Source organism: Mustelus asterias, chromosome 3 (assembly GCF_964213995.1).
Source record: "Mustelus asterias chromosome 3, sMusAst1.hap1.1, whole genome shotgun sequence".
Lineage (NCBI taxonomy): Eukaryota > Metazoa > Chordata > Chondrichthyes > Carcharhiniformes > Triakidae > Mustelus > Mustelus asterias.
This window is the reverse complement of record NC_135803.1, coordinates 22,288,167-22,360,255: the sequence shown is the minus strand read 5'-3', so window position 1 is coordinate 22,360,255 and position 72,089 is coordinate 22,288,167. Positions and strand designations below refer to the sequence as shown.

The 72,089-nt window shown below is 43.1% G+C and overlaps 1 protein-coding gene across 2 annotated transcripts; it reads right to left on the bottom strand.

Annotated features, from left to right (window-relative positions):
* Positions 1-14,349: 14,349 nt before the first annotated feature.
* Positions 14,350-61,159, bottom strand: zbtb38 (zinc finger and BTB domain containing 38). Of its 2 annotated transcripts, none has more exons than XM_078201919.1 (2): positions 61,103-61,159; positions 14,350-19,568 (listed from the first exon to the last, which is right to left on the bottom strand). In XM_078201919.1, the coding sequence occupies exon 2, from the start codon at positions 19,566-19,568 to the stop codon at positions 15,405-15,407; it is 4,164 nt and encodes a 1,387-aa protein (XP_078058045.1). In that variant the 5' UTR covers positions 61,103-61,159; the 3' UTR covers positions 14,350-15,404. The 2 variants fall into 2 exon arrangements, with proteins under 2 accessions (XP_078058045.1, XP_078058046.1); XM_078201920.1 differs by lacking the exon at positions 61,103-61,159 and adding an exon at positions 24,364-24,456.
* Positions 61,160-72,089: the final 10,930 nt, after the last annotated feature.

Genomic DNA, 72,089 nt, shown 5'->3' with positions numbered 1-72,089 from the left:
AGCTGTGGGAGATTGCAGAGATAGGGTGGAAACCAGGCCATGAAGGGATTTGAAAACAAGGATGAGAATTTTAAAATTGAGGAGTTAACTGGGAGCCAGTGTAAGTCAGCAGGCAAAGGGGTGATAGGGAATTGATGCGCGTTATCATACACGAGGCTTGATGCTCAGGAAATAAAGGCTTTTATTTGCTGTAACGAAGCAGCGAGCAATTATATACACGATCCCAGACTGAGGGGTCCCAGCCAGAGCAGGGACCTTTATACCTCTCCCAGGAGGCGGAGCCCGACTGGGATGTACCACAACACTACAAAACAAAGGTGTAACAACCCCACCCTAACCCCAACAGCAACAAGTAGCACAACCCATCCCTAACCCAACAGCAACATATGTACATACTTGTAGTACTGGCCAGACCCTGGCTCAGTACTATCCAGTGGGAACCAACGATGGTTCACCACAGGAATCACATTTGATGTGAGTTAAGACTTGGGTAGCAGAGTTGTGCGTGATCTCAAGTTTACAGAAGGTAGAATATTGGAGGATTAGCAAAAGGGTTATGTACACACTATCTCACTATTCATTACAAATACTGAATTGTGATGTTTTTAAAAAGAGGTTTCCTGTCAAATGAGACTCTTCGGGCATGATTTTCCCAGCTATTTTGTAATGGCATAATCAGCCTTGCGCCGGACAACAGCACGAGGCTGATTATCATATTGAAATCGATATTTGAATGTCATTAACAAGCCCAGGGCCGGGGGGCGGGGGGGGGGGGGTGATCGGGGCTGGTCCTGGGGTGGGGGGCAATCAGGGTTGGCCATGTTGGGGGGGTGGGTCGGGGCTGGCGATCGAGCAGGGTGTCTCCCATTTTCCTACCTGTTGGGCACTTAGATTTTTTGGGGGGAAATTGCTCCCATAATGTTTCTTGACAGGATTCAACTGTGTCTTACACAGCATAGAACGTGTTACCAACTTATGGTGCTAGGTTTCCACTGCTCACAGGCCTTGCTTAACAAAATGTGCAACATATTTTTCATGCAATTTATTGCATGCAACAATTTCGAGCCTTGCCAAAGGACATATCAAAGATGTATCCCTGGTGAACAGGAATTATTACAGAAAAAAATGAAATGCTGCCATCCAGGTCCAGAAAAGTTTGTGTGAAGGCTATTGGTGTACTTTAAAGTGATCAGCTCACTTTAACAGCAAAAATAAAAGAATGAAAAGGTTGCCTTACAGTGAGTTACTTAACCAATTTATGGAGCATTATTAGATAGTTCATAAGTTCATGAGATTTCGGAGCAGAATTAGGCCATTCAGCCCATCGAGTCCGTTCCACCATTTGATCATGGCTGATATGCTCCTCATCCTAATTTTCCTGCCTTCTCCCCATAACCCTTCAACCCATTACCAATTAAACATCTGTCTAACTCCTCCTTAAATTTACTTGCTGTCCCAGCATCCACCACACTTTTGGGGTAGTGAATTCCACAGATTCACAACCCTTTGGGAGAAGCAGTTTCTCCTCAAATCTGTTTTAAATTTGCTACCCCTTTATCCTAAGACTATGACCTCTGATAGGTGTTGCTTGCTTACAGTCCAGGATGGAAGAAAAGGAAAGACGCACTACACAGAGATGCATTGGTTTGCAATACATAGTATTCCTACCCCTTTACTCCAGTCGTACAACAACTAACATTAACTTTAGCTCTAACTATGAACAATAATTATTTTACCAAGTCTCATGAAATACCAAAGATGTGCAGGTTAGGTTAATTCCCATGCTAAATTGCCCCTTAGTGTCAGGGGGATTAGCAGCGTAAATACATGGGGCTACGGGAATAGGACCTGGTTGGGATTGTGGTCGATGCAGGCTTGATGGGCCAAATGACCTCCTTCTGCACTGTAGGCATTCTTTGATGTACAGTTTGATACATATACAATCAGTACGAGAGTCTTTTAGGTGGGTATCAGTTCCGCTTAGGCAGAATCTGTCATTCAGGAGTCTTAGCTTTCATATTCTCGGTGGACTGTTCACCACTTGGCTCAGGCACATCATCTGATATAGTTGGTTCTTCTTCAGCTTCTACAGGTGCTGTTGGTTCAGCTGGTGTAGAATCTGAACTGAACTCAACTCAATCGTGGTCATTGGTTCATGCATTTCCAAACCTTGAGTATCAGATGTTGGCTTTTCAGATACCGACTATGCAAATTCTCTTTTTGAAGTGAACATTTGATCCATGTGTCTCCTCCAAACTCTCTCTTCATTGGTTTGCAGCATATAGGAAATAGTCTTCATTTTTGTGAGTATTCAGATAGGTACCCATTTCTCACTTGAAGAGTAGTTTCTCGCTAAAACTCTTTTTCCTTGATCAAAACTTCTTGGTTTGACGTCTGTCCACAGGTCTTGGCACATCTAAAATTGGCGCAGTCATTCATTTTTCTTAGGTTCCTTGTGGAGTCCATCTTTATCAATTACATGGCCTAGATAGCTCATCAGTGACCTGAAAAATTTGCATTTTTCTTTCTTCATACCAAGATTGTGTTTCTCTAGACGTTCCAGTGTTTCTCCTAAGTTCTGTATATGTTCCTGTTCATCTTTGCCTGTGAACAGCCCTTTGTGAGTAACAATCATTAGCAATGATTGCAACTTAGTTGCCACCTTCATTTGGGGGTAGGCTTCAGACAGGTTTTCTTACTAAACTATTGACCCTCAGACAGTCCAGCCATTTTTGAAAAATATTTTTTATAAATTTTATCATTGATTAATTTTTAAAGTTCCATTTCAACTTTTAGTTTGGTAGTGCAAGGCACAGTTCTTGCCTTTAAGAATTTAGGGGTGCTTTCAGGTTTTATCTTGGGTCATTTCTCGACTGTGGTAATTTCCCCTAAAATATTTTCAAATACCTTCCTGTATTTTTCTAAGGGTTACTGTAACGTGTTCTTTCCATCAACTAATTGGTTAATTGCTTGCCAATAGTTTGATTTTGTCGAACCATGCTCTTCCAAATAATGCAGGAAAATTTCCTTTCGTTACATGTAATGGCAACTTTTCAAATTGACCGTTTGTTTCCACTTGCACCGTGATGAAACTCTTCACAAGAACCACCTCTTCCGTACAAGCTCTCCGGTTGTATGAGACGGTTTTAATGGTACATTCTTGAGGTTTTGTTGATATAAATTGACAAAAGGTAAGAGGTACAGTGGCTTTTGTTTCTACTTTCATTTTAATTTCAGTTCCATTCAGTTTCGGATAGACCCTAAATCTCTGTGTATCACCTTGCATCAATAGTACACCATATTTTAGTTCTTCGATTTCCATTGACATTGTGTCTTCCTGGGAATCTTCATTGTCTTTGGTCATTCTGTAGACCTTTTGTGTAGATTTGGGTGCTTTCTTGCATTTACTCTTCTTCAAAGTTTGAGGATTCTGTCTGGTCCAGCACGTCTTGGTTATATGACCTTTCTTGCCGTAATTACAACATTTGTTTTCTTGACACCCACAGTCCTGTTGAGAATGCTCCACTGGGCACACCTATGGCATGCTTGCGTGTTGAAAGATTTTATTTTCTTAATGTTCATCTTGGATATTTTGGCACCAGTTCTGATTTGGGAAGCTTCTTTAGTAGCCAATTCCATGGACACTGTGATCTCAATAATATGTTTTAGTGTTTTGCAATCATCTTTAAGTTGGAGTCACAAACAAGTGTGTCTCGTTGATTGTCTTCCAGTGTCGAACCAAACTCACAACTCTTTGCTAGCTTTGGTAATATGGCTACAAATTGTGGAATATTTTCATCCTCTTCTTGGCTTTGTCAATGAAATCTGATTCTTTCTGCTATGATTAAAGTTGTGGGTGAGAAGTGTTCTTCAAGGGTCTTAGTCAATTCCTTGTGAGTTTTTGTACTGGGTTTGGCAGGATGGACAATACTTTGTAAAAGAGTGAAGTTTTTCCATCCTATTACACTGAGGAAAATTGCTGCTTTAATCTGGTAACTGTTTAATCTGATAACTGTTTAATCTGGTGACTATTTGGCAGGTCAGGTGCCTTTGGATAGTTTTATTTTCTCACAGGAGAAACTTACATTTTGGCGGAAGCTGTTTGGACTACAGGCTGAAAGCAGCATTCTTGCCTCGCTCCCTAGTATTGGAAATTCAGGTCTCAGTGGCTAGTTAGTTAGAAGCTACAGGCAAGTATTGTCTCTGTCTCTTGAAGTATGCTGAAAATTCCAGGGGAGGAAAGCCTCAGTGTTTCAATTCCATATCGAATCATAGAATTATAGAATCCCTACAGTGCAGAAGAAGGCCATTCAGCCCATCGAGTCTGCATTGACAACAATTCCACCTAAGCCCTATTCCCATAACCCCACATATCCACCTTGCCAGACCTCCTGACACTAAGGGGCAATTTAGCATGGCCAATCTACCTAACCTGCACATCTTTGGGTTGTGGGAGGAAACCAGAGCACCTGGAGGAAACCCACGCAGACACGGGGAGAACTGCAAACTCCACACAGACAGTGGCCCAAGGCCGGAATTGAACTCGGGTCCCTGGCGCTGTGAGGCAGCCGTGGTAACCATTGTGCCGATCAAGGACGAAGGACTAATTCGCAGCAGGTGTTGCAAAGCTACAAGATCCAGCATCATGTGAGCGTACTTGCTTTCTGTGCTAAGCCTAGAACATGGTGTATGTTTGTAGGGGTGTTTGGTTTGGAATAGTATATTTAACTGTTAAAGTTGGTACTATAATCATGGATTTTTTTGTAATTGGTAAAGTTATTGCTTATTTTTCATATTATAGTTCAACTGTATTCTTAAATAAACTTTGTTTGATAAAAGCTTCCTAGTGGGTCACTTGAATCGTATCTGGAGTGGAACATTGTATGCTCACCAAATTCAAAGTGTGATACTTATGTGCACCCATTGCTGGGCAGAGTGAGCTGGTAAGATTGCGCCATAGCTGAGAATCTTAGATGGACTGTAGCTTCAAGAATTATTTTGCAAGCACCAAACTATTTTAAAACCAGGAGATTTTAGCCTTAATTCTGCTGAATCTTGGTTACTATTGGATTACTTGTTTCCCTTTTTGAGCAGTTGCTTCTCCAAATGCAGATTTCTCTCAACGAGTCCGAGAACCTGACACTGCAGCCCGCCACATGTGAAGGTGCGCATCTGGAATTTACCAAGCTTCGATTGGTAAATTAGTTTTTACAAGGTCCGCTCTCTTATTTTCCTACTTTGCTCATTTTCTAGAAGATTCTGAACTCACCGATTGTGTTAATTGATGAGTATTGCCGTCGACGTGCAGGCTGAAATTTTTTTTCCCCCCCCGCCTCCAATTCTCCGAGTTTTTCCGAGGCTGCGGTGGAGTAAAAAAAAATCAGGGAACAGTCCGGAATGCTTTTTATCAATTTTAAAATTAATCTACACCCTGAGCAAAGGCTAACAACCCAGGCGGGAATCCTGGGTTTCACGCCGGTGGGATTTTCCCATCCTGCTGCAGTTAACAGAGATTTGGCTGCCTGCCAAATTCTCCAAACCCGCTGCAGCGGGAGCGTGGCATGAATGACAGGTAAGGTCACACCCCCATTTCCAATAGCCAGATTTACCACACTTCAATCGGTGGTGGACTGGTCTCCTCAAAATCGATCCTTGCCTCGAGGTCCAAGTTTGAATTGGTTCTTCTGACTATTTTTACTGGAAAACCATCTTCGTCGCCAATTTTGTCTTTTCCTGTTGTATATTAATATGATCAGCTCACTTTAACAGCAAAGATAAAAGAATTAAAAGGTTGCCACACAGTGGGTTACCTAACCAGTTAGTGGAGCTGATTTAGATTAGCTTTATTAGATAGGTATTGCTTGCTTACAGTCCAGGATAAAACATAGAAACTAGAAGCAGGAGTAGGCCATTCGGCCCTTTGAGCCTGCTATGCCATTCATTTTGATCATGGCTGTTCATCAAATTCAATATCCTGATCCCCCCCCCTTCCCCCCATATCTCTTGATCCCTTTAGCCCCTTTGTCCTCAACTACTTTCTGTGGTAGTGAATTCCACACATTCACCATCCTCTTGGTGAAGAAATTTCTCCTCACCTCAGTTCCAAAAGGTTCCCCCCTTATCCTCAAACGATGACTCCTAGTTCTGGACTCCCCAGCATTGGGAATATTCTTTCTGAATCTATCCTGTCTAACCCTATTAGAATTTTATAAGTTTCTATGAGATCCCCTCTCACTCTTCTAAACTCCAGTGAAAATAATCCCAACTGACTTAATCTCTCCTTGTATGACAAACCTGCCATCCCAGGAATCAGCCTGGTAAACCTAGGCTGTGCTCCCTCAATAGCAAGGACATCCTTCCTCTGATGAGAACATCAAAACTGCACACACTACTCTACATTATGAAAGAGAGGGAAAATCTCCCAAGAGATTACGTCATCACGTAATCATGTGACACACTACACAGAGATGCATTGGTTTACAATACATAACAGCTATAATGCAGGATATTAATCAGAAGTTGGCTGAGATTCTCCCCCAAAAAAACTAAGTGCCCAATGAGCAGGAAAATGGGAGAATCTCCCGGCCGTTTTTTGGGCGTACTTACCTGAATGAACCTCCAACTCTTTGTGCATCACAGAGTGACTCAGGGGGAAATCACGCTGGAAAGTGGGAGGCAGGGACTAATCCCGCTCGAGAGGCTGGCATCAGTGCGCTGCGCGGGCCATTGCACATATGCTGATCTGTCAGTGGGGAGATTGGCACATGCGCACTGGCCTCCTGATTGCTGGCCTTCCAATGTTTTCCCAGGCCCCATTCTCCCACCGCCCAGACCCCCCACCCCATGGCCAGCTCCGACCCCACCCCGATGGCCAACCCTAACCCCCCCTCCCCCCCCACCAACGGCCAGTCCTAACCCCCCCCCCCCCCGTTGGCCAGCCCCGAAACTCCCCATGGCCAACCCCGACCACCCCCCCCCCCCACAATGGCCAGCCCCAATGCCTCCTCACTCCCTCCACCACCAATCCAATTGCAGAATTACAGTGGATTCCACCCCACCACCAATCACCTACCCCCGTAGGCCCCATCCCCAGTATGCCTTGCCTCTCTGGCCCTGCCCCTTTGGCACTGCTCTGTGCCTGGTGGGCAGTCCCAAACCCCTTCTTCAGGTGAAATCAGGTCCAGGGGCTTGGGGCTCCGAAAGCTTGTGTGGCTTTTGCTACCAAATAAACCTGTTGGACTTTAACCTGGTGTTGTTAAACTTCTTACTGTGTTTACCCCAGTCCAACGCCGGCATCTCCACATCCTGGTGGGCAGTGTCAGGATACCCCTGGGGGAGGGGGGCCTCAGTGGCTTCTCGCTCCACCAGTGGGGTGAGGATGCCTGTTCCCCGTTAGTGGGGAACAATTTTTACTCCTGCTGGTGGGAACCTCTCCTGGAGTTGGAGGGGAGATGCTAGCGGGTCTGGAGAATACCGTCCCGGACCCGCTAATCATATGGAAATTGCTATTTCTATATGGTAATCAGCACCGCACCGATTTCTGGCATGGAGCTGATTACGCTGAAGAAAAGGGCCTTGGAAAGTCACAGTCAGCCAGCCAGACACCGGTCATTTCCCACTAAAAGTCCCTCGCTGATGTTTCCCAGCCCACTGCGTTCCTCGAGCAGCACAGCCAGCTGGGAGAATCCTGGATGTTGTTTTGTTCAAGTCAGGGAATGTGGGTGGGGAAATGTAGCATGTTCATTATAGAATCCCTACAGTGCAGAAGGAGGCCGTTTGGCCCATTGAGCCTCCAGCGACAACAATCCCACCCAGGCCCTATCCCCGTATTTACCCTGTTAATCGCCCTGACACTAAGGGACAATTTAGCATGGCCAATCCACCTAACCTGCACATCTTTGAACTATCTATTGTTACGTTAACAAACGTCGTACTAATTGAACCAAGTGAATCTGATCATATCTACTATTTTTTATGTTCACTTGCTCTGATTCATATCATTCCTTATCTCACTGAGTGTTTTGTCAGTTTGTCTCAGAGATTGAAACAACTATGCAAACACGGATATCAAGTTCAGAGCATGAAGCGATGCTATTGTTACAACTCTCTGTTATGCCAGCATTCAAATAATGTATTGTACAGGCAGTTCTAAACATAAGGCATTCAGACTATTTACAGTGACAAGCAGCACTGTATTCACAAGGCTAGTTCAGGCAAGAACCTGAACTTATAACAGGGGCTAGTCAATTAATCAAAATTCTGTCATTTGTTCCAGGTTAATTTGCACATTTCTCTACAAGTGTTGCCATTTACTCTCCATCTGAGTAAGGTGATCCTACATAGCATCGTGCATTTATTCTTGCTGCCTGCATTGTGTTGTGCATACCTGCAGATCAGAGCGTACCTTAGTAATTGCTTTGTTTCCTACGTTTTTCAGTTTCCACAATTCCTTTGGGAACCCGCATCAACTACGGGCCCTGATTGCTGGTATGGAATCGTTTATTACCTACAGTATCTTGCAGCTGGTAGCTGTGGTATTAGAGTGTTCAGGACTGAAAGAGTTGGATTGTGGGATGAGGGAACAGTACCGCTCACATGATGATGCCTGAGAGTCACACGACCAGGAGTCAAGGAGGGAAAGGTTCATGGCTTAGACGGAGTGATAGCTAGTCTTGTCTATCTGTAAATAGTTATATTCATCCAATGAACATTTATTGTTCAGACATATCCATGACGAGGATTTTACGGCCCCTCCCAGCCAGTGGGATAGAATGCTCCCACTGAAGTAAACAGCAATTTAAATGTCCCACTACGTCCTCCAGTGGGAGACACACGCTGGCTGGGCCTTGAAATCCTGACCAAATCTCTGCAACTATTCCTTAGCCTGTCAAAACCAACATAACATGGCAGCAACAGGGAAGGCCTCCAAAATTCAACTTTAAAAACATCTTTGTTCTATTTTGCAAGTCTAACCTGAAAAAGCAGCAAAACTGAAGACTTCTGTAAGACGGTGAAAAATCTCCAAAGGAGCACTGCAGAAGACATGGAGGCTGAAAGGCAGAGAAGAAATCAACTGCTCTGCTTACTAAGGGCTATGATGTGGAGATGCTGGCATTGGACTGGGGTAGGCACAGTAAGAAGTCTCACAACGCCAGGTTAAAGTCCAACAGGTTTATTTGGTAGCACAAGCTTGAGTACTCACCTGAAGAAGGAGCAACACTCCGAAAGCTTGTGCTACCTGGTGTTGTGTGACTTCTTACTGTACTAAAGGCTACACCATAAGACCATAAGACAAGGAGCAGAATTAGACCATCGAGACTGCTCCACCATTCAATCATGCCTGATATTTTTCTCATCCCCATTCTCCTACTTTTTCCCCATAACCCCGATCCCCTTATTAATCAAGAACCTATTTATCTCTGTCTTAAAGACACCTGGACTCCACAGCTTTTTCCGCCAAAGAGTTCCACAGATTCATCACTCTCTGGCTGAAGAAATTCCTCCTCATCTCTGTTTTAAAGGATCCTTCCTTTAGCCTGAGATTGTGCCCTCTGGTTCTAGTTTTTCCTACTAGTGGAAACGTCCTCTCCACATCCACTCTATCCAGGCCTCGCAGTATCCTGTAAGTTTCAATAAAATCCCCCCTCATCCTTCTAAACTCCAACGAGTACAGACCCAGAGTCCTCAACTGTTCCTCATATGACAAGCTCTTCATTCCAGGGATCATTCTTGTGAACCACCTCTGGACCTTTTCCCAAGGCCAGCACGTCCTTCCTTAGATATGGGGCCCAAAACTGCTCACAATCGCACGTGGAGTTGTGAGAAAAATCCCAATCCAGCAGGAGGGTCAAAGAACCTGGCGACAATCGAGGAAAGATGAGCAAACTCTGAAAAAGGCTAAAAAACTTCAATGTTTATGGCGCAGTAAACATTGCGCCTTAAACATTGGTATCCTGGGGAGAAATTCAATTTGAGTGAGTGCGAATCAATACACCCTGTAGCCAGGTCCAAGGTTGGCGCCATTACACCTGGCGACCGTGTGGCAACAATTGAAAAGTGAACAGGCCATAATAACTTTGTTCAGTGATTGATTGGAAATACTGTTAAATTTAAGAATGACTACCGAAAAGGGGCCAGCAATCTCAGTGGCTATCAGAGAAAAAGCCTGATCAGTGCGGAACACTCCACAACTGCAACAGAAGTTAAAAAATTTCAGGTGAGTTTCCCAAGAGTTTAAAACAACAATGGATTCTAAATTCACCTTATCAGACTGATTTGGCTGGAAGGATCAGATCAGACACAGAATTAGGCACTATGGAGAAAGAAACTTTTAAGATTCAGAATTGCATCAGATTGAACAATAAGTCAGAAGCTATCTATTGTTGCACTGTATTGGAGCAATTGCTGATGATGTGATAACAAGACAAGACATTAATGAAGCATTAGAGAAATTCAAAATGGTCTTAAAAACTTCTGATAATTATTTTAACCTATGGACTAACAAGATATTAGAAAGAGCCAAGTTTATCAAGAGGGTCCAGAAACCTGGTGAACTCATTGATACCTTTATCAATAACTGGTATTGACTGGCTGAATGTTGAGAATATGGTGATCTTAATTCGGAGTTGATACAAACCTGCATCATCATGGTAACTGATGACACCCCTTCTGACCTACTGCAATCCAAAGAAAACTTAACTTTGGAGAAGGCGATAGTTAGTAAGACAGTCAGAGGTCTATCAGCAAAATAGAGTTGTACCAAGAGGGAAGGACAAACCATAGTTCCAACAACCCATAATGAAGTTCCAGCATATTCAACAAAGGAATGTCAAAGGCACTCTGGTGTAAAAAAAGACTTTGTGGAACAAAAGCTCAAGATGCCAGGAAACCAGACCAGTGCTGTGGCACCAAAACGCCTGAATGGCATTAGCAGCATCCTGCAAATACTGTAGAATGCTTTCATTGTAAAGGGTTGGGGCACTTTGGAAAGACCACAAGAGTATCTTCACTCATAAAGCCATCAAAGGAATAAAACAGTCTCATCGAAAAGAGGAACAACAAGAGGCTCAAGAGTTGGTGCAGGAGGGAGGGTTTTAGATTTCAGGATCACTGGGACCATTTCTGGGGAAGGTGGGACATGTATAAACAGGACGGTCTGCACCTGAACCACATCGGGGCCAACATCCAAAGCACGTAAGAGTGAGTTCAGCTATGTTGAGTGTCAAGAGAGTAAGGCAAAGCTGGATGGTCTTTACTTTAATGCTAGACTTGTAATAGGCAAGACTGAGTTAAGGTGGATTGACACATGGACATCACAGAAACATAGTCGAGGGAAGGGCAGGACTAGCAACTCAACATTTTGGGATATAGGATCTTTAGGCGAGACAGAGGAGGGGGTAAAACGGGAGGTGGTGTAGCACTATTTAGTAAGGAGTCAGTTACTGCAAGAAGAAGAGATGATTGGAAGGGTCTTCAAACAAGACTTGGTGGATAGAACTTACGAATATAAAGCCACATTACCTGGAGTGTATTATAGGCTCCCAAAGAGTCAGCAAGAAATAGAGGAGCAGATATGTAGACAGTTCACTGAGGTGTGCAAGAATAATAATCAGGTAATTATACTAGCGGATTTCAACTTCCCCAACATAAATTGGGATAGTCACAGTATAAAGGGTTTAGAGGGATGGATTTCTTGAAATGTATTTAGGGGAGTTTTTTTATATCAATATGTATAAGTCCCAACAAGGGATGGCACAGTGCTGGATCTGGTTCTGGGGAACAGGGCTGGACAAATGTTCAATGTGGCTGTGGGGGAGCATTTTAGCAATAGCGACCACAACACGATGCAGTTCAAGTTTGTTATGGACAAAGAGAAAGTTGGCCTGCAAAAGATGGCTTTGGATTGGGGAAAGGCAGATTTTATTAAAATAAGGCAGGATCTGGCGAAAACTTACTGGGAACAGCTCCCTGCGAGAAAGTCTAGTGGAGCAGTGGGGGGCATTCAAAAAAGAACTGTGGAGAGTCCGGGTCCAACATATCCCCTATAAGGGGAAATATAAGAGCAATAAGTTTAGGGAACCCTGAATGCCTAGGACAATTCAGGACCGGATAAGGAAGAAGAGAAAGGCTTCCGGCTCGTCCAAAGGGAGCAATTAGATTCAGAAAGAACATTCCCAATGTTGGGGGAGTCCAGAACTAGGGGTCATAGTTTGAGGATAAGGGGTAAACCTTTTCAAACTGTGAGGAGCAATTTCTTCACCCACAGGGTGGTGAATGTGCAGCATTCACAACCACAGAAAGTAGTTGAGGCCAAAACTGATTTCAAGAAGAAATTAGATATAGCTCTAAAGGGATCAAAGTGGTGGGGGACATCAGGATATTGAATTTGATGATCAGCCATGATCAAAATGAATGGCAGAGCAGGTTCGAAGGGCCAAATGGCCTATTCCTGCTTCTCGTTTCTATGTTAATCAATTGCAGCACGAGAGGAATATAGCAATTAGAAGAGCTAAAAGGGGGCATGAGAACAAGATTACAGAGAATCCTAAGATATTTTATAAACACATTAAGGGGAAGAGGTTAACCAGGGAAAGAGTAGGGGCCATTAAGAGACCAAGGGGGCAATGTGTGTGAAGCTGCAGGGCATTGGAAGGGTGTTAAATGAATCCATCTCCTCAGTCTTCGCTCAAGAAAAGGAGAACATGGGTACAGGATTCAAGAAAAGGGACTGTGAGGAACTGACAGTTTGACAGAGGAGGTATTGGAGGTTTTGACAGGCTTAAAAGTGGACAAATCCCCAGGCCCAGATGATTTGCATCCCAGGTTGCTGTGGGGGCAGGGGGCGAGGTGGGAATTTTCAGGGGCTCTGACACAAATTTGTAGTTCCTCACCGGTCACAGGGAAATGCCAGGGAACTGGAGAGTGGCTAATGTGGTTCCACTTTTCAAGAAGGACAATAGAGATGAACCAGGAAATTAGAAATCAGTGAGTCTTCTATCAGTGGTAGGGAAACTATTAGAGAAAATTCTAAGGGAGAGAATATGTTGCTATTTATATGGTTGATTAATATAGTTACTTGGTTGCATTTTAAAATGAAAACAATGATCAAAACTAAGTAAATGTTGCATTTATTACAAAACTCACAACTGAAGATTGTAGTAATTTTAGAATGCTGTAAAGGTAGAATTTTACTTTTGAGATTAAACCATGTGACATGTTACAAATGACTAACTTGCATTACGACATATGTTTCAGTGCAAAGTTAAATTGCAGCCCACTTTTTAAAATGCTTTAAATTGAACAAAGTAACAGCCAAGTAAGCATTTGGTATAAGCATTTGCTAAATGAGTTCTGTTTTGAGCCCCCATAAAATTTAATGATTGATATGATGAGGGTAAATTTAGTAAATTACTTTTCATTGATGTGTATATAAGTCCTGAAAAACTAAAGATGCAGAATGAATCTTTATCTCAATCTCTGTAACTTTCAATAACTATGTCCCTCCAATTCTGGTCTCTTTTGCAACCATAACCTCCTTTGTCCCACCATTGGTTGCCATGCCTTAGGTTGCCAAGGCCTTCAAACTCTGAAAATCCCAATCCTCCCTTTTGAAACAGGTTTTTGGTCATCTGTCTGAATGTGTCCCTTTTTTGGCTCAGGTGTTGATTTTCTGGTTATGCTCTTGTGAAGCACGGTGGCACAGTGGTTAGCACTGCTGCATCAGAGCGCCAGGGATCCACGTTCGATTCCTGGCTTGGGTCACTGTCTGTGTGGAGTCTGCACATTCTCCCAGCGTCTGTGTGGGTTTCCTCCGGGTGCTCCGGTTTCCTCCCACAGTCTGAGAGATGTACTGGTTAGCTGGCATTGGCCATGCTAAATTCTCCCTCAGTGCACCTCAACAGGCGCCAGAGTTTGGTGACTAGGGGATTTTCACAGTAACTTCATTGCAGCGTTAATGTATGTCTACTTGTGACACTAATAAATAAACTGAAATAATTAAAGGCAGCTGTACAAGTGCAAACTGCTGCTGAAAAGAAAAAGATACATTTAAAAAAATGGATAGAACAGAAATATTTCCAACATAAATTACACACTCTTCTACCTTGAATAGAAATGCTGGAAGATTATCAAAATAATTCAAGCACATCAATATTAAAAAGAATTAGATTGTGTAGGAACAGCTGTCATGAAAATTGAGACATCGCTACATGTCACAAAGATTTATCTGCTGCCACTACAGCTCATCTAGATAGTGCAATGTATTGAAGATAAAGCAGGTTACGGAAAATGAATCAGAATGTCACGCATTTTTCAACAAAGCAAAACTAAAAATATATATTGTTTAATTTGCTTTATTACATCAAATTAATTCCATCATCAATGTCATCTACATTAACACAAAAAGTACCTTTGCCCTTCCACACCACCCTCCCCCCAAAAAAAGTAACTCTTAGTTTGACAAATTGCTTTACACTTTGTTACATGGAACATTAATCCAACAACAGTCACAAGTTTATAGGATGGAATTTCAAGTTATTGCCAATATGTACATCAGGAAAACTCCTTAAATGTTTCATACACACTTTCTGGGCAAAAAACCCCCCAAAACTAAAGCATGTTATACTCTGGCAAGAGCAAACTGACAGAACAGTTTTTCTTTACTCAAATGATCAAGATGCCATTAAGTGCCACTTTGAAGGAGAGAAAAAAAAGTGGTTTAACTAAACTGGTTCTTAAAAAGAACAAATTTTTGACAGGCCTTTACTTGTGGGCACAGTGTACATCATGTATCTACATTTGTATCTTACTGTAATGAAAGGGACAGATATATATACACACATAAATATACATATATGTATCTGTACACATACAAGACTGCTACGAGTCATCATTTTCTTTGCAATACAGTCCGGTATTTTAGAAGTCAGAAATCTTGGACAGTTGTTGCTTTACATTAAAACTATTTGCTCTTTGTTCATTTGAAAATAAGTTTAATTTGGTTTCCAAATTTGCTTAAACTAATACTGCATGAACTTGCTTCTCTGCATTGGAAACTTGCATAAATTGCAATAATAAAGAAATTAGTTGCCTGCATTCTTTTGTTTGAAAATAACCATGTTTAAAGCAAGGGACTAAATTTTAGGAACTATCTGGGAGATTAGCACTTTAGGAGAAAATGTGATATCTATTTCCTTCCAGAAAAAAAAACTAGAAAACAATGGAACTTGTCTTCTTTCCCAGTCTCCCTTGAGAATTTGACCTTTAATACCTTAGTCATCACTTGCTGCACATTTAAAAAATAAAACAAAATAATGTGCTTTTAATTAAAACATTTTGGATTTCAAGTAACATCACACTCCATTCTGTAGCGCAAGAAATGACTAACTCCTCAGGATTGAACCTCTTCACATTGCTTTGTAGACCATTCCTTCCCCTTGATAAATCATTTTAGAAGAATGTTGATAGAAAGCAAGTGTGCCATCATCTCTGTTGTTATTCTCACACTGATAAGAAACATTTGTGCAAAGAGGCAGATTAATGTCTAGGTTTTGCTGGTGAACCTGCCAAATGTTCTCACTATTCTGTGGTAGTGTTCTCTGAAAAAGATCTGGACCTATATTTTGAGCACTTGACCATGGGGACTTCGCACTCCGAGTCTTCTGTAATACGGTTGGCAAATCAGGTTGACTGCAATCAGGACTGAACTCTGTGTCGAGTGTACAATGAATCTGTTCAATGTTACCTGAAGTAATTGACAATTTCGGTTTGTACTCTGCCTCTGCTCCATTGTTGAGCTTGGATTCTGTTACAGTTGAGCAAATCATCACATTTGTATGGAGATCACTTTGGTAGTTCAACAATCCTTCTGCATCCTCACAAACAGAAAGCTTTAAGTGTTTTCTTTGGTGCATTCCAAGTGCAGCTGCTGTTTTGCATACCTTAGAACACTGAGAACAAGCGTGTTCCTTTCCTTCCTGCAGAGCCCGCTTTCTTTCCAAGTGTCTCTGCTCATGGTTCTTCTTAGTCGTCAAGTAGAGGAAACGCTGAGGGCAGAAGTGACAGCGGTACCGCTTCTCCCCAGTGTGGATCCTTTCATGCTTTTTGAGGGTCTCGCTCAAAGTGAAGGCCTTGTTGCAGTGGAGGCATACAAACTCTTTAACACCCAAATGAATGCGTTCATGCTTGTGGAGGTTTCCTTGGACTGAAAACCGTCGCCCGCAGGTTTTGCAGGAGAAAGGTTGCTCACCAGTGTGACATCTTACGTGCATCTTCAAGGTAGAAGAGTTTGGAAATAATTTTGTGCAGATGGTACATGAATAAGGAGGTTTCGTAGAGGAGTGGCATTTTAGTTGTCCTTCCATCTCCTCTTCAGGATATTCTGTTTTATCACCAAGTGCACAGCTAAACTCTGGAGGTACATCATTAATCTCTTTACTTATAACAATTCCTTCTGGGGAGTCAAAATCCTGTCCTTCTCTGGTCCCAGAAATTGAATCCGTGTGGTTAACGATCTTGCGTCCACCTTTTTTCTTCCATCTCGATTTCCTCAATTTATGAAAAGCTTTGGCTCTCTTTTTTGGTTTATATGTATAGTAAGGCCGCCAAAGTTTGTCATTTGAATCATGATCACTCATTTCATCACACGTTTCAATGCCTCCAGCAGGATCTGCAATACTGCCAGTAGGATCTGTGTGACTAGGTGACTTGGTAATTTGTTCATTTTCTTCCACCTTAGAATCCTGGACCATCTTTTCTTCATTTAGAATCATCCATTTAGGCTTTCTACCTTTTTTACGTACCTGTTTGGATCCAGTCACCTGTCTTTGCACAACCGCTTTATCCCCAATCTTCACTGTGATTTGGCAAAGAGGAGCTATCTGACTGTCGGTGGAGCTTCCAGGGAAGGCAGGCTTTGCGATGTAGGTTTCTGTGCGGCTGCCTTCAGAAAAGGTACTTGAACGATTCTTTTGTGTAGTCCCCTGTCCCGTGACTTGTCCACTTCCCTTTGTCGTTTCTGCTGACTTCTTATGGGCACCTTTGCCCAACTTCGCACAATCTTTAGAAATACTTTTCCTTGGATTTGTGTCTGAAGAATCTTTGCTCTGATGGGTCTGTGGAAGTGGCTGAGAAGCATCAGTACTAGACGGTATGCCAGTGCTGTAAGTGATAACAGAAGAAAATGCGTTCCCATGCTTTATGACAGATGAAACCCTATTGCTGTGCATTATAACAGAGGGAACAGAGTGCCCATAATTAATAACAGAAAGACCTGTATTTTGCACATTAGTGGCCAAGCCTTGTTGCCCATTATCAGCATCACTTTTATCATCATTATAGGTTTCATTTTTTGTTGAAGTGCAAGAAAGCAAGGGATCGTTAGGACGACAGGATGTGTTGTCTTCACATTCAGCTGAGAGGCATGTTTCTCTTGCATCTCCTTCAGCCAATCCATCCTGAGCTGTGATGAAGGACACTGATGCACAATGGGAAGACTGCTCTGAAGGAATAGTTTCTGAAGAAAACAACTTGTCCTGCAAACACTCTGAAGTGGATGATGGGTTACTGTTGGAAAAGTTGATATCAAGAGAACTGACATTTTCATCAGCTGAAGAAACTCCAACGACTTGATTATTGTTGTGATTGTCTGGACAAGATCGAGTGTAGGTTTTATAAGGTCTTTTTTGTTGCTTCATAGGTAGAAGCCTATAGAGTTTAAATGGATACATCTTGGCCCTGTATCCTCCACTTGCTGCTTTCTTGTTTGTGGGAAGACCTGGGTCAATGCCATGAAAAGATTTCTGATGGGTTTTCAAAGTATAGTAGGTCATGAAGGTCTCTAAACAGAAGATGCACTGATATCGTCTCTCTCCGGTGTGCCATATCTCATGTTTAGTGCGATATTCGGCTAATGCAAATACCTTATTGCAGTAATGGCAGGGATAAGTTCTCCGCCAAGAATGAACATTGGCATGTCTCTTTAAACTGGACAAAGTTACATAGGAACGTTTGCAAACACTGCAAAAATACAAAATGTGTCCCTCAACAACTTTTACAAAGTGTTCTGGTTCTGGTGAGCTGCTGCCTCTCCTGGATCGCACCAAATTCACTGAGCGCTTGGTGGAATTTTCTAGACCCAAAGCATGGGAAATTGAATTTGGATCTTCCTCACTGCTGGCAACTTCATTGTCACTGGAAAAATTCTCCACTTGCTCATCAGTTGATTCACGATCAGACAAAGCTGTTCCTGGTCCTCTGCAAATATGCTCATGAGTCTGCAGCCTCTTCAGGTGAACAAATGGTTTGCCGCAATGCCTACAAGATAGGGGTTTTTCCAAAAGCGTAGTGTGGATCTGGGAATGAACATTCAATGATACTCGAGTGCTAAAGGACCGTGGGCAATATTTACAGGTGTACGGGGTTTGGCGTGACACCACTGGCACAGTTTCAGACCAAACAGATATTGGTTTGCTCACAGGAGGAGAACCTTTCTCTGCATCAACACCTTCACTTATAGTTTCCTCAGTATTCACATTCGGCCCATTTAATGGGCTAGTAACTGGCACAAAATTTACTGGGCTATTATCATTTGCAGTTTGTAGTGCATTCAAGTTAAATCGTAGAACGTTAAAGCCAGTTGAGCTGGCAATATTCAGTGGTTGGGGGGCTTTGGAGATTTGGTCTTTTAACTGCATCTCCTGTGTAGGTCCAGAATTAGAAGTATTGCTATTAAGGTTACATAAAGGCTTTTCATTTTCTTCTATAGGTTCCTGTACTTGAATATTATAAGAAGGATCAATGTTTTCCTGATCTTTTCTATTAGAAGATACAGCATAGGAATGTTCAGCAAAAGTATGAGCAGGTGTCTGCTGTACGCCATTTGCATCCTGGGCAACACATACCATGGACAGTTTATCAGCTTCTATTGCTTTTCTGTTGACATTAGTTGTTAAGTCAACTGGAAAATACATGTCAGTGCCAGCCTGCATGTCAAAAATCGAAAATGCGTTTGTGATTCGGGGTCCATTTACAAAATGGAAATCTTCACTGCCTTTGTCACTGACAGAATTGCAGACCTCTGCTTTGAGATTCTGAAGACTTGTTGGCAAGGAGAGGGAGGAAACAGGAGAAACTGACTGAGAAGAATTAGGTGAACAGCTGTACAGAGCATCTAAAGGTCCAACATGTTGCTGAGGGATGGGCATCAGATTTTCCAAAAATGATATCCCTAATCTTTTTCCAGCATCAACAAGTTCGTTAACTCTCTCGGACCCTTTGACAACCACCTTGGCACTGTAGATGAAATGCAGTATTTCTGCAAACACGTCTGCCTTGAAGTCAGGCAGTTCCAGGATATGGCCGACCAACCACAACTCCTGGCTCGAAAAGAGGTTCTTAAAGTAAACACTGGATGCTGCCAAGACATTTTTGTGGGCTTTAAATTTGGCGTCTTCGACAACAATGGTAACGTCACAGAAAACACCTTTGGTGCGCTGTTCGTTTAAGCAACAAAGGACAGTCTGGCTGTGGGAATTGTCCATCATATCTGTACTTGAAGGCATGACAATCATCTGGAAAGAAAATAAATGAATTTAAGTCAGCGCTAGAAATTGAATCAGTTCTGACTAAACATACAAGGATCTTATATCTCTATTACTATACATTAAAAATGTGTAAACACACCGAAGCTTATTCTAAATTGTGATATTGATGCTTAGAAGCTGCTGTTGTTACAAGGAACAAAACGTTCTGCGAAAAAAACTTTAGTAAACTCTTAGTAGACTCCTAAACATTGTCCAGAAATGTCTAAAAAAACTTTGACATGGAGATGCCAGCATTGGACTGGGGTGGGCACAGTAAGAAGTCTCACAACACCAGGTTAAAGTCCAACAGGTTTATTTGGAATCATGAGCTTTCGGAGCGCTGCTTCTTTATCAGGTGAGGATGAAGGAGCACCTGATGAAGGAGCAGCGCTCCAAAAGCTCATGATTTCAAATAAACCTGTTGGACTTTAACCTGGTGTTGTGAGACTTCTTACTGTAAAAAAAAATTAAAGTTGACTCTTGAACATTGTCCAGAGTGTCTAAAAGGTCACATCCAGAGGCCCCTGGCCAAAGAAAGAACTCTGCTAACATTTCAGCTGGGATCTTCCTGCCCCTTGGAAGGGAGCGTCACCAAAAAGCCCAAGGGGATGTTTTTGGCGGCACTGTCGCTGCTCGCCCCGGGGGTTCAGTGACCACAGGCGCCAGTGGATTGGGGGGGGTGGGGTGCGGTGTGGGGACTATCCCGGTGGAGCGGGAGCCGGGGGGGACTCTCTCAGCGTCGGGCCGAGCCGGGGGGTGGTCTATGCCGCTTCACCGCTTGCGGCCTTGCCGAGCGCCTCTGTCTGAAGGACCGGGTCCGGCCGGGCCTCCCCTCGGCTGCTGCTCTGTGCTCACCTCCCTCAGCAGCAGCACGACTCGGGCCAGGCTGCTGGGCGGCACCCAGGCCGCGGGCTGACTCTCTCGGTGGACCTCCCCCACCCAGGACACGCGACAGGGCCAGAAGATTGGACATGCTGCAAGGCGGCCCCTGCATCTATTATCTACCATGTCAGTAAGTGACTCCACCCTTTGTCCCCCTCTGTTACATTCCTAAACATTTTCTTAATTTCTAAATATTTTCTTTAAACAATGTTTTGAGGTAAACCTGGGCATGGCAGCGCTGCAATGTTTTCATTGGGTGAGATGTGCTTCTGGCAAGGCTGGCATTGGTTGCCCATGCCTGAAGGGGAGCTATCCTTGGTGTCCAGGCCAATATCTGTCCATCAACCAACATTACAAAATAATCTGGACTTTATCACATTGTTAACCACCAGTGTTGGTGGATTATGGTGATGCCAGCATAGCCAAAGCAGAAGGTGGCAGTGAATTGGCCTTTGCCACCCCATTGACCTCTTTTACAGTTTTAAAGTTTATTAGTGTCAGAAGTAGGCTTACTTTAACACTGCAATGAAGTTACTGTGAAATCTCCTATTCGCCACACTCTGGCGCCTGCTCGGGTACACGGAGGGAAAATTTAGCATGGCCAATGCATCTAACCAGCACATCTTTCAGACTGTGGGAGGAAACCGGAGGAAATCCACGCAGACACAGGGAGAACATGCAAACTCCGCACAGACCCGAGGCTGGAATTGAACCAGGGTCCCCGACACTGAGGCAGCAGTGCGACCCACTCTGCCATCCCAATCAATAGAACTGAATACAGTACAAGGCATTTAACAAATGGTCAATGTGATAAAGCCTACTTTGTATCATCACCCATTCAATTTCACCCCAAGAGCTGTTAATATAAATACTTTGAGGGTCCAGTTTAAACATGGTTTTTCGTTAATATTTGGTTCAATATAAGTGTTGCCGAGAATAAGTGGTGAAGCAAAGTCTTCACCGGTAGTGGGAGAGAATTGGAAGCCATTATGTGAACCACAGGAATAGTTTTAAAAATCGACTGAGTTACGATCCCCTGGAGACTGATAACTTTTTAAAAAAGGAAGTTCAAACATTCAGCTGATAGCTGAAAGGATAATATGACAAGATTTCATACTCTAAGACAGTCTGTTACAGTACATTAGCACCTTTAACTGAACACTTTGTAGACAAATTATACTTCAAACTACAGAAGTTTCCACTTTTACTTTCAACACAACCAAAAAAAATCAATTTCACAGGTATACTTTACACTATCAGATTTTCCCAAAATCAGTCCAAAGTGATTCTTAGCTCGAGGTTTTGTTATGAACCACGCTGATGTTATCTGCAAGGGCATCTCAACGGGAGACATTGGTTCGTGCTGGTGTATATATTATTATTTTTTGAAATGGTGTGAGGAGTCTCATGAAACCACCCATGAGAATAAGCGTCCCAGCCGTAGTGTACCAATTACTAAATGTTATTTATTAAATGAAAGAAAAGACAAATACACACAACAGGACTATAATTCTATAAGAGACATAAACACAGTAGTAATGCACAGTTTTATCTAGAAATTACCCCTTGTTCCAAACCATATCCCCAATACCTGCTTCCCCATTCCCCAAACCACATCCACCTTAAAACAAATCTATAAATTAAGTCCAGCTTATAGTTAGCTCACAATACCAGGAGGATGATCCAGTCTGGGAAGCATCTTTGCCCTGTTCAGAAACGATAGGAAAACTGTCCTTTACAAAGGTTCCTGGATTAACTTAGCTATAAGACTTTAAAAAGTACCTCTGCTGTTGGCAAGCTTGTTGTTAGATGTTACCCTGGCCTATCTGCTTCTACAGGCATTTACAATTATACCCATGGCTCTTTCTGCTCACCATATATTGGGCTGTCTGTCTCTTCTGCATTCCTGACTCTCAGAATTTAGCATTTGTATGCCTCTCCTGATGTGTGTGTCAGGGATATCTTAAAAACATCTTCTTTCTCAAAGGAGAGAAAAGAGCTGACGTTTCAAGTCCAGATGACCCTTGTTAAAGCTAAAATGCATTGAAAGTGGGAGATATATGCAGGGTGAGGGAATGAAAGATGAGTCATAACCACAAAAACAAGGGGAATGGCTGCTAATGGCAGTCCATCGAGAGAATAAAGGCGTGAATGGCCAAAGGGCAGAGAAGCTGAAATCAGAGGGTAAGCTGTGACAGATGAAGATGTGGGGGGAGGGGGGAAATGGGTGGGAGAGAGATAAAATGGAGAAAAGGGAGGGGGAGGGAGGAAAGGGGGGGATAAAACAGGTGCTGAGCACCTTCAGTCTGTGCGTAATCAGGACCCTGACCTTCTGGTTGCTTGCCATTTTAACACACGATCCTGCTCCCATGCCCACATATCTGTTCTTGGCTTGCTGCAAAGTCAGTAAGAAGTCTCACAACACCAGGTTAAAGTCCAACAGATTTATTTGGTTATTTAGCTTTAAGCTAGTGGCTTTTGCTACCAAATAAACCTGTTGGACTTTAACCTGGTGGTGTGAGACTTCTTACTGTGTTTACCCCAGTTCCAGTGAAGCACAAAACAAACAGCATCTCATCTTCTGGCTCGGCACATGACCGCCTTCCCGTCTCAACATCAAATTCTATAAGTTCAGATGATTAGCTCTACCTCACTTCAACCCCTTTGTTTTCATTTCATTTATTTTTTATCTGTTCTCTGCCTTTTATTTCTTTATCGTCTTTATGTTTCTTCCTCCCCCACTCTTTCACCCTGTTTTATCCCCCCTTTCCTTACCTTTTCTCCATTTTATCTCTCTCCCACCCATTCCCCCCTCCCCCCACATCAACTGTCACAGTTTACCCTCTGATTTCAGCTTCTCTCTGCCCTTTGGCTATTCACACCTTTATTCTCTCGCTGGACTGCCATTTGCAGCCATTCCCCTGGTTTTTGTGGCTATGACTCATCTTTCACTCCCTTACCCTGCATATATCTCCCACTTTCCATGCATTTTAGCTTTAACAAGGGTCATCTGGACTCGAAACGTCAGCTCTTTTCTCGCCTTACAGATGCTGCCAGACCTGCTGAGATTTTCCAGCATTTTCTCTTTTGATTTCCTTTCTCAAAGCCCATCTCCATGGCAGTGTGAATCACAGATCTTGTTTCAAGGTAGAAATGCTGACTAGCTATCCTTGAGACCACAACTCTCTTATTTAGGCAGTTAGTGGATAGTTTAAAAGCACAACTGTTTACAACCTAACATTCTGAACACCTTCCTGCAGAGACCAGAGACGAGCAGTCTAACCACTGTCGAATCAATGGCAGCAGCACCTCGTGTTCAAGTGTGAATACCTTGCACCTTCTCTCCAGCCAAATAATCTGGGCTTTCCTTTAGTTAACAACCACGTAACCCAGGCCTGTTGTCAATGTTATCCGACTGGAATATTTAAACCTTCTTCCCCAGATATTTTCGCCTTGTGTGACTAATAAAACACAGTAAGAGTTTTAACAAAACCAGGTTAAAGTCCAACAGGTTTATTTGGTAGCAAATGGAGTGGATATCTGCAGGAGGCAGATATCCACTCCATCTGACGAAGGAGCAGCGCTCCGAAAGCTAATGGCATTTGCTACCAAATAAACCTGTTGGACTTTAACCTGGTGTTGTTAAAACTCTTACTGTGTTTACCCCAGTCCAACGCCGGCATCTCCATGACTAATAAAAGACAGAGTTGACTCAGATTTCATGTTAGCAAAACTCCCTCTTTATTTAATGTTACAGGTACCAATACTTAACATAAATAGACATTAGATGTAACACTTACTTTAACTCAATTCAGTTAAAGTTAAATGAGTTAGCGTTGAAGTTAAATGGCTTCAAGTTAAGGTTGAAGTTAAGTTTTGACTGAAAGCAAATACTACCCACTTGAGTGAACTGGCTAAGTCCGCACTTGAGAATGGATCTGATGTTTCATTGTTCTTCTCTGAAGCTGATTTTCAGGCACACATTGCGAATGTGATTCTGGAGTTTCTGCTGAGTAAAAGACTCAAGTAAAAAAACCTCTTTTTACCTCAAGCTTTGAACATCTTTCCACAGAGTTCTCTGGCATTCAACCAACGATACCACCGGAAACTGATCACAATGTTCGATTATAACCAATAGATTTACTTGTAAACAATTCCCAAATGTTTACACCAAGTTGCATGCAAGTGACATTAGGCAGTAATCAGTGGCTCCAGTCTGTCTGGCACTCATCCAAATGACCATCGTTATTTCATCAACACAGGAGGTGTCAGGTCAGGACTCAGGATAGGTCATGCATGACTTGCTTCAGCTTTCTCTGACCTGTATCACTGTTTAACTCGACCAAAATTCCCAGCATGTTTGATTGTAGCTCTTAACCATTGTTGTTGTTGCTGTTGACATTGGCCACTCAGCCAGGTCAGATAGACTTTGGTCACACGACCACCTTCATTTATACCAAGTTAAATAAATAATCCCAAAACATAAACTCATTTGTAAAACTGGCAATGCAGTGGTGCGAATTCAACACTTTTTAAAAAGTCATGTATTATGTACCATTAGAAATATGCTTGCTCACATAGACAAAAAGGATAAATGAGAGAAATGTATACGCAAACCCAGAAAAAAAAAACTAGGTCATTTATCAAATAAAGAAAATGGATTTATTTTACCTCCCATCAAGGATCTGGTGAATTGTCATTTTGCTGTTCAAAGTTTACTCAGGATGCTCAGTCACTTCCGACAGCTCAGGCCATTAGGAGATTGAACATAAATCGCCAGAATGTTCCGGCCGTTCATGCTGGCAGGATCTTTCAGTCCTGCCGACGGTGCAATGGGAAACCTCATTGACAACGGCGGGACCAGAAGATCCTGTCAACAGCCAATGGCAGGCCACCTCTGCCACCATGAAACAGGCAGCGGGGTGCATGGAAAATCCCGCCCAAAGTATGAATATCCCAACACGTCTCCAAAGAAGAGGCAGCATGTTCAGCTTGAACAAGGCAACAAGGAGCTCAAAAAAAAAGGAAATATAGAAAGCTTTACAATATAAACTTGGTGCACATTTTTGGGAGTGCTGTCCCTTCTGGAAATGCCTCACTTTCGGAACAATGTTGAGGTCAGGTTCTCGGGATGCATGCCAAGCATTATCATTTTGAATGCCAATTGCTTGACTTAATTTGAAAGCCCAGATTAACATCAGCCTTAAAAATAAATATTTCTCAAAGTTTCCAACAATCATAAGTGTCACTCCCAACATTTTACTGATGATGGCAGTACTGAGCCAAATGCTGCTCCAACCTTACAGTATAATATCACAAGAATTAGGAGGAGTTTGGCCCATTCAATAAGATCATGGCTGATCTGATTGTGGCTTTAACTCCACTTCTATGCCTGCCCCCAATAACCCTCTACTCCCTTGTAGGTCAAAAACCTATCCAATTTAAGCTTGAATATATTCAATGACCCAGTCTATGAACATGCATACTCGGAGGAGTAGGCCATTTGGCTCCTTGAACTTTCTCTGCCATTCAATAGCATCATGGTTGAAATCAGCTTTCACTATTCTCAGTGGAAAAGAAGAAATTCTACCTTAAATTGAACTTCCTATTCTTGCATTTACTGACAAAGGGGAAACATCATCTCAGCATCCACTTTATCAAGACCTCTCGGAATCTTAAGATAACCTCTCATTCTTCAGAACTCCAATGAGCCTAGGCCCAAACATTCCTCGCAAGATAAACTCTTCACCCCAGGAAGCAGCTTAGTGAACCTTCTCTGAATGGCTTCCAATGCACGATATCCCTTTTGCCCACTCAACCCACCTATATCCGTTTGCAAACACTTTGTATCCTCCTCACAGCTTGCTTTTCTACCTATTTTTGTACATTCAGCAAATTTGGCAACAATACAATATCAATTATGTGATTTCACGCAACCTTCTAAAAGTAGCCTTGGTGCAGCAGCCAAAATCTCATTTTCTACATTGGCATTGGAGTGTTTTATTCTTTCATAGGATGTGGATGTTACTGGCTAGGCCAGCATTTGTTCTCCTTCTTGAATTGCCTTCGAAAAGATAATGTTGAGTCACCTATTGACCCATTGCAGTTCAACTGGTGCCAGTACATCCACAGTGATGTTAGGAAGTGGGTTCCAGGATCTTGACACTGCAAAAGTTAAGGAACGGTGATATATTTCCAAGTCAGGATGGCGAGTGGCTTGGAGGGGAACACCCAGCTGGTGCTGTTCCCTTGCATCTGCTGCCCTTGTGTTTCTAGGTGGGAGAGATTGCAGGTTTGGAAGGTGCTCTCAAAAAGGAGCCTTGGTGAGTTGCTGCAGAGCATCCTGCAGATAGTATACACTGCTGTTACTATGAGTCGATGGTGCAGGCAGTGGTGCGCCAATCAAGCGGTTGCTTTATTCTGGATGATGTCGGGCTTAGAATGTTGTTGGAGCTGCACTCATCCAGGCAAGTGGAGTATTCCATCACACTCTTGACACATGCCTTGTAGATGGTGCAAAGGTTGTGGGAAGTCAGGAGGTAAGTTACTCTGCTCGGGATACAAAGTCTCCGAGCTGCTTTTACAACCACAGTAACAGGTCCATTTCTATTTCTGGTCACTGGTAATTCCCAGGATGTTGATAGTAGAGGAATTTAGTGATGGTAATGCTATTGAATGTCAATGGGAGATGGTTAGATCCTCTCTTATTGAGGAGGTCATTGCCTGGCATGAATATTACTTGCCACTTATCAGCCCAAGCCTGAATATTGTCCAGATCTTGCTGCATATGGAGACAGGTTGCTTCAGTATCTGGGGAGGTGCGAACAGTACCAAATATTGTGCAATCATCAACAAACATCTCCACTTCTGTCCTTCGGATGGAGGAAAGTCTTTGATGAAGCAGCTGAAGATGATTGGGCTGAGAATGGTGACCCGAGTAACTCATGCAGTGATATTCTGGGATTGAGATAATTGACCTCCAATAACTACAACTATCTTCCTTTGTGTAGGTATGACTCCAACCAGCCGATTCCCAATGACTTCAGTTTTGCTCGGGCTCCTTGATGTCAGCCTCGGTCAAATGCAGCCTTGATGTCAAGGGCAGTCACTCTCACCTCAGCTCTTTTGTCCATGTTTATTGCTTGACAGCACTGTTGATGACACCTTCCATCACTTTGCGGATGATCGAGAATAGACTGGTGGGGCCAGGTTGAATTTGTCCTGCTTTTTGTGGACAGGATATACATGGGCGTTTTCCACATTGTTGGGGAGATGCCAGTGTTGTAGCTGTACTGGAATAGCTTGTCTTGGGACGCGGGCAAGTTCTGGAGCACACATCTTCAGTAGTAATGCCAGAATGTTGTCAGGGCCCATAGGCTTTGCAGTGTCCAGTGCCTTCAGCTGTTTCTTGATATCACGTGAAGTGAATCAAATTGGCGGAGACTAGCATCTGTGATGCTAGGGACCTCAGGAGGAGATGGATTATCCAGTCGGCATTCTGGCTTAAAATTGTTGCAAATGTTTCAGTCTTGTCTTTAACACTGGTGTGTGGGCTCCCCTGTCTTTGAGGATGGGGATATTTGCGGAGCCTCCTTCTCCAGTAAGCTGTTTAATTGTCCATTACCATTCAAGACTGGATGTGGCAGGACTGCAGAGCTCAGATCTGAAGCGTTGGCTGTGGGATCATTTAGCTCTGCCTATCACATGCTGCTTCCACTGTTTGGCATGCCAGTAGCCCCGTGTTGTAGCTTCATTAGGTCGACACACCTCATGTGTGCCCGGTACTGTTCTTGGAGTGTGACTGCATTAATACTGAATTTGTTGAGCTGTTGCAAAACACAAATGGAGACGGACTTGCATTAGAGAAGGTGACTTCTCCCTGGCAAGATGTTGCTTGCTAGAACAGAAGGGAAAATGGTGGACAACAGAAAAGAAAAATATTTCATAGAATCATAGAAACCCTACAGTGCAGAAGGAGGCCATTCAGCCCATCAAGTCTGCACCAACTACAATCCCACCCAGGCCCTATCCGTACAGTCCCACATATATACCCCGCTAATCCCTCTAACCTACACATCCCAGGGGCAATTGAGCATGGCTAATGCACCTAACCCGCACATCTTTTCGGACTGTAGGAGGAAAGCCAAGCAGACACAGGGAGAATGTGCAAACTCCACACAGACAGTGACCCAAGCCGGGATTTGAGAGACAACTGTTGTTAATTTTTCTTGCATATTTGAATTTCAAATCAAATCCTGTCTCATTCATTTCTCTGATGCAACTATCAGCTTCTTTTTTGAAAAAGGCACTGTGCAATCTGTTTTCCCGATGCCTCATCACTATGAATGAGGGTATGATTAAGGGTTTAGATAATAGTGACAAGGATGTGTCAAGCTATTTGTCTGATATTTTAAAAATATGAATAGACATTCCAGTCACTGTCTGAATAGCTCACCGCTTACACAATGGAGTCCTGTTCTTTTTCCAAAATCTCTTGTATTGATGGCCATACATGTTCTATCTAGTTAAGCTCAATTTCAATTCACCCAATAGCATAAGTCTCTTGTTTCCCAACTTCCTGATCCAGTCAGAGTTACGACCAGAGCCACTGCTCCATTGTGATGAATAATTCAATATCGGCTTTCATTAGACATTTCCAGCATTTTGTGGATCGCATTCTATGTTTCCTTCATTCTTTTCTTCTATAAAAATCACAACTTAGCAGCCTTGGATAAAGCACGCTGTAGGATTTTGGGCAAATACGCCCCCGTTCGAATTGTTCTGATTCAAATCTGCTTTACACATCCGTTCCTAAAACAAATGTGCTTCCAAGCTAAGTTGCTCTTTTTTCAATTACATGAAATGAATTGGCTAGAAAGTGTCCAACATAAATAGAAAATGTTATACAACTAGACACTGTATAACTACCTCATTAAAGCTGCTTCCGACTAATGAGAGATGAACAGCTCCCTCACACACACTGACCTTTATTTCACCTTCACTTTGATGGCCTCAGAATCCAATTTTTTTTCGCCATCCCAATCCTCGCATCAGCATCATCCAGGGATGTCACAACGTATGCAGCTGAATATATTTCAGCCTTCCCCTCAGTGTGTTTGTTTTTGAATCAGGCATTTCCTACTCCCAAGTCCCACAACAGTATCTCCATCTGCTGCCAGGTACACAGACTGTTCATAAAGCCCTCTGCCAATACTGTTCAATATCTGGTTTCCAGAAAGTAAGTTGATTTAGGATGAACTCTTTCCTAAGCTGTGTGCATGCAGAAATCTGGAAATTACCGCGCAAGCCACTCGCAAATCATTCCATCCAAGATATCAAATGTGCACTGCCACAAAAAATATACCACGCGTTGTAATATTTAGACCATGCACAGAAAAGGAAATTTGGAGGGAATATCGCTGGCCAGCATTTAAATTTTCCACCCATTAATGGATGGTACCATCCATCCACATCAAATGCAGACCCACGGGGTGCATCAGTTTGTAAAACCCAACTACATTTTGTCACAATAATTCCAAATTCCACTGTTCAGATACAAAACAGAAGCTCATGTTCAAGCATTAAGTGGTCTTACCAGAAATAGCTCTGCCTGGTTTCCAGAAAAAAATACTTCCATCAGAGATTCTCAACCTGAATAATTCTTTAAACTGGCTTCAAGTCAAACAATGGGCCGCGACTTTCTGGCTGCATTGCGCCCAGCACAGAACGTGTTAGAGTGGAGTGGGACCAGAAAACCGCGGGTGTGGTTTAGCACATTCCGTGCTGGCGCCAAACCTCGCCACTATCTCCCCACCCAGCACGCCAGTACCTACTGGGCAGGAACAAGATCAGCATATTTGAAATGAGCATTTAAATATGCAGAGTCCGTTCGAGGCCAGATCTTCCCCGCTCTCATGATTTTCCAATCCTTGGGCGTTGCGAGATCCCAGGCAGAATCACTATTGGTCTTCATAAATGGAGACCAGGCTTGATGGCCGCATTGACGGGGGGGGGGGGGGGGGTCTTGCAGGCCATTGAAGCCCAGTGGTTGGGGACCTGGCTTGGCATTGCCAATCTGGCAGTGCCTGCATTGTCATGCCAGCTACACCCTGGCAGTACCAGGTGGGCACTGCCAGGTTGCTAGGGGCAGTGTCAAGGGGGCAGGGCTTGAGGGGACCTGACGGGGCTCATGAAGGGGGGCAGTCATGAAGGGAAGCCATGAAAGGGATCATGAAGGGGTGGAGGGGTGTCATGAAGAGGGTCATGAAGGGGGACCCAATGCCCTGATGCCAGCGGCCTTTGTTGGGAAGAGGGGATGGCTAAACATCCCTTCAAAGAGTACAGGGTGGGGCGTGTTCCCTGATGTCCATGGGGGGAGGAGCGGGGTCCTTCATTTCAACTGGAGATCAGCGGATCTCTGAAGCCGGGCTTACCGGCTTGCTCAAGCCGTGCCCCCCTCAGAACTGGTGCAAAACTCACCACTCTCCCACAACATGACTAAGTGTGAGAAAACTTAAATCACAATGGTTTTCTCGCCCGAAAATGACACTTGGTAATTTTTTGGGAAAATTCTGCCCGTGACATAATTCTAGCATCAGGGAAAACTAATTGAAGCAAATTCACATGATGACTAATTTATTTGACAGACCTTGACATCAGTTTTCTTGAAGAAAGCTCAAAGCTAATCTGAATTTTTGTAAATCAGCAGCATATGCACACACACGTATTAAAATATTTTTGTTTGGCAGCAAACAATATTACACCATCGAACATTTTTTCCCCACAAGGTGGTGCTAGGACAATGCATCATCAGAGTTACTGCAGTTGTATTTTCCACACAAGTAAAGAAAATGAATAAACGGACAGTGCTGTCCTTGAAGATTTGAGCAACAACTTATTTCATAGAAAGAAATCATAGAAACCCTACAGTGCAGAAACAGGCCATTCGGCCCATCAAGTCTGCACCGACCACAATCCCACCCAGGCCCTACTCCCATATCCCTACATATATTACCCACTAATCCCTCTAACCTACGCACACTAAGGGGCAATTTTAGCATGGCCAATCAACCTAACCCGCACATCTTTGGACTGTGGGAGGAAACCGGAGCACCCGGAGGAAACCCACGCAGACACGAGGAGAATGTGCAAACTCCACACAGACAGTGACCCAGCCGGGAATCGAACCCAGGACCCTGGAGCTGTGAAGCAGCAGTGCTAACCACTGTGCTACCGTGCCGCCCTGTAAATTTGTAAACCTGATGCATTTAGGAGTCCTTAAAATCGCCTCTCCCCACCTCACCTGAAGGCAAGGTGAATTTATTTTCTCTCAAGACCTTTGGGAGAATCTGTTGCAATGAACGAGGGGTTGTATTTTCCATTTGAGACTAAGTGCGTTAGCGTGTGACTCTGGTGGTGCTTTCCCACCTGGCCAGAATGGCGGGACCCTGCGCCAGATTCTGCGCTTGGAGCCTCATTAATTATGCAGCAGAGGTCAGTTCCCCTCCGAATCTCCTGGCTGAAGAGCAGCTGATCAGTCCACCCGCCATCAGCCGGCAGGTTTGGAGATCCCGGCGCTATATTGAAACACCTGCCCAGCACACTCATTTCACTCTTTCCTGCCCATGCGTCTTTACCAGATCATGCAGCGAGTCAGCAACCCAGAGGGAAAAGGCTACTAGCCTCAAGAAGAAGTCTGTTCCTCAATTTGACCACCCCTCCCCGAGCCCATCACCAGTGAGGAGCTCAAGCCCCATTTGGACAGCTACCCACTGCGTCTGGAGTCTTTGTGCATTCCCATCCTGTAAACAATATGCTATCCCTTTGACTCCCTTGTTTGTGAAGTTTTCATGAAGGTTTGTCAGACTCCAGTTTCCCTCCCCTCAGTCTTCATCCACCTCCTTGCCCCTTTTCTTGCCATTATGAGCCCTCGCACCACTTTGCACAGCCCTCCTTCCACATTGCCTCCCTTATCTTTGTCAAGCCACCCCTGACCCATCCCTCACCTTGCATTCCACAACCAGTCGAACTTTGAACCTTTGCTGTGGTGGCTGCCTGAGTCCCGCAGCACAGTGCTGTCGAGTTAGACACTGCTGTGTCGTACCAGGGGGGAGGAAACCCCTGTACTCCCCAATCCCAGGTGTTGTACTGATCCAACTCAGTGACACAGGTGAGTCCATGGGTCCAGCAGCACGGTGCTGCCCATGAAGGCCAGCTTGGCATGGAGATGAAGGGCAAGAGCTGATCTACCATGGCAGAATGGTGAACAGTGCATCAAGAGCAGCTCGGCACTCTGGCAGAAAGGTTTTTTTTGAATTCACCTTGAAATCTCTTGCAAACTGAGCACTGCCTTGCATATGCTCCACTCTTTAGCAATCGGCTTTTAGACTGAGGTAATTTCACATTGACGTGATGCAAGATTGAAAGGCATGATGGGATGCCAGTGTGGCCACGAGGAGCTGTTTTAATGAGCATTCATGAGATACAAATAAATGCAAATGGTGTTATCATAGAATCCCTCAATGTAGAAGGAGGTCATTCGGCCCATCGAGTCTGCACCTACCACAATCCCACCCAGGCCCCATCTCCAATACCCCATGCGTTTACCCTATTAGTCCCCCTGACATTAAGGGGCAATTTAACATGGCCAGTCCACTTAACCCGCACATCTTTGGATTGTGGGAGGAAACCGGAGCACCCGGAGGAAACCTATGCAGACACAGGGAGAATATGCAAACTCCACATAGACAGTCACCCAAGCTGGGAATCAAAGCCGGGTCCCTGGCGCTGTGGGGCAGCACTGCTACCCAAACTAGCGGGTTCATGCCACTAGTTGGTGGGAAGAGTGACTCATTATTAACCCACCATTGAGAGAATTGCAGTTTGATTCTCCGCCAGCTAGTTTTCCAATTTTTGGCTTCCGTCAGATTCTCCGTTCCCGCCCGCTGCCAAACCTACAACAAATGGGATGGGAGAATTCCACCCAACATCTTTTGTACAAAATACTTGGTCCCTGTCAGCAACACAGCAAGGGCTCCAGTCCGGGCAGTTCCAACCACAGTTCAAACCTACAAATTCCTCAATTACAACACAATCCTTAAATGTAACAGGTTTTGTTTTAGTCAGAAGTTAAAGTTTATTTATTAGTCACAAGTAGGCTTACATTAACACTGCAATGAAGTTACTGTGAAAAACCCCAAAGCCGCCACACTCCGGCACCTGTTTGGGTACACTGAGGGAGAATTTAACATGGCCAATGCACCTAACACATCTTTGGACTGTGGGAGGAAACCCGGAGCAAACCCACAGAGACACGGAGAATGTGCAAACTCCAGACATACAGTGACCCAAGCCAGAAATCAAACCCAGGTCCCTGACGCTGTGAGGTAGCAGTGCAAAACACTTAAGATCACTTACATTGACTACTCATATTAGAATAAAATGGGAACGTCTAGTTTAAAGAAACATATGAAATCTGTGGTGGAAAAGTCCACACTTTCATTTAATCTTTTTTGCCCTAACATTTTGTAATCAATTTTTGTTTTCGGTTTTTCTTAAGGATACTTCGAAGCAATTCAAACAACTTATCTCCACAATGTCCCTTGCTGAACTATTTTAAAAAACTAACCAACCCTTCAGTGAACTCATGCTTTATTGCACCTTCCTGAAATCCATTCATCTTAAATATGGTCTCTTTTCCGATCATCCCAAATCAAATGGGATGGCTCCAATTGATCCTCTGCTGCTCACCCTTAATTTGCAAACCATGATCATATCAACCTGTTTCGTTGGATAGAAATTCTGAGTGTCTTTGGGCAGGATTTTGAGACGGCCTGCGGGAATCCCATGCCTCGCAGAATGGAGCGTCAGTCAAAAATCAGGATTCCTTAATAGCATCAAGGCAATCGAGATTCGCCCAACCTGCCCTACCGGCTCAGATTGGGTTCCTGCCCAAGGCAGGAATGAAGTTATCCTGGCTACCATTTGGCAGGGCCGCTGCCTGATGACTTCTGTTCATCCACTGCCATCCATTCCAATGTTTTTTCATTTCCATTCTGCAGAAATAAGATTTCAGCACTTTTTTCTCTAAGTTATACTTTCAAGAGACTATGTAGCTTTGACTATGCAGCTTTTTCCAACCATAACAATTTAAATTTGTATCAGTAAAAATGTATAATGTTTTCAACGTTTCAGTATACTGATGAAAGGGTAATCTGTGGAAATAGAACCCGAGTTATGTCCAATATATTCTGCTTTTATTTCAGATTAATATTGGTGCTTAGACAACCAGTGTTGTCAGCTGTCCTACGATTCAAGGGTGACAGGTACTCAGGGTCTGCCATAAGTCTTCAGGTAACTGAACAGAATGATCCTTGACCTGCAGATCTTTGGGCCCATGGGCATGGCATCTCGTGAGGTAGTGGGATCTGGAGTTCAGGATGTGCTTCCATATCTTTCTTTCTCTGCTGCTGCCTTGGCTCAAGGCTTTTGAACTTGCAGCCTGATGAAGCTTGATGGACATGTTGTCGCCATTTAGAAAGATTGATGGCAAGCTCCCTCCAGTCATTAACGCCAATGCTGCCACACTTCAAGGAGAGCTTCAGACTTCCTTAGAAGCATTTTTCTTGTACTCCTCTGGAACATTGGTCATTTGATAGTTGAGAAAGCAGGATCTGGCACAAGAGACATTTTTCAGCCATCTGGACATGTCCAGTCCATTATTGTTGATTTGGCAGTAGTTTTGCCTGAATACTTGGCTTCAAGGAGAACACAGACATTTGTTTCTCCCATTGAATCCAAAGGATGCGGCAGAGGCATTGATGGGATTTCTCTGGTGCTCCAATGCGTCGCAGATACACACAGTCCAGATTCACTGCAGTACAGGAGTGTGGTGATAGTAACAGCTCCATACACAAGGACTTTTGAACAAACTCTCGCTGCTGTAGAAGGCTGAGCTGGCACACATGATCTGGTATTGGATCTTCTTATCAATGGTGACCTTGTGAGAGAGGCACTTGCCAAGGAATGGGAAGTGCCGCACATATTCTAGAGTCTACCAACCCGCTATGTAATCTGAGTGAAGGAATTATACTTCTCATTAAAGAGGAAATCAAACTATGGATTAAGGACTAACACTTCTTTTACTACTGTGGTGATATAAACAGGGCCTAATTTTAAGGCTGATAAAATTGGATATCCTAAATTAAAGAATTGGGCATATTAAAATCAAACACAGTCAAACCTCAGGCAGGCCAATTGTACAAATACACAAATGTGTCTGGGCCTGACCCATCAAAGGTCATTGCACTCTATTGATACTTAGCAGGAGATCATTGCACCTCATTGAAATGCACCGGCCTATTGTTAGAAGCCCAGATTGGGCCAGACTTTGTCACCGAAAGTTCCTGCAGTTACATGTAAGCAACAGCATGGAGATGGGACACCTGGGGGCGGACCCTGGGGTCCTGTCAGGCAGACATCAAGAAACCCACTGGGTATTGGAACCCCCTCCTGGGACCTCATTGGCTGGAAGCCAGAGAAGTTTCTGGAAAGGCAAGCAGGCAGGGGGATAAAGGAACATGTTTTCAGACAGATCAGCAGTGATGACTCGACGAGGGCCTTGACCATTCGGAAGACTGACCAGAGAAGGAAGGAAGGAAGAAGCTGCCATCGAGACTCACCTTCGTGACGACGGACCAGAGGGACTCAGAGAATCGAGCCTGCAGTTTAACCAAACCATCTTGCGGGTAGCATACTTGAATCTGGGGTATCCTCTTGTTTTATGTGGGTAATTTAAGGGTTAATAGTGTTGTTATTAATAAACTTGTTGAACCTTAACTTGTGTTTGTCCTTTGTCCATCTTGCAAATAAGGGCACCGGGGTAAAACCTTGGAGTGAGTAAACTGGTCGAAAGTATCTGAGAATTAACAGGTACAACACTACCACCTGTATGATAATATGATTGGAACCATTTATTTGTTAAATCCTCAAGTTCACAACTATTTAGATGTATATTGTTAACTGGTAGATAGAGATACAAAAGGCAGTTCAAATATAATACAGGAATCAGACATTGGCTGGGCTTTACTTACGACACATTTAATACAACAAGCTCAATGTCCAAAACTGAAGTAAAATTATCATAATTAGTTTATTGATAATTTTTATATACAGGCAGTCCTCGAACATATGACAAGTCAAAAAGTCGTAAGCCGGAACCGATTTTCCCACCAGAACAATGTTATAAATGGCAGATTGGTTCCTGAGTGGGTGGCACAGTGGTTAGCACTGCTGCTTTGCAACTCCAGGGACCTGGGTTCAATTCCAGCCTTGGGTCACTGTCTGTGCGGAGCTTGCACGTTCTCCCCGTGTCTCCATGGGTTTCCTCCGGGTGCTCTGGTTTCCGCCCACAATCCGAAAGACATGGTTGGGTGGATGAGCCTTGCTAAGTTCTCCCTCAGTGTACCCAAACAGACACCGGAATGTGATGACTAGGGGAATTTCACAGTAACTTCATTACAGTGTTAATGTAAGCCTATTTGTGACACTAATAAATAAGCTTAGAACTGAACCAAGGCCCAATACCAAAATGCTGCATTACTTTTTTATAATTGAGCACGTAATTCTGGGATTACGTGCTCAATTATAAAAAAAAGTAACGTAGCAATAAATTATTATAAAACAGAGAAAAAGTTTGCAAACAAAGATTCACCAAGTAAAAATGCATCGGAAAAGCAACTGAGCGTCTTGAGTCAAGGAGATGGGCAGTTCAGAACATTGATGTACACTTCTGAATGTTTGAACTCAAAACCGACATTATAAGTTAGAAATGGTGTCAATTTATAAATATTGTAAGTGTAACTCAAAAGTCATAAAGTTGAGGACTGCCTGTAGTTGCAAGATAACAGCTGTAGATAGAAAGTCTCTTTGGTACATTAATCTTCTAATTAGTTCAGCTTATAGTGGAAGTGTTAAGAAATCTCATCTTTCTGAGTCAGCAGAGTCGAAAGGATTGCCTCACCTTCTCCGGATGCAAGCTTCCTGGGAAGTCAGATGTAGTATCTATTCCTCTTTGAATCATCTGTTTCCTGGGTAGATCCACCTTTCGTGTCAGTATATATATTTGGAGTAATGCTAGTTCAAATCTCATTTCCCTTTTTCTCAGGGAAACATTCATTTGTCCAAGTGACATACTGAAAATATCTGCATGTCTCCTCGTTTGTGTCGTTCCTCAATTTCTGTAATATTTCTTTCTTTTAATACCTTCTATGCATCCATCCTTGGGCGTTTTGGCTAACCTTTTCAATGGATATTTGCTCTGCCCGCACTTTACCCACTTTTGTGTCAAAGACACCGTACCTTTGATCTCAAATAGCTTTCAATTTAATCTTTAACCAACCCGGCTGACATGTCCTGCAAGAATTCACTCAAGTTATCAATTGTTTTTGTAATCTTCATGCCCAGTGAAGAACCTTAAATTCAGAAACCCGCACGTTAAGTCACAAGTCCACTTCCTTAACTGCTGTCTTCAGTAATGAACCGAACAACTCCAGATAAAGCGATGGCTGTTTGTTTTTTCACAAAAAGATTCCCAGCTTGCTATTTTGGTTATGACCTTGGCAACTTGGCTGGGACTTGCTTCTTCCATGCTCATCTGCTTGTGATCTTTCACCTATTAAAAATGTGAACGTGTAAAAGTCACGAGCCTTCACATCTACTAATATTGTGAAAAATTCCTCATTTCATACAGACATCCATGATTGTACCATTAACTGGTTTTGTTTATCCAGAGAATCTGATTCCTAAAACACAATTTTGATGACACGTTTAAGGCAGCTTGTTTGGGTGTTTCCCCATCAGTTATAAAAATAACTTGGCAGTTATCAAACAGTGACTGAAATTACTCAATGTTCTGTTGATTCAGCGAAGTCGGAGGATAAAACCCTTGTTCTGAAACCAAGGCAGTTTACTTTTTAAAAATTGAGAAACCAAGATGCACGGACCACCAAGTGTTGAGAATTGCAATGGGAAAAGGCAGTCCGTCAGTGAGTGGTGATTAAGTCAGTATTAAGAGGCTGAAAGTGGAAGCAGGAAAGACTAAAAGGACTCAGAGGTTTCCTGCCAAAGAATGAGGTAGATTGATGTGACATGTTAAGAACCCCAATGATGTTACCTGCCAGAGTGTCTCAAAGCCCCGAAGGATAACTTGAAACACTGGCTCTCAATGATGTATATTTGTTTGGAATAATGTGAGGAACAATGCAAAAAAGCAAGGAACCAGTCCAGTCATGGTATGGCACTGTTTAAGTAGTATTAAAGTGGAAAAACATATGACAAGAAAGACTAATGTACACCATGACACAAGTATATTAATAACTAAACAGACTGCTTTATCTGAAATTACCTCGTTCCCAAAATATACCCACGTTCCCTGAACTCGCTGAGATACGCTTTTCCCAAATAACATCCAATTTCGTAACACTATAAATCCGGCTACTCGTTACCACACAATACAGCTTAGATGACCAAGTCTTGGAAAATGTCTTTTCCTGGTTCAGCAAAGGCATAAAACTGTGGGCGCGATGTTACCAGCCGTTCATGCCACGCTCCTGCTGCAGCGAGGTTGGAGAATTTGGCAGCCAGCCAAATCTCCGTTCACTGCAGCGGGATGGGAAAATCTCACCAGTGTGAACAGTGGTAAGATTCAGGCCTGTGTCTTTTGGAGGAGAGTATCTGCAATCTCACGTGGCTCTAAATGCCACATGTGGCCACCATAGCTCTGATCATAAATGAGATTGGCCTCTCTGAAGATTAGATGGAGATGGACTGGCTGACAGTTGGATGGAAAACTAGCCTGCATCCCCAATGAGGGTTCCAATCGTTATACTGTTCAGTCTCTTTGATATTCCACCCTGTGGATTCAACTGTCTACATCTTTCAAATTCCTTGCCTTTTAGAAGTTGTTAGTATAGCAATTTTTGTAAACTGTTTTTCTGAAATGGCAACTTGCACCTCAATTTCTCTTGACGAACAGTTCCCAACCTTTTCCTTTAAGCAGACCATAGATAGTCATCAAAAGCTTTGGCGGACCACAATGTATGCAAGATGTTTTAAACATTTAAAAAAAAACATAGCTTATGACTGATCGGACTCAAACTTTTATATCAATAGATATTAAAATAGTTTATGATGCACACCCGCAGATACATTGTGGATTATATTACACAAGGATGTTTGTGAAACAACTTGCATTGCGAATAATGTAACATTAATTTTGACACATAGGCAGTGTACTTAATTATATATATTTTTCCATGGGCCACCTGCAGTGTCCACAGACCACAGGTTGGGAATCACTGCTTTAGACACCTGCTAATCTTGTTACTGGGAAAATCACATCTCATTCCTCTAGACACCTGCTGATCTTGTTATTTTGTTATTCACCTCAAGTTAAAATGTTAACCTCAGTAACTTCCCAAATTCCGAACACATTTGTGAAAAGTAATGGGGAATAATACTGCCAGCTCTGAACTAGCTGGTCTGCTCTCAAGCACACACGATTAAATCTTGTACAAAGCTCCTTCAATTTAATTTTGAACACTGGTAAAGAGCCAACTGTCATATATTAATAACAAACATTAGAAACTGGGCACACAATCACCTGGTGTATTTAAAAAGAGCATTGCACAGAGTTGTTATATTGCAGTTGGTCTGAAGCCCAGGTAGTGAGAGACTATGACCCTCAAGACCTCCAAACCTGCTCCTTGACCTGGTGCTCGTGAGACTTCCCAGAATTTGAAATACAACCAGACCAACAAATCTGCTTCCAATTAATAATAGTACATTAACAAACTGGTAAAAGATTGCAGGTTCATCATCATCAAAAGATATGTAAAAGTAGCATTCCATATCATTTATGATCTCCCCAAACCTCTCCATCTCTCCTTGTTTCTTCTTTATGAATTCTTTATAAGGGATGGGCAATAAATGCTGGCCAACCAGCGACGCCCATGTCCCACAGATGAATAAAAAAACTATTTAAAGGATTTTTTTGGTGAAGCTTTTATTCTCCTCTCACTATCATGAAAATCGGTTAAATCAATAGGGATTTTGCCAGGACATTCTCTTCACTTAACTATCCTTCTGTCAGTTTAACTGTTATAACAAATTTTGGGAGAAGTTAACAATTGAATCCTTTTACATAGAAACATAGAAACTCTATAGTGCAGAGCGTGGTAACTTTTAAAAAGAAATTCCAATTTTTAGTTAATAGCTGAAAGAAGTCAGGTGACTATTTCATGTTTTAAAACTTTTACTGTAACAAATTACTAAATACTTAACTATTAACTATACATTTTCTTTTTGCAGGCAACTTCCACTTTAGTGAAAATGACCTCCCCTTTCATATTTATCACCCATCACACTCTTTGTGGAACTATAGTCTTCTTAGTCTGTAGTTGTTTCCAGCTTCCAATGGGTCTCCGTATCCCCACTTCACCGATAACTTGGAATGCCATCTTCGAGTGCTTTCTTCAGTTTTCAGAGCTTCTTAAATGAACCACCAGCAATAAAACCTGCCCTAATGACTCTCCTTCTGGCCGTGCCAGGGATGAATCTCCTGGATTCCTTAGATGGGCTGCGGGATGCATCTCTTTGACTGGAAATCATCTTCCTCTTGTAAACTAGGTAGCTCACACGCCGAAATGGCCTCTTTCTCTTTGACCATTCAGAACCTCTTTTGTCCATCTGTGATACTCATCGATTTGTAGAGAAGCCTGTAACCTGAACTCAAAAACATCTTCCTCTGCCCTCTTCCCCATGGCGACGTGAAATAAATTAACTTTGCATCCAGGTAGAAATGCCAATTAGCTAACATGGATTCCAACTCCCTTTCATTTCAGAAGAAAATGGACAGTTTACAGCACAACTGTTTGCAACCTGATACTAACATCATCTTTCTGGGACTTTGAGACTCATGGTCTATTCATTGTAAACTCAGACTGCTACCATTGTCTCAGCGTTAATACCTTGCATCTTCTTCTCAGTAAAACAATCTAAGCCTTCCTTTGATCTCTAACAATCAAACCACCCACACTTACTGTCAAACAGATTGCAGGACAAGTCACAAACTCATTTCATTCACACTAGACTTAAAGCCCCAGTCACAAAATATAATCATCTCATAAACCCCACAATTGTAACAGGGATGCAGATTGGATTGTAATTAGTGTCTTCCCCACAGTTTCTAATGAAACTGTATTGTTGTTATTTGCTTCATTATTGTATAGACATTACAGCACAGGAAATCTTAAAAAGCAGGCTCCTTAGATTTAAATAAATACCTTGTGATGCTGCACAGTATTGAATAGTTAATTTAACTTCTAAAAAAAAAGCTTCAAAGTTTGCTTTTTAACTGAAGGCATCAGATGAACTTGGCAAGCTCTAGGCGTCACAACAGAAGCATTAGCACCTTACAAACAAAATAGCACCTTACGGGTTTTCACAGTGAAACAAAAGCATTGTCACATTGATTGTCAAAAGTGCTCAAGCCCCAAGCTCCTGAGAGAAAAAACACAAAGAGTGTTGAAATGGTTATTAGGCAATTCTCCCACCTAAACAAAAATGCTTTGGCAATGTGCTCAATATATTGATTTAAATGAGGCACTACAGCATTGAAATGAAGAAATTCAAACTTCTGCAATTCATTCAGATGTACTATTCATCTCTTAGGGACAGCTGTCTTTGGGAAAGATAGAAAAGGCATTTGTGTGTGAAGATTTTATTCTTCTTTCAGTTATTCATGAAAGTAGGCTTGAATGCAACTCCTTTGACTTGTCAATTTTTGTCTGATAATGCAGCTCTGGATTGCCCAGGATCTTTTGTGTTGAAAGCACTATATAAATGCAAGTTATTCTGGTTGTTGTGCATCTCTCTGGTAGTGCCCGTTGTTTGGTTGCTACCCAAGGTCCAAAATGACATTCAAGAGACATGCGCACACTACTGGGGTGAATTGCGCCGGAAGCATACTGTTGAGGATGTTAAATTTTGCACGTTGTAAACCACACAATTTCAGCAAGTGTTCAAAATCAATTCACCTTGCAATGCTGATTTAATAACAGTGGTACCATTTTGGTGCTAATGCCATCTTTTAAAAGTCCCTTGCCTGAAGCATTCAGCAGAAGAATGGACCCTCCCTCCCAAACACCATCTAAAATCAACTATATACAAGTTTGTTGCTAGTTGATTTCTTCTAGCTATTTTCTGGATCGCAGGTAATTGGGATTAGTTTAGTGGTTAAAAAAGGGGCGGCATGGACAAGTTGGGCTGAAGGGCCTGTTTCCATGCTGTAAACCTCTATAATTCTGTTTTTGGTGTTTTCTATAGTTTCAAGTTGCAAGTGGGGAAGGATGTGGCGAGTGCTGATTTCAGACATCTGCACAAACCATTTGCTTCCAGACATGACTGGTGACCATCCCCCTTGGAATACTGCATGACTGGAGGATGAAGAAAGTCATGATGTGGAGATGCCGGCGTTGGACTGGGGTAAACACAGTAAGAAGTTTAACAACACCAGGTTAAAGTCCAACAGGTTTATTTGGTAGCAAAAGCCACACAAGCTTTCGAGGCTCTGAGCCCCTTCTTCAGGTTGAATTTATATTCACCTGAAGAAGGGGCTCAGAGCCTCGAAAGCTTGTGTGGCTTTTGCTACCAAATAAACCTGTTGGACTTTAACCTGGTGTTGTTAAACTTCTTACTGGATGAAGAAAGGACAGGCAGAAGGGGATAAACTGTTGGAAAACAGGAGGAGTGGGAGAAAGGCTCCAAGTAGAAGGCCATATCCGCACAGTGTTGTGGGGTAAATCTTCTTGCTCAACCTCAGCAAAGAACAATGTGAGATTTTATTCTAACTGGGAATTCACTTATGCTCCTATATATGTGACATCTAAAACATCACTGAAATCTGCCACCTACTATAACCACAACCGGAACCTCAGACCAGGGCAAGAACAGCATTGCTCGTGGCTGTCAATGTGACCATGGCAGTGAACCTTCGCACATCTGGTTTCTTCCAGGCTGGAGCATCTTGCAGTTTGCCGTCCACCACTGCACAAGGAAGATTACTGAGGCTCTCTATTCACTGAGAACTTACTGCATTTCATTCACTCTTGAGGGACAGAAGCAGGCAGAGTGAGAATGTCACCTTGCTGGTATTGCAGACTTCCCCATGGTATGGGGCACCATTAACTGCAGACACATCACTTTGAGGACACCACATGTCAACTCTGCCATATACTGGAACCAAAGGGAATTCCACTCCTTCACTGTCCAGCTGGTGTGCAACCATATACAGCAAGACATGCAGGTCAATGTCCAGTATCCTGACAACAGTCATGACATTTTCACTGAAGGAGTCAGCTGTGCCAAGAGCATTTGAGTCACCATAGCAAACCAAAAAGGTGGCTGTGTGGTAAGGTCTATTTGCTGATGACAGCTGATCCAGTGCATCACCCATACAATGAAAGACATGCTGCCATACGGAAAAGAACAAGAGCACTGGCCGTGCTGAAACAATGTCTCAAGCACTCTGGAGTATTGGGCAGAAGATGTGTCAAGATTTGTTGTGGCCTGTTCCATACTGCGTGACCACCATCCTGATCCCTTGTCATCTGCTATATGGTGAGCAGCTGAAGCAGGACCTTCAGGAGGAGGGAAAGGGAGGAGACAAAAAAGCCAGCCCCTTTCTGCTGGGCCGTCCATGAAGAATCCATCAGAGTGTAATACCAGTAACTACAACTTCAACTCCACATGAACCAATAGTCCAATATTTTCCCTCTGATACAGAGGATCGCAGCATCTATTTGGCGAGATAAAAATAAAATCCAGCACGAGATAAACATTCCAAACCAAATTTATGAATGAAATAATTCCACATGGTATATAAAAAAAGTCAACAAATCATCCTGTGCATTTCTTTAATGCCGTTCTTCCACATGCTTTTGCCTCTCGGTGCTCCTACCCCAGGCATTGAAGACACATGACTTGGAGACTGCAGCTGGCCTTGGGGGGGGGGATGACCCCAAGCAGCTCTGGGCATAGAGTCCTGCCTTCGGACTGCACCAGTGTCAGTATCTGAACTGGTGGCTGAGAGTGTGAAATCAGGTGATGGTGCTGCATTAATTAATAACGCTTCACTCCTTAGCCAGATTGTACCTCATGGCTATCCAAAAGGAAAAAGACACAAGGGTAAAATTGTGGTGTTGGAGTGGGGTGGTGCATGCTTAGATCATCTGCATCTTGTAAATCAGAAGAGTGTGGGATGATTGGGGAGGTGGGGTGTTACAATGAGGCTGAGATATGACACTCTTATCACCTTTGACGATTTCAGCACTGAGCAGACTACAGTCTCAGCAATATGTGACACAATAATAGCCAGTACTATCTCCGTGGAAGGTCACGACAGGTAGGCGTTCCTGCACCCCCCCCCTTTCTGGTTTAAATTCTGTTCCTGCAAGTTGTGCATCACCTTGTCCTGTTTGGGTGATGTGACCAAAATGGTGAGATTGGGAAATGTTGATTCCCAAAGGGAATTGGGTGTCTTTGTTCAAGAGTCACTAAAAACTAGCATGCAGATGCAGCAAGCAATTAGGAAGGAAAATGGTATTTTGGCCTTTACTGCAAGAGGATTTGAGTGCAGGAGTAAAGATGTCTTGCTGCAATTGTATAGAGCTTTGGTGAGAGAGAGTGCACCTGGAGTATTATGCACAGTTTTGGTTTCCTTACCCAAGGAATGAATAACTTGCCAGAGAGGGATTGCAAAGAAGGTTCACTAGATGAATTGCTGTAATTGTCTATTAAGGAGCGATTAAGGAAACGGACTGTAGAGTTGTGAAAAATGAGGTGCAATCTCATTGAAGCTTACAAAATTTGTACAGTGTGTAATAACAGTAGATGTGGATAGGATGTTTTCCCTGACTGGTGAGTCTAGACGCAGGGGACATAGTCTCAGAATAAGGGGCAGACCACTTAAGACTGAGGTGAAGACGAATTTTTCCACTCAGAGCAGTGAATCTTAGCAATACTCTACCTCAGAGAAGCTCAATCATTGACTATGTTTAAGACAGAAATCAAATGATTCCTGGTGAAATCAAGGAATAAATAGTTGTATGGTAGTCCAATCAGAGTGCACTTGCCAACCGATTAGCACTCTTCTCAAAGTTGTTTTTGTTTCCCCTGACATTGGTATTTTTGCGAATGTGTTGATGAGTGAAAGACAAAAAGCTTTGACAAAATGTCTTTTTTCAGCAATACATTAAGGGATGTTGGGATATTGTGGAAAACTTGCATGGAGGTCGATGATCAGTCATGATCTGTTTGAAAGTTGGAGCAGGTTCGGTGGAGAAATGGCCTTCTCCTCCTCCTATGTTCCTATGATGTTGAATAGCAGCTATTAGTGTGTACAAGCTGTGAGATGCAAGAGTGAGGCCCACAGTGGGGCATATAAAGGTCAGGTACGAATCCTGATCGATAGAGATAGTTGGCAAGCTAGTGATAGTAGTATCGTGCTGGAGGCTGGTGGTGCAGTTTGTGTATATGGCACTTGGAGATGGATTCACTGACTTTGACCACTTGTTTGAGATCATTGAACTTCTTGCAGCACTAGATTCAGTTTAAAGTTTTAAATTTTATTTATTAGTGTCACAAGTAGGCCTACATTAACACTGCAGTGAAGTTACTATGAAAATCCCCAGTCGCCACACTCCGGCATCTGTTCGGGTACACCAAGGGAGAATTTAGCATCACCAATGCACCTAACCAGCACATCTTTTGGACTATGGGAGGAAACAGGAGCACCTGGAGGAAACCCACGCAGATGTGGGGAGAATGTGCAAGCTCCACACAGACAGTGACCCAAGCCAGGAATCGAATCCGGGTCCCTGGCACCGTGAGCCTTAGGTGAGTGGGGGTTGACTGCTAGGATTGACCTCCATGGCTACCCGATCCTGTTGGCTTCATAGCATGCAGTTGAAAGGCCTCCTGTAGATACAGGACATCTCTCCTCTCTTGCATCTCCTTCACCAAGGCTTTTAATAGAACATTCAAAAGCCTTGTGACCTGCTTTCTCCCATTTTGGGCCATTCCTGTATCTTTCCTATGTCAGAATGAGCTGTAAAATACCTTCTCCGACACCTGTTCCAGTCACAGTGTACTTCCTCTTGAAGGGCTACAGGCTCGCTTTAAATAGCGTGGGCCATATAACCAATGCTAGCCTCTTAATGACTTTGGGTCCCCTGCTGAGGTGAAAAGGCACTCACTGGGGTCTATGCTGGCTGTACATTGCATTCCTGGTAATAACAGAGTCAACATAAAGTTGCATCATGTTGAACGGACACGAGTTAATGGCACATTGTGATCCCTGTGTCTTCTTTGGTGACAGTATTTATATGGCTAGTCTAGTTCAGTTTCTGATCAATGATGACCACCAGGATGTTGATAGTGGGGTTTTCAGCAATAGTAATGCCATTGAATGTCAAGGAGCGATGGTTTGATCCTCTCGTGTTGGAGGTGGTCATCACCTGGCACTTGTGTGGCACAAATGTTACTTGCCACTTGTCACTCCAAGCCTGTATATTGTCCAGGTCTTGCTGCATTTGGACATGAACTGCTTCAGTAACCGAGGAGTCGTGAATGGTGCTTAACATTGTGCACTTCTGACCTTATGATGAAAGGAAGGTCATTGATGAAGCAGCTGCAGATAATTGAGCCTAGGATACTACCCTGAGGAACTCCTGCAGTGATGTGGTGGAGCTGAGAAACTTTCAACCACCACAACCATCTTCCTTTGTGCCAGATTTGACTCCAACCAGTGGAGGGTTTCCCCTGATTCCCACTGACTCCAGTTTTGCTCAGGCTCCTTGATGCCACAATTGATCAAATGCTGCCTTGATGTCCAGGTGATGATTAGAGACCCTTTCTAGATCACGAAGCTCCAGGTGGCAATTTTAGCCCAAGTTGCTGGGTGAGCGGGTAGTTAAAATTGCCTGTGGGACTCGCCTGCTGATGTCTCACACCAACTCCAGATTTTAACCTGCTCTCCTGAACAGGTGTGAGCTCGTAATTAATCGCTTGACAGTCACCAGGCAGGAATGTTCTCTTCCTGTCGGGGAACACTTCAGCAAGCAAGGGCATTCAGCCTCTTTGGGTAAGCGTTCTCCAAGGCGGCCTTCAAGACACACGACAATGCAGAATCGCTGAGCAGAAACTGATAGCCAAGTTCCGCACACATGAGGACGGCCTCAACCCGGATCTTGGGTTCATGTCACACTATCTGTAACCCCCACGACTTGCCTGGGCTTGCAAAATCTCAGTAACTGTCCTGGCTTGAGACAATTCACACCTCTTTAACCTGTACTTAACCCTCTCTCCACTCTGTCTGCACCTGTAAAGACTTGATTACCTGTTAAGACTCGCATTCCAACCATTATCTTGTAATTGAGTTTGTGTCTATGTATATGCCCTGTTTGTGAACCAGATCCTGCACTCACCCGATGAAGGAGCAGCGCTCCGAAAGCTCGTATTACCAAATAAACCTGTTGAATTTTAACCTGGTGTTGAGACTTCTTACTATGTCTACCCCAGTATCTCCACATCATAGACTTTGACAGGACTGTGAGCATGACACTTGAAAGATGAACTGATCAGAGACAATGAACCATTTATTTTGCAAGCATCCAATCTGTGCACAGCAAGATCCCACAAAGAGTAGGGACACAACCGTGTTACTCGGTTGTGGTGGTGCTGTATTGAGGACATTAGTATGGTGCGAGTATCAACCTGAACAGGTTGTCAGAGTTGGTGTGTTCCGGTCTCCAGCATTCTGAAATAATCACACAATTAGACACAAATACTGGAGTTGATGCTGAGTGTACAGCTTCAGTGCGATGTGGAATTGTTAGTTTTGTGCCCAGACTGTAGTGCAGTCGTGCATGATGTGACATTCTGAATACTTACCTTTTCATGCAGCTAACAATATAGTTCCTAACCGTTCTTGAAAAATATAACAGCATAACACAGGCACCTAATTAATGTCTTATTCCAAAAATAGCTATTTCCGAAAATGCATTAGCCCTCCTGACTTCCCTGGAAAAAGGGGCGGCATGGACAAGTTGGGCTGAAGGGCCTGTTTCCATGCTGTAAACATCTATGACTCTATGTGCTCAAATGGGTGGGATTTCATGTCCTCGCTTGAGCGAGATTGGAAAATCCTGCCCGAGGACAATGGACATTTCCATTGTCCACCCCTCGCCCGCTCTGATTCTGTGGGCGGGGCAGTAGAATTCCAGCAAATGTAGTTTTATGAGTGTTGGATGATACTTTGTCTGACCCCTTGCACTCGAGATGATCTCACTTTAGCAAAGGCACTCTAACTGAGCAGATATGCTGAGGTCAGCAAAGAGGACTAATCTGTGGTTCAAAGTGACAGGGAGAGCCCCATCTTAAAGGTAGCTGACTCGTTCGTATGTCAAATATTAAAAAACTGTAATAAAAATGCAGGGGATACAGGAAGAGCACCCATCAATAGCCAAGCTGATTATAATTGGTGTGGCAGGAACAAACACAGGATTGAAAACTGCCCTGCCAAGGTGTCTCCAAATATTATTTATGTGGGAAGATGGGACGGGCAGGCTCTATCAGTTTCCCTTAAGGGCTGGTGGCCTCTGGACCTCTTGTCTCCTCGCACAGTCCCTCTCCCAACACGCTGATTGCCCCCAATGCTCCCCCCAGGATTTCTCAACCTGAGACTCCTTCAGCCTACCTGGGCCACCACTCCTGGACGTGTCCTCCTGCATTTCTTCCTCTGTCCACTCAGCACTGTGGTGGACTTACTCCTGAGTGAGGAGCGGGATGCTGAATGCAGCCACTTAATGCTCATTCGAACGTGACATAGCTGTGGGGCACTGTTGGCAGGGATGTGTTCCCTGCCAACTCTTTGGATGGTGGCAAGCAAGACCCCGCCATCTGAAAAATTCAGGCAAAGTGATTCAGAGCTAGAGTTGCTCAGTTATGAGCAGCAAGGCCTGTGCTGACTTGCATCCGATTTACAGAGTAAAGGAACTGGAAAGCAGCAAAGATCAACCCAAACACTTCACAGCTAAATTCCCACAACTCACGTCGAACTAGAAAATCTGGTCACAGCGTACCATGTCATTCTATGACCAGAAATGAAGCCAGTTTGCCTGTTTACACCCAGAAAAGTTCCTCATCCACTCCCGCAAAAACTAAAGGAGGAAATCAACTTGTGTTGAAGCAGGAGGTTATTTCACCTAAAGACCGAATCTTCAAGCTGGGTTCGATCGTGTATCCAACCTAACCAGCCAGATGCTGAATTTATCCACCAATCCAGACGACAATCTGACTGGTGAACCCAAGTCATGTACCAGTTCCCCTCCTCATCGATACCAGCAGGACTTCAAACCTCAGATCCCCTGCAAAGGAGAAGAGGTAGACTCGTGAAATCGCCAGTGATTGTCCAAATAAGAAGAATGGAGCTAAGGAGAGCACCCAAGAAACAGGATTAATGACAGCAACCCACCAGAGTTTAAAACTATGGTTTGTTTGATCTTCACAATGTGGAAATGGGAATGAGAGATTTTGGGCGGGTGGTAGAATGTGTAGTGTTTCGTGTTATAGAGTCACAGAGCAATACATAATGGAAACAGGCCCAACCGGTCCATGTTGACCATGATGCCCTCCTATCTAGACCCATTTGCCTGCGTATGGCCCAATCCCTCTAATCCTTTCCCATCCATGTACTTATCCAAATGCTTTTGTTGGATATGAAATGAATGTTCACATTATAATCACTCCTCAAATATTAGGCAGAACTTGCAGCCTATTCACAAATAAGGCATTGCACATCTGACTAGTATGCGCTGTAGTAAATACAGCAAACTTTGGATCAAAATTAAACCCAATTCCCACTCAATTTTACCCCTGGCACCTTTGCAATTGCCATGACAATTTTCAAGTAGGGCTTATTGATATATTCACAGTTGAAAATCGGGGAAAATTGACAGTTTAAACACAAAGGCATTTGGTCCCCACTGTGGTGAGGAAGGCTATTAACTTTATCCTTACCTCCTATTTTGTTCACATTTAGCCATATGTGAAACCTTGGTTTGTATTTACATCAGCCCCTGTTTTTTATATTCATTCAAGGGATGTGGGCTTCATGGGTAGGCCAGCATTTATTGCCCATCCCTAATTGCCCTCAAGATGATGGTGGTGAGCTGCCTTCTTAAAACACAGCAGTCCATGTGGTGCAAGTACAGTAAGAAGTCTCACAACACCAGGTTAAAGTCCAACAGGTTTATTTGGTAGCAAATACCATTGACACTGTGGGTGCAAGTACACCCACAGTGCTGTTAGGGAGCGAGCTCCAGGATTTTGACCCAGCCACAGTAAAGTTCCAAGTCAGGATGGTGAGAGACTTGGGAGGGGAACCCTCAATGTTTGGGCTGAATTACCCAATTGTCCCCAGTGTCATTTTTTAATTCAATCAGGTACTCTGCTGACTCACTGTGTACCTGAATCTTTCAAACTGCTCAAATTTCCTCAAAATCAACTTCCAAAAAGGGTGTACGATCAGTCCTTTGTTTCTCAAATGGGACACAAAATAATTCCATCCCCGTCCTTACTGCCATCTTTCTGTTGTGTATTTCACTGAGAAAAGACTGATTCTGTGGATTCACTAAGCAGCCATTATTTTCCAGCTTTACACCTCCCAATGAGAGAGAGGGCAGCAGAGAGATAGCTGTACTACATGACTAGCTGTTGTGCTCGGCAGCCTCTGATGCGCATTTTGTTGAGGTTTATTTTGCTGAACCTCAAATGGTTAACTTTTGACCAATGACTAACCCTTGTTACAGACACTGAGACAGAACAATTGTTTGATAAAGGGGGGGGAACAAAAAGTGGAACGATAGTGCAAAGATAGTGATAAAACCAAGACAATGATGAGATAGATACATCAGACAAGCTGATCACTTCAAAAAAAGAGTCTCGTGGGTCGGTGAGTAATGTTAGAACAAATTAACACCTTGAATTATTTGAAAATCATGTTATTAATTTATGAAGCTCTTATGAATAACAGCCCCATGTAAGGTTCCTTGATCAACAGGGACATCAAGTGTCCAGTAACTGGAATAATAACCTGCAAGTAGCATAGCAAAGACACAAATTTATCTCACTAAAATAGGCGAGTTGGAGTCACGTCAAGGTTCAAGGAATCTGAAACAGGGTCCGAACCTACCTTGAACCCATTCACTTCCTGTTTTAATGATGGCAGGATGAGGGATGGGTGACCAATTCACTTGTAAGAAGTAGATTGGTTATTTATTATAATGAGGCCTTACCTTCATTTAACAGATGATCTATTTTTAACCACAAGCGGTCAGGTCTCCCAGGCCTCGTGCCAGCTTAACGAAGGTAAGGATGCTGAAGACATGGGGTGGCGAGGTGTCGGGGGTGGGGGGGGGGGAGGTGGAGGTGATTAGGTAGCTTTGGGGAACCTCCTCCACTCTACATTCAGGATCCCACTGGGTCCACATCCAGTGGGATCACCTCCATTTTCCTGTGACCAAGACCCTTCCTGCTTACCCCCTCCAATTTGGACTTTTGCTGGGGTTCTTGACCTCACATTATCATCCTTCTCCAACTCCCTGCACAGAACTCTCCTCCACATTACAAAACCTGGGCCAGCGGTACACATGGGCCGGAATGTTACTGACACGCTCGCTCTGATTCCAGGGGCGGGCGAGGCTTGGAGAACGGCATTCCCCGTTGGCCTCGGGCAGGATCATATGAAACTTGGGCAAACGTGCCGGTGAAATTCCGCCAATGGTCTCATTCTGTACTTGCAAATTTGTGTTTCTGTACAGCAAGACATTCCAGAACATCCCTGAGAGAACTAAGTAGGAATTCCCTGGATCAGATCAAATGCACTTCTACAAAAACAGGTATCACATTATTAATCAAAAACTGCAAGTTATTACTCACTCACTCGACTGCAAGATATAAACTGACATATTGAACCATAGAGTTAATGAGGTGTAACAAAGTAGTAAGATGTGAATTTGAGTGTATGTACGTAACTTCCAGGAGAACAAAGCTGGCTGAAGCCAGTATGACTATATGTTGTAATAGTTTCTGCCATGATATATATGTCTAATTTGCAGTGTGGCAGTTGAACTGGGCTGGACTCAGTAAATCTAGTTTTTTTAAACCATACAGTGTGCACATCATTCATCATTTTTACCATTAGCTTTTTCAAGTCTAGTGAATTTCCACGTGGTAGACGTGTAGACATCATAGAATCAATAGAGTCCCTACAATGCAGAAGACGGAGGCCATTCAGCCCATCAAGTCTGCACCAACCCTCCGAAAGAGCATCTTTCGAAGCCTCTATCCATGTAACCCTATGTACTTACCTACCTCATTAGTCCCCATAACCTACTTATATTGAGACAGTAAGGTATAATTTAGCATGACTAATTCACCTAACCTGCACATCTCTGAATTGTGGGAGGAAACCAGAGCACCCAGAGGAAACCCACGCAGACACAGGGAGAACATGCAAACTCCACACAGACAGTTACCCAAGGCCAGAATCACACAGTGGAGGGCAGAATTTTTAAAAAATAAGTATTATCCTTAAAATGCAGCAGTGAAGGGTCACATTTCCTAAAACTGACTATTCAAAAGCACTTCTTGCTTATTAAACATTTTGCATTGTCCATAGATCTTGAAACGGTGCTATAGAAATGAAAGGCTTTTCCTTCTTTGATGCTTCGACCTTCAGTGTTTTCTGCAATGGGCAAACTACTTAAATGTTCTTACCATTCAGCATCTATGTGCTGAAACAGTCTAAAACCGCTATAGCAAAACTGGTGGATTCAGCATTGTAAATTCTACCAAAACGGTGAATTACAAATAGGACGTACAATCACCACATCCACAACCAGGAATACTGAGAACGTTTTGCAGGGATATTCACAAGGTTCAAATATCTGAACCCACGGAATGAGTACAAGGTTTTTTTTCCAAACACTTCACAATAGTTGTGGTATTTACTTTTCATTTGGAGCTGATATTCCAGAGCTTTGCTGGTAGAACAATGCAACAGATGTAACAACCACAAGAGCAGCATTGGCTGTAATCTTTCCCCAGCCAATTTGAGTTACTCGTGTCTAATATTATTGCAATACAACGGTGGGACAATTGGATTGTACAACTACTATAAAAATGAGTACTTTTTTTTAAATAGAAACCCTACAGTGCAGAAAGAGGCCATTTGGCCCATCGAGTCTGCACCGACCAAGATCCCACCCAGGCCCTATCCCCATATCCCTACATATTTACCTGCTAATCCCTCTAGCCTACGCATCCCGGGACACTAAGAGGCAATTTAGCATGGCCAATCAACCTAACCCACACATCTTTGGACTGTGGGAGGAAACCGGAGCACCCGGAGGAAACCCACGCAGACACGAGGAGAATGTGCAAACTCCACACAGACAGAGTACTCTGCCTCGATTATTCATCCTTATCTCTTTTCTTCTGAATCTCAAACAAATTAAGATTTGCTTCTAATGACCAACTCTATGGTGCAGTGCACTGGTTTATACTTTATACACATTCAAGAACTGGTTCAATCCAATGTTATCCTAGAATCAATCTACAGTGCAGAAGGAGGCCATTTGGCCCCTCGACCCTGCACCAACAACAATCCTAACCAGGTCCTATCCTCGTAACCCCAGATGTTTACCCTCCGAGTCCCCCTGACACCAAGGGGCAATTTATCATGGCCAATCAACTAACCCTCACATCTTTGGAGTGTGGGAGGAAACCCCGTACTCCACACAGACAGTGACCCTTGGTTGGAATTGAACTGGGTCCCTGGCGCGGTGAGGCAGCAGTGCTGACCACTGTGCCACCAAGCCACCCCGTGTACAAATTGCACGTGTCCTTATTATAACAAAAGGAATGGATCATTAAAGTAGGAAAAATAAGTATTAGATTCGCTCTGATTTTCCACTCCAGTTCACCCCAACGATAATATATCCCATGGAATCTTGAACTTTATAAGTGAGAGGCACAGAGTACAAAAATAAAAAGGTGATCCTTAGGCCAGAGTTAGAATACTCTACTCAGTTTTGAACACTAAACTTCAAAAAGGATGTCAGGTCAGTGGAGAGAGATTAATTGGTAAGATAATACCAGAGGATTTAGCATTGAAAAACAACGAGAGAATTTGAAGCTCCTTTCAGTAGAATAGAGAAAGGTTGAAATTTTTTTCAAATGATGAGTCTTTTTGATAAGGCATGCACTGGCTGCCAAATCATTAACTAGAGTGATGCGAGTTCAGCACAAAAAGAAAGGAAAAGGTATGACTTTTTTTTTTAAAGAAACACACTAGGACATGAATGCTAAAAACAGTGGTGGAAGTAGAATCCATAATAGATTTTAAAAACAAAACACAATTAAAGGGTATTTGGAAATGTCAGGACAATGTGAATGTGAATAGTTGCTTCTGGACAGTCAACGTAGGCAGAATAGCCTCCGCCCACATGGCACAATGATATAGCCATTTGGTAGTACTGAATATTGCTGAAAAAAAAACATTTTGTCAAAAGTTTTTGTCTTGCACTCATCAGGACAAATTGCAAGAATACCAATCCAAGGGAAGCAACACATTTATACCATATAAAAATAGAGTGCTTATTGGTTGGCAGTGGACTCTTATTAGTAGAAGCATTGTCATGGAGAATGCACCAGTTGATGGTGACTGTCAGTTAACTGCCAAGCATAGTTTGAAATTTAAATCAGACAGCTTGTCTTTGATTGCTTCATTCTTTGGCAATACTGTGACCAATGAATCGTTTGTTTTAATGGGCTCCATCCTATGCTCAATGGAACAGTCAAATTAACTTCTTTCCCTTGACACTGGTTAAGAAATATGACAGGGGTTCTCTACCACAATTTATTACGAGCTCATCTTCACAGATCAAAACCGCATAGGGATTCTTGCAACTTTGTAAATAGGCCTGAGTAATTTGCACACTATGCAAGCTTAATGCTAAAATTGGATGCAAAAACACCCTGCGGGATAATGGCCACCATGATGAGTTTGCATTGTAGACTATGCAAATTCATTACCAGGCCTAAGGCTGTCACTTTTGGCCAAGTGCCAAGTTTACCACGGATTAAGGATGGCAACTTTGCTCAAAAAGTTGAGCAACAAGTGAAGCCAGCTGTTTCACACTGCAACAATGCGGTAGCAACACTGTGCTGTTCACCATTAACAGGAAGCTGCTGCAAGCCAAAAAGATGTTCTGCCTATCATACAAAGAATGAATTTTAGAACCAATGTGATGCCACAAAGACTAGCGGATCGTATCAAACAGCATGTCCCTTCTGCTGTTCGCAGTTGGCAAGGTACAGATCATACCCACCCAGCCCTGTTTGCAAACCTCAAAACACAGTGTCCAACATTAGATGTGATTCCGCAATTGGACAACATTTGCTAAATAATCCTCAGTATGCTAAGGATTATGCTGACAACCAATTTAAGATTGTCAGTCGGGCTTGGAGTGTGGCGCATTTGTATTTTTTTTTGGAAACTATATATATTAAATACACAGTGCTCTGTTTGCAAATAAAAACACCATGCACTCACATTGCACCTATTTCAGTTAAACAAAAGTGACAGCCATTAGCTGGTTCATTCCTCAGGGCAATGCCTCGAATAATCAGAGTCAAACTGCCTAGTTTAAATTTCAAACAATGCTTGGTAGTTAACTGTCAGTCACCATCAACTGGTGCATTCCCCATGGCAACACCTCTACCAGAGTCCACCTGCCAACCAATCAGCATTCTCTTCTCATAGAATACAAGTTTGTTGTTTTCCCACATTGTTATTCTTGCAAATTGTCCTGAGGAGTCGAAACTCTTTGACAAAATACCTCAGTTTCCAGCAAGAATCTATTATATCTCAAACTTTATCCTATGAATCAGAAATTGAAATGGTCGACTGTCTGCAGCATCAGCTGGAACATGCATTATTCTCCAGGAATGTTCTAGGCTTGCATGAGTTAGGTGCAAATGCGCTCAACCTTTTCTCCTCAGCATAAACTGGAGCTAACTTTGCGATGTCTGCCCTTATTCTGGTTGCTCTAGTCTCACTCAGTTTGCCATATAAGGTATACTCAAAGCCATTTAGTATATTTTTTTACAGAAGACATCTTTCCAATTAAGTTCATTTCATACAGTAAATGTTCTTTAACTTAAAGGATGGTGTACAGCAGCTACTTAATGAAACAGCTGCTATAATTAAGTATGCAAATTAGGATCTGACAACAGAATCTCATAGTATTTGCATCTTTGACACTCCTGGATTATATTCAGTCAGGAGCTCATTATTTTGTCAAACAACAATCCCAGCTCTACAAATAAATGCTATAATATAATTTTCCACTTCTGTAAATTGGTAATATGCACCCCACACACTGCAACATGCAATTTCTCATGTCTCAATTCTTCTAAACTTGTATGATCAAGAGGTCAGGATTAAAAAAAAATCCCACCTCCTTAAGTGGTGCCTCCCCCAGTCACTTGGCTTTTGGGGTAAATCACACTTTTACATACGAGTTGTGAATTAACCATGTCTCATCCACAGATGTTTACCCATTTGTTTATACGTGTTTGTCTTTGTGACATTACATCTAAAACTGGTGAATTTCAACCAAATAACCAAGAGTGAGAAATTGATTCAATTTCCACATCTCTTTCATGTGGGGTCCAAAAGCAGAAACTTCTTTTGTGGATGATATGGAGATGCCAACGTTGGACTGGGGTGGGCACAGTAAGAAGTCTCACAATACCAGATTAAAGTCCAACAGATTTATTAGGAATCATGAGCTTTCGGAGCGCTGCTCCTCCAGGTGAGTGGCTATTTTTTTTTTCTGCTCGGCGATTCTGCGTTGTCGTGTGTCTTGAAGGCTGTCTTGGAGAATGCTTACCCGAAGATCAGAGGCTGAAGGCCCTTGACTGCTGAAGTGTTCCCCGACAGGAAGGGAACGCTCCTGCCCACTCACCTGATGAAGGAGCAGCGCTCCAAAAGCTCGCGATTCCAAATAAACCTGTTGGACTTTAACCTGGTGTTGTGAGACGTCCGTTTTGTGAATGTCACTGCTTTTGGTAGTTTTGTATTTTCACTTGATATCCAAGCTAAATTATATAGGCTTTGGCAGTAATTTTAACTCGGAGCAGGTTCAAATTAGCCACCCATTATATACATCAGACCCAATTCTAACTTCTATAAGATGGAAGATAAGATAGATGGGAAATATAAATGAATGGGCAACTTCACGCTACTGCCCCAAGTGAAAATTACCCTAGCCATCTTTTTATCCACCACATCTTCGTGCCAAAGGGAATTTTAATTGTCATAGTCCATGGATCAGTAACTAAAACCTTTGATCAAATTTTGACAACCAATGCTTATTCTTCAGTGGCAAATCTTTTCAGAAATGGAAACTGCATGAATTCAGATATATTTTCAACTACAGTAACAACAGGTGGACTTCTCCCGCTTGCAGGTTCAGTGCCGGATGGGAAAGAGAATTCGGCGGGTGTACAAAAATTGGTTTTACGCTGGCGTGAATTTCCCCATGGATATCTTCTGCTGGTGCCTGGCATGGTGGATTTGGAAACCCGCTGGAAGATCCTGCTAAATGGATGGAGATCAAAGTCTGATCAGAATTCCCCCCCCACTCCCAGTTCTCTGCAACGCTGGGGGGGAAAACACGCCAATCCAGAACATGTCTGGAAAAACGTGGACTCACCTTAAGAACGCCTGGGGCTGCCCCCGAGTTCGATATGGAGGCCGCCAGCAACTCAGTGTCATAAGGAGGTCCATCTTCCAGCCTCAAGAGTTTTCCTGGAGATCCATCTTCTTTTTCAGGAGGTCTTTCTTCAATAGTGGTTTAGTGATGTTGGGCATCAATGTGGCACTCAGATATGATGGTGGGGTGCCCACCCTGCCACAGAATACAGCGAAAACCCCCAGGTTGGGGGCTGGAAGATATGGCGTGGTTTCCCCACGGGCCTTCGCAGTGGGAAACACTCGGGTGGAATTTTCTGTTTTCTGCACAGAATGCTGGCTGTGGGCGGGTGGGCGGGGGGGGGGGGGGGGGGGGGGGTTGGAGGGGGGGGGGGGGTGGAGGGGGGGGGGAAACCAGTATGCAGCTCGCCAGCTGCACAGTCAGCTTTTCTCACCACACTGTGCAGCACTCAACGCAGAGCCATCATACGGGCAGCTCAGAAAAAACAATAATGCCAGGAAACTGAAATTTTAACAAGGGCACCTTGATCTCAGAAAAAACAGGAATCTTCCTCCCCTCAACCAACCCCCCCCACCCCATGGGAACTCCCTCTCATGGCCCCCCTTCCTCCCCCCTCGCAGTGCCAGGGTATTGCCCTACTACATTCCTCTCTTCCCTCCCTCCCTCCTCCTGGGGGCTATACTAACCTGTGCACCCCTGGTGGGTTCCTTCCACCTGGTTCCCATTTTTAAAAACTTGTTGTAAACCTCACCACTGTCACGTAACGTCAGCGAGACAGGAGATCCCAATGTCGGCTGGGGGGAGTGGGGTGGGGTGGGGGGGGGGGATCATACAGCTGTGAAGCACTTCATTTACATTATAATTTATTTAAATGAGGTTCCTGACCTTTCTGGGCAGGAACTTTGTTAATGTCACCAGTGGGGAGAATCTGAAAATGAGACTGTGCCAGTGAGATTCTCGAATGTGGGCATAAAAACGCTGCCTCTGTTACCACCACGGGACCAAGTCCATCCATTGTTGTAGTAAAGCATTCTAACTGAAATGTATTCCTTTCTCAACTCCAATTGGACTCAAGTCTTCTGTAAGCTTTGTAGTAATTCAAGGGAGTCGGGTGTAACTTCAGAATATTAAATTCTAGAGTGTTGAGTTAATTAGAGATTTTAGCTGACTTTATGTACAGCAGAATGAATGACCTTCATTTATTTTCTAAAATAATAATTACAAGAGAAAAATCAAGAGGTTTTACAGAGGATCCCAGACACATTTCTGATCCACGTGTACCTTTCTTACTGTTCTGGAATTGATCTGCATGAATGCGGTAATACCAAGACTGCTGCAGTAATTAATGAATTACCAAAAATCCCCATTCATCACATTTTATGCCATGTTTCCTACATTAAACTTGTACTTTTATCTAACTTGGCACACAGATACACAGCCCCCTTTGGATAGGTGAAGAGTTGACCCCTTGCACTCCTTCCTCTCCAACCCCAAACTGCTGAGGCATGGTGGCACAGTGGTTAGCACTGCTGCCTCACAGAGCCAGGGTTTGATTCCCGACTTGGGTTACTGTCTGTGAGGAGTCTAAACATTCTCTCCATGTCTGCGTGGGTTTCCTCCAGGTGCTCCGGTTTCCTCCCACAGTCCGAAAGACGTGCTGGTTAGGTGCATTGGCCACGCTACATTTTCCCTCAGTGTACCCGAACAGGCGCTGAAGTGTGGCGACTCGGGGATTTTCACAGTAACTTCATTGCAGTGTTAATGTAAGCCTACTTGTGACACTAATAAATAAACTTCACAATTTCAGCCACTTAAGTGTTGAGAGCTGCTTTTGTTCAGCGTCAACTGCAGCACACATTTCCAAATGGAAGAACTGGGACTAGAGGTTGTCCTCTCGACCTCCCAGTGGTGGGTTCAGTTATACAAATAAATAGATCACCACCACCTACCCCCTCAGCCAAAACCTGTGTAGGGCCTGGGAGATGACGAGAGTAAAAGAGAGTGAATTTACCTTTTGTTTTTAAAAAAGGGTAGTGTTCTATTTATGTACACACATTCTTGAAGTCAACTTCAATTTTTCCCTCTGCCGCTGAGTCATAGTGTCAACCAAGATTCATATCTGACTGCCGTGGAAGGATAGATAATTAACCCACACAAAAGGAACGTTTCAGCCTTTTACACAAAAGAGTAGACTATGTACACAGGTCAAACCATGTGAGGTTGACATATGACTTTGTATTAGTTCACATTGTGGTCTAAATGCTATTGAAAGTGCTGAATGGTGTAACTGCAAGTGCTTCTGCTCAGCACAACGTTGCAACAAACACACACGCATGACCTAGTTCCACAGTACAAGCTGCAGAGCAATTAATTCAGCATTTCTATCAGTGTCCAAACACTGCTTATATACTGCTTGGGTTTGTAAGCTAAGGCTTCTATGAAGTCTGCTCACCAACCCATTGCAGTCATTTGCTTCTCCTGTCCCCACCAGCCTGCCTTTGAGCAAATTTAGTTTTGAATGTTAAAGTCAACCGCATCATGCCCCGTATATGTTTTAATGCTGAAATGACAGCGAAACAACAGCAAGGATATTTTAAACAGGTAGTGTCCAAAAACTGAATAGACCATTCTGCTATATGATCGCAAGAACAGATGCAATCTAATCTGCTTTTTCTTCGCATCTCATTTGAGGGATAATTCAACCCTATTATAATTCAGTATTGTGTGTCTGCCACATACCTGTAATGAAGTAAACAGTTAAATAATTCACCATGTCTGACAGCACCATTACCGTGCCACCAATCCGTTTGAGGTCTGCAGCCATTCCCTCGACTTTTGAAGCAATTTCAGTTGTAATAACCATGCAAATTCAGTGCAACATATTGATAACACATCCAGGATCAAATATAATCACTGGTGCTGCTCTTATCACTTTAAAATAATTGCCATTTTATTCCAACCGTGTTACTTTCTGTGAATGGGGGCCAAGTGCAGCAAATGCTGCTCCTTGCAGCATATCACAGAGCTGTGCTGCAAGGCTGCGAGCACTCAACCACAGCAGAAAGCAGCCATTTTGAAACCAAGAGCAGAAAAACAGAATTGTCTAATTGTAAAATGGCTGCTGCTGAAAGACTAGCAATTTCAAAATACTGATAGAAATGAACCTCACCACTCTAAATTGCGGATACCTTCAAAAGTGGAATAGGGCAATTTTTATTTCAGTAAATTGCACAGCGAACAGCGCTGGGGGAGTATTCTTTTTAATCACATTAGTTATAGGTTATCATTTTGTTAATTTTTCACTTGAACGTACCAAACCTCTTCAAGAATACAGATATTTTCCAGTAATCAACACTGAATTGCATTTGCCACCCTGTTTTATACTTTATTTGCAAACATTTAGCATTATAATTGGACTGCACCCAGGAGGCTGGCAGTTTGACAGATCGATGGCATTGAGTTGGATACTAACAAACGTTGTATGTATTTAAAAGAGAAAAATTAATTTCAAGCATAGAATTGAAGATGTTCTCTTCCTGTCTACTTCACATTGTACAGCGCCCTTAATACCACGCAAAGCGCAAATCCCTGAAGTTCAAATTCACCCTAAATGGGGGCAGCCTTCTTCCATTGCTTCGCCCATTTTGCCAATTTACAGTAATGCACCATTTCTTTTGTTGCAATGCCAGGTCCACGACGAGCACAGACACAAACGTTGCTGACTGAACAAAGTCAAACAATCAAGAAGAATAGAGTGAAATTCAAGTGGATGAAGGAGAAATCCCAAGCTTGGGATGCCAGTGCTGGTTTGAGCTGCTTGGGCTGACAGGATGCGGTTGTCAACGAATATGCCGTAGTTATTGGGAGGCAAATGGTACTTTCAGCACTTGCAGCGGCTAATCAAGCAATTGATTTAAAACAAACTATTTGTGCTGCAGGTGAGAAAGCCATTATATTAGAGAATGGGACAGCTTCCATTGACAATCATAGGATGCATCTATATCATTAGTATAACTTCCACCTTCTCACCCTTGTATTTAGTGGTTGAAGTACAGCAGGCTGGTTAGATTACAATGAATTGACAAGGTGGAGAATAACACAATTAGTAAAACATGCACTCAATTCTGATTATGAATTTACTATTAAATACAGCGCCATGATCTTTTCAGAGCCAGCAAGAACTGAAATGTAAGTGAATGGCTGAGCCTCACAGATGCGCTCATATATCTTTGAAATGCTACATTTCCAATAAAGCAATTTTTCTGATAAGAATCAGCCAGTTACGTCTTATACAAAAATGGAAAACTGTCTTTTCGGTGCGTTTCTTTTTTAGCAAGATCCACTGCAGCATTTTTTCTTTAAATGGGCACTTCAAAAGATTTGTGCTAAAGATGCTGTGCCAGAAACTTCCAGATCAGCAAACACAACGAAAGGACTCAGTATTATATCTTTGCCTTACCTGCTGCTTGTCGTTAACGTTGAATGTAATAGCCCTCCCCGCCCCATCTCCCCAAGCCCTGCGTACATCAGTCTAGAATGAATAACTGTGCATTCTGATGAACAATCAAACTCTTTCAATAAACATCCTTAACCAAGGATACAATGAAAAAGATTTTTTTAAAAAAAGCCAGCTGTACGTAAATATCAAACAGAAAATATTATGCGCCATGCATGTAAATCCTATCTGCGAAGAGGAAACAAAAACACCTAACGCAATCAGAAATATTTTTACAGTTTTCATGCAAAAAGAACACAAAAACAGAGACCGATAGACACTGGGCATCTGTCGTGATTACCTTCTTTAAAAAAAAACAAATCAAAACTCTCCAGTTCTCAGGAAGCTGTTGTCGCACTTGTGCTATTTATCGAAGAAACGGGATTCCTGAAAATTCTGCTCGTCAACAGGACTGCTCTGTTAAAATTCCCCGTCTGCAAACCTGTGAAAGCTGTTGCGCGAAGACCATTTCTCCCAGGGCTCAGAGCCTGAAGCTGACTACTGCAAAGGCCACTTGTCACACTAGGTGAGAATCAACCCATGATATCACTGTCGAAAATACCAGTCAGAAACATACAAGCGGTGGTACACAATGTGCACCACTGCTAAAAATAGACTCGTTGCATCTGCTATCGGAACATAAACCTGGATCTAGAAATTCAAATCTGAACTCTGGTGAAAACCGAAAGAAACGATATTTGTACGGAGAGTTATCCAGCAACACCAATGGCATTATAATGCAAGAAATTATTTTTAAAAAACAATCTCAGTGCAAACAGCCTCAGTAAAGGTACTTGGATGATATTTAAGTAATCTATTACTTTGAGCTATATGAAGCATTTTTTTTTAAATAAAAGGATTATCTACTTTATGTTGCAATGCAGTCCTGACTATACTCACCAGTGCTGTCAAGGCAACGTATGCACAGTATTTACATACTCACATTTGAAACACAGGGCATCGGACACAGTTATCAATACATGGCACGTTCGGAAAAGAAGCAGTATTAAACCTGCCTGCCATTTTTGGTTTGCAGTAGTAAGCTTAGTCCTGCTGTATACTGCACCATAGCTAGGGAAGGGGGAGGGGCAGCTCACCTTAAATTCAGTAGCTGTCAACTACATGGTGCTGATTCAAATGGATAGGAGGCAACGGTGAAAACGTTGTCGTGCACTGATGATGCAAGATGAGCCCCGATCACCAAATTAAAAAAAAATAAAAAGGCAGTGTCACCAAATTCTGCTGTGATGGGAAAACAGACACACCGCACACACTTGAAACTGACTGCTTCCTGTCCAGTCAGTCTGCCTCACAGCTCAGCTCGAAGAACCCAGTACTTCATCGCAAATGCAGTGCAAAAAAAAAATAAAAGAATGGCAGGAGCATCACCATTAGGTGGAAGTATTTGACAGAAAGAGGCGATCCTGGGCTGCGTTCGCCAACATGCAATTTAATACAGATCTTGTATCTCGCACCGAATCCCGAAGCAAATATCGGAACCGTTTTAGATTCGTCGTGAAAAGCCAAAATCTTAAAAACCTTCAATTCCTGGATTTCTCTGCTGCGATGCTATAATTAATCGGTCTATTTCTGCACCAACAACCACAGAGGCAGAATCTCATGTCACATGAGCAGTCATTGGTGTTTACAGAACATATTTAATATGGAAACAGAAGCCTTGCAAATTTCTGCAGGGTTGTACTGCCACATGACACCAGGGTGCATTGTGAAATTCTATTTCCTTTTGATCCTTTTCAAATGATTATATATATTTTTTTAAAAAACAAACCTAAAGAAATATTAATTGAAAATTTAACTGACATCATGGTTGCTTTACTCCAGGTCTCTTGAGCATGAAAGTAATTACTGTGCCGTTGAAAAAAAACTGTTTAAAATATTGTGACCTAAATAGCCACTGGGAGTTAAAACAACACACATTGCGAGTAAGAAAGCTTGTAAAAGAGGAAGAATATGTTGCTAAGCCAGTTCTCAAGTGCCACATTATTACAGCTGTAATCTCCTTTGGGTTACCTTCATTAATGCCCTCATGGAGGGAGGGAGAGTCTCACACCGACATCATCAAAGCCTGCGGTGATGCAACTGAGCGTCTAATTAACTATATGTTGTCAGGAAGGCAGAATATGCATATCAACAACATCCACTGATAACACACTGGAAAAGCTGACGTTTCCACAGAACTGATTCAAATCTGTATATCAGAATGTTCAAACCTTTTCACGAGGGAAATTGAGATGCCCATGAGGGAGCGCATGAGCGACAGATCTGGGCCGCCTACTACTGCTACCTCTGTCACTTCTCTTTCTCTAATTTTACATTAGTACATTGCTATTCCTTTTTTTATTCATTCGTGGGATGTGGGCATCGCTGGCTGGGCCAGCATTTATTGCCCATCCCTAATTGCCCTTGAACGGAGTGGCTCACTCGGCCATTTCAGAGGGCATGTTTTAAGTGTCAACCACATTGCTGTGGCCCTGGAGTCACATGTAAGCCAGACCGCATAAAGATAGCAGATTTCCTTCTCTAAAGAGCATTAGTGAGCCAGATGGGTTTTTATGACAATTGACAATGGGTTGATGGTCATCGTTAGACTTTTAATTCAAATTCCACCAGCTGCCATGGTGGGATTCAAACCTGGATCGCCAGAGTATTACCCTGGGTCTCTGGATTACTAGTCTAGCAACAATACCACTACGTTACCATCTCCCCTTGTTCATAACATGGATCTCAACTCCACTCCTCCCTCTACTAGTCACTGTTCTTCATTGCCCCCTAAATAAATGCTGCTGCATTCTAGGAGTTCACAATTCTTGATATTACAAGAATTCCCTGCCAACAGCCTTACAGTATTGCAACAGTGGGAGAGAGGGTTATGGAGCTGGATCCAGCTTGGATAACCTGATGTTAAAGTTAACCAGACTCAAAACATGATCTTAATGTAGGCATCACTCCTGTTTGAGCCAGTTTATTGGCCAATAGAAATTATGCAATCCTTCACGGACAGTCCCACTGGCCAATAGTACTCATGTGTTGACTGATTGACGTGACTCTGGACCAATACAAGTGAGGTTTTACTTTTGACACAATTCCATTCATACAACAGTGACAAGAACCAGCATAAATAACCAAATGCAAAGCTTTCTACTCATTAAGCTTAGATCCATAATAAACATTAGCGTTAGTACAGGACCTTGTTGCCAGTAAGGAGTCCCTATCATTTGAAGGCAGCCTCCCTTGAATGTTTACAGTTAAACAGCAAGGTCAGCAGCAACATTATTGCTAGTACTGTGATATCACACTCCTCCCAATTGTGATGCTGCGTTGTAGAACACAATGCTCGTTAAAGGGGACAAAGAAGTAGGATAACGTTAGGAGAGTTAGATTCAATGCAGGCCCACACAGAAAGTGACTATTTTATTGCAATATCAGCTTCTCAAACCTTATACGTCCTTCTCCTACTTGTAGACTGCATGCGCCTCAGGAAACCAGCCCTTCACAGATATGCTGGATGCCACTTCATGCAGAGACCTGCGGCGGGATTTTACTGCCTCACTCGTCTCAAAACCGTAAAATCCCACCCAAAGTCAACAGACCTTCCCATTGTTTGCCCCTCGCCTGCTCCAATTTCCATGACAGGCAGGGCAGTAAAATTCCGGCCCTGGAGTACAACTGCGTGGGATAGGTCTCCTTCATTCATTTTGCCAAAACCAGATCTTTAACACTTGGAGACCTACATTTTGGAGTTATATAATTCCAAAGTTCACAAACCCACAGCTTGCTTGCATTTAGGAGTGCAACTAATGGAGCGAGAACTGTCCACCTCAAATAAGTACCTTGAGAGGAAATCAGACAGGTAAGAGTTTCTGACCACAGTCTCAAACTGACAAACAACAACATCAAAGATGTGTATTTAATGAAATGTAGATAATACGAATCTTTTTTAAAATTCATTCATGGGACATGGGCGTCACTGGCTGGTCAGCATTTATTGCACATCCCTAGTTGCCCTTGGAGGATAATTGAGAGTCAACCACATTGCTGTGGCTCTGGAGTCACATGTAGTAAGAAGTTTAACAACACCAGGTTAAAGTCCAACAGGTTTATTTGGTAGCAAAAGCCACACAAGCTTTCGGAGCTCCAAGCCCCTTCTTCAGGTGAGTGGGAATTCTGTTCACAAACAGAGCATATAAAGACACAAACTCAATTTACATGAATAATGGTTGGAATGCGAATACTTACAACTAATCAAGTCTTTAAGAAACAAAACAACGTGAGTGGAGAGAGCATCAAGACAGGCTAAAAAGATGTGTATTGTCTCCAGACAAGACAGCCAGTGAAACTGCCGTTGTTTTGTTTCTTAAAGACTTGATTAGTTGTAAGTATTCGCATTCCAACCATTATTCATGTAAATTGAGTTTGTGTCTTTATATGCTCGGTTTGTGAACAGAATTCCCACTCACCTGAAGAAGGGGCTTGCAGCTCCGAAAGCTTGTGTGGCTTTTGCTACCAAATAAACCTGTTGGACTTTAACCTGGTGTTGTTAAACTTCTTACTGTGTTTACCCCAGTCCAACGCCGGCATCTCCACATCGTCACATGTAGGCCAGACCGGATAAGGACGGCAGATTTCCTTCCCTGTAGGACATTAGTGAACCGGATGAGTTTTTCTGACAATCGACAATGGTTTCATGGTCATCAGTAGATTCTTAATTCCACTATCTGCCGTGATGGGATTTGAACCCATGTCCCCAGAACATGAGCGGAGTTTCTGGATTAATAGTCTGGGGATAAGACCACTAGGCCATCACCTCCCCACTGTATGTATGATTAATTCCAGAGTAAAGTGCAAGTGTTATGTTGTTATTCATTTAAAAAAAACAAATTGTAATGAGAATGTACATCTTTGGTGCGCACAATTTACTGTTGCACTGAAGTTGATAGCGGCACAATTGAATCTAAGTGTAACTCTCAAAAATTGGAATATATAACATGGTGGCAGTGGGTGTCAGAGTAAACAAACTTAAGTACTGAATTAGATTGAAAAATTAATCCAAATTAGTGCAAGAGAAAAACCCAGTGAATTGTGCAAAAGGGCCACTTCAGCAATAAGCACTAAAGCTCCAACCAAGATGAATTGGGAGGCTGATGATGGGCATTTGCTAAGTTTAAACAAAAGTGCGGACTGACATTCAGTAGCTTTCTAAAAGGCACCAGTGAAGAGGAAAGGATCATGCAGTTAGATCCTTTTGTGGGCAGGAGAGAAAGGGTCAGATTTGTTTAATAACTGGGAGCAGAGTGAAGATGACAGCAGAAACCCAAACACACCTCCAGTCAAAGTCAAACCATTGGGTCCCCCAATATAAATTTCAAGACCTGATGCAGAAATCAGGTGAGGCTGTTGACAACTTCATAAGATCGAAAAAAATGTAGCCAGAAAATGTAAATTTATGGACACAGATGAAAGGCTGCTAGGTCAGCTCATTTGTGGCTCTATGCACCCGGAAATAGAAAGATTTAATTGAAATGACAAGCACGCAATGTAACAGGTCGTAGCTGCCGCCAGAGTGCATGAACCCACTGGTAGTTGAATGAAGATGCTGCCTCACAGCGCCAGGGACCTGGGTTCAATTCTGGCCTTGGGTGACTGTGTGGGGTTTGTACGTTCTTCCTGTGTCTGCGTGGGTTTCCTCCGGATGCTCCGGTTTCCTCCCACAGTCTTGAAAGACGTGCTGGTTAGGTGGATTGACCCGAACAGGCGCTGGAGTGCAGTGACTAGGGGAATTTCACAGTAACTTCATTGCAGTGTTAATGTAAGCCTAACTTGTGACTAATAAATAAACAAAAAGCATGAGGACCCAACTTTTCTCTCCCTGCTCCCAAAATGTGCCGAAAAAAGGTGTGATGGAAAGGCAAATGTCAGCGCAGACTGCTGGTTCATAATCTGCTCCTAAAAACAAACATCACTGGTGACTTTTTGTACATCAAGAGGGAACAGAAACTGTAAGCTTTGTGCACATGGATGTCAGAAACCTCGGCATTCAAATTTCAATAGATGCAGAGGGCAGACTGCTCACAGACCCAGGTGCTACTAATTCCCCTGCTTTCAGTTTAACATTAGGCTGATAATGCCTGGAAAGGCCTTTCTTTAAAAAATGGATTTGCAGCTTCAGGTTTTGTTGCAAAACATGGTTAACCATGGCACACTTAGTGATGGAAGCTGTGTTCAGTACTATCCTTACCCCTCTTGGGATAAAGCTTACTTGGCAGTAAATACAAGGACAGACAACCACAAATCCCCATGACATCAGACAGCAGCTTGCAAGATGTCGCCACACTCCGGCACCATCTTGAAACCTTGGTGTTGGCTTCTTCAAGGCTGAGGAACTGCCCAAACTTCCTGTTGCAGCCAATAATGAAGCCTGAAACACGTCCTCTTGCTGCTTTCTTTATTTTAATTCGACGATGAGCCCTAGGTTGTGCCTGAATACACTGCTCACATGCTTTGCACTCAAATCTTTCAGACACCACCGGAAGGGGAAGAGTGACCTTCAGCACACACGAGCGGACATCAGAATATAAACGCTTTTTTCTAAACTAAATTAATTTAATTTATGGACAGTTAAAAAGTGACTTTGTAAATTAAAAGCACCAAAAAAGTAAAAAGCAGCAGAGATATTAATCTTATTTAACTCCTTCACACCTAAATATCCCTCTGGGAGTCTATCCATTCAGCTTATTGGAACATTTTTTTCTGCTACGGTGTGTGTGATTTGCCACTGAGAAAAGGGATGGGCACATCTTCCTCAGTCTCCATACTCAGCTCCATTTGAGCCCAGCTAACTGAATTCAAAGCACAAACCAGTCAAAATTGATCTTCTGACAATCATGGTTTCTTAATGAGTGAGAAGTGAGAAAGGGAATAAAGTGTCACCCAATACCATCGAGATGTTTCAGCAACAAAGCAGGGCTTTGTAAATGCAAGCTTTTGTGTCTGCTGCTGTCATTAGGAAGAGATTTATCAGGGTTACTGGCCAGTACTGAAGTCAGTAACAGGCTCCATCCACATCTGCAGGAATTTAAGATTCGCGGCACCCCTGTGATGGTCTGGTTAGTCTCAATTCTAAGAGCCTCATGCAAACTATTCACACAAAAAAAATCAGTGTGGATTGTAAACTGCGGGATTCTTCAATAAAACAATGTTTCCCAACAAGGTGGGTTGGTGCACAAACAATTAGTGGGAGAATCAGTCTGTGTTCTCCTTACACATTAGTCGCATGTGACTGACCACTGAACAGAATCAAAAATAACTTTAGCTGCCCAGGATCCGGGGTGGAGCTGGTCACACTGGGGTTCTTCACGTTTGTGCTGACCTTTGAAATTCTGTGGGGAGGGGAAAGGGCAGATGTTCCCTTCCCCCATCATGTGACTGTCTAGGGACATCTTGGGCCTTCTGGAAATGCAATTGACAAGCTGAGAGGCACTCTCAGAGAGAGCCAATGCAAATCCCTTAAGAGCATTAAGAGACCCCAACTCAGGGGAATGATAATCAATCACAGAGGCGATCCATTACCTTTCCCAAGAATTTCCAACATGCAGTGTAACAGAAGATGCCAAGAGCAGAAGTTTCATTAGGTCCAGCCAGACGTTCTATCCACTGGAGCGCTATGTGACGACTCCAACATTCTAGATGGCATTTCAAAGCTGTTGATGCAAGCGCCCTTGCATGCACAATGTGCTGCACTACCCAATAGGAAAATTACCCTGCATTTAAACATCTGAGCCCCCGCTAAGAAACATTGGGGCCTGGGACGGCAGAGTTGAGTGGCATAATTTTCCCAGATTGGAGCTGTTCTCACTTGGACTGATGAAACTTCAGTTCCTCACTATTTGTGATGACCCTGCTTTCTTACTGAACCTAGAATCCCACTCCATCCCCTGGCCCTACTATTTTATATTGATTTCTTTCCTTTATTGGTGGTGCCTAAGGAGCTTGTTGTGGCATTCGTTACTTTGGGGCCATCTAATGTCTTCTTTTTCAATCTGTCAAAATAGGTCCAAAGTAAAGCCCACATCAGCCTCTCATGAATGACAGTTTTGTTCCTCTAAACCACAGCTTTCTGTGATGTTGTAGTTCATTATTCTGGAGTTTCCATCTTCCTCATTTTAAACGATTGAAACATTTGAAACCATCTGCAGTGTGTGGCTTTTGAAATTTTTTGGGATGTGTGGAGTTTGCACATTCTCCCCATGTCTGCATGGGTTTCTTCTGGGTGCTCCGGTTTCCTCCCACAGTCTAAAGATGTGCAGGTTAGGTGGATTGGCCATGCTAAATTGCCCCCTAGTGTCAGGGGACTAGCTAGGATAAGTGCATGGGGTTATGGGGATGGGGCCTGGGTGGGATTATTCTCGGTGGAGACTTGATAGGCCAAATGGCCTCCTTCTGCACTGTAGAATTCTATGATTCTACGATCCTACGAAATTCAAATTGTGAGGTTTTGTACCTTCCGTTTTGTTCTTAATATTTCTTCAAATTCTTTGAGCTCTCAAGTTAAAAGGGGTTTTCATTTAGACTTTCCCCAGATTGTCAGCAAAAAGTAGCCTCATGTCATGTGGTCCATTTTGAGTTATGCCAAATAATCCACCTGAATTCCGGGTGGATTATAGTTCCCCAGGGTGAAAAGTAGGGAATCAGCCATTAAGAGTTTGATCTCATTGACTTTTCCCACACTGCAAAATCTAGCCCTTATCAAGGAGTACTATAGTTTTTTTAACTGAGCCAATCCCCTAAATTCTAAACAAAAAGGGTGAAATTTTCCATTCCAGTTTGAGTCCCCTGGTGGAGGCGTGAACTCGGAGTATTTCCTGCTGCAGAGGATGGGTGGGAAGTTCCACAGAATCACGTGATGTTAGCCTTATTAATTATGCAGTCAGAGGTGTTCTGATGTTTTGGGCTGTGGGCCAGTTGGATGGTGCACACCCCACTACCATATTGAAAAGGTGCCCATCACAAACTTACCCACCACTGAAGGAGGACACGGCTTGCCAATCCCAGGGACGTCTGCCCCCCAGATTCAGTGACACATCCCTTGAAATCCTGCTCAATGCAGCGGAGGTCAGGAGGGGCACCCTTTACCCAGAGGCTGGAAAGAGGAGGGCAAGCCATGTGACCAATCCTGCATGAACAGAAGTCTCCAGGGTGGTCAGTACCCAGGGC

Coding starts and splice junctions, on each gene's coding strand:
- zbtb38 (XM_078201919.1), bottom strand. CDS start 19,568: ATGATTGTCATGCCTTCAAGTACAGATATGATGGACAATTCCCACAGC.